This window comes from Lytechinus pictus, chromosome 14 (assembly GCF_037042905.1).
Source record: "Lytechinus pictus isolate F3 Inbred chromosome 14, Lp3.0, whole genome shotgun sequence".
In the NCBI taxonomy this organism is placed as follows: domain Eukaryota; kingdom Metazoa; phylum Echinodermata; class Echinoidea; order Temnopleuroida; family Toxopneustidae; genus Lytechinus; species Lytechinus pictus.
This window is the reverse complement of record NC_087258.1, coordinates 17228988-17289935: the sequence shown is the minus strand read 5'-3', so window position 1 is coordinate 17289935 and position 60948 is coordinate 17228988. Positions and strand designations below refer to the sequence as shown.

Here is a 60948-nt window from a genome sequence, read left to right as displayed (position 1 = left end):
TATGGTTAAAGTGACAAATATGAGTCGGTGCATGCAGACTACCCCCCCCCCCTCTCTCTCTCTCTCACACACACCAAGAATCGCTTTACTTTTCTTCTTCTTTCCTTTCAACATCTTCATTTGATTCACAAGACGGACCAAGAATAGAATTCACAGACAGTGGTTACATGGGCACAATCTCCATTTTTTATTTCCCCTCAATATCAAAAAAAGAAGGAAAAGAAAATTAAATTTACATCACGTTTCTGAGGGTCTCTCTCTCTCATCAATGCATGGAAAATAGAAAGTTGCGTAGAGAGAGCTAAGAGAAAAAAAGGTAAAAGACTAGACAGAGTTATGAGAGAGACGGGAAAGTCATGATATATACACACCATCTTACTATACATAAAATTTTTGTACACGTATATTACAAGATAATTACAAGAAATCAATAAATCAAACTATGTTCTCTTTTTTACAAGATGTGCGGTCCCCTACCCGCCGGCTCCCCGAATAAGCCTTTGGATCAAGAACCAACACTGATATCTAAATCTACCTCTCTCTCTCTCTCTCTCCCTCTCTTTAAAAACTATATGTCCCTTTATGTTTTTTGTCTATTTTCTTTTAAGTTCTGCAACTATTTCTTGGACAATGAGTCACTGGTAAACTCTATAATGATAGGCCTACACTGTAGGATTCTTTTACAACTGGTTGAATATATATATATATTTATATATATATTTATATTTTATGTTTACATATATACATGTAACAACAGCAATCATGTATGAAATATATTGGTCGTCATGGTTACCATACACTTCCATCGAAAAATGCAATACCAAGTTCAAAGGTGAAAGTCTTTGTTTTCTTTTATGTACATACAACAGCAAAACAGAAACATGGTATCCTCAACAACAACAAATTTGAAATAATCTGCTTTTTTTTGTCCTTGTGGAATTGTTTTTTGTATTTTTTCGTTATGCAACAGAGTTGTTTTTGTGTTTTTCTAACAAAAATATGTCATTTAAATCTCTCATTGTTTCAATACAAACACAGACTATTTCTCACATTCAAGACAAATATGGATGCTATAATTTTGTTTAATAAATTAGGCAAAAAAAAACTCTTTAACAAAATTTCAAAAGATGTCAATAATCCAATCTCAGAATGGCTTGCAATATTGTACTGAGGAGAATTATTTGTGCAAATCAACTTCAATAATAGTTACCGGAATCAATTCAGGAATTTAGTCCAAACTGTAACCCTTGTTGATTCACTTCAAACATTAATTTCATTTCGTTCACCATGAATTGCTCAGTTGAAAAAAAAAAAAAAGTACAAAGAGAAAATAAATAAGGGATAAATGGCTCCAAGTTATCCTTGAATCCATTCTTACATTCCATACTGAACAATTTTCTTAAAAATTTTCATTTCGGTTTTTAAAAAAAATTGAGAAATAGGTAGTCTATGATTTCACACACATTTATCAGATCAACATCATCAAGAGAAATATTTCTCTCTTCACTAAAAAATAACCATTAACCCCTGAGAAGAGGCTAATTATTACAAGATTAGACCGTGACTTGATTGCAAAATTCTCCAACATTTTGGTCGTCTAAGAAAAATTAAAAACCTCTACACACTTTCCTACCTACATGAATTCTTCAACAACCAACCTATGAAAAAAAGGAACATAAAATCATTTCCGAGTTTTATCTAACCATTGAACATATATAGCTTTGAAATCATATTTTAAAGGTCTAGATGAAGAATTAATATCACAGGCGTGAGTCATTTTTTTCATGTCTAATAGATGTTTTAATTGCCAAAGTAAAATGGTAACTTGCTGGTTTTAAAAATGATGCAGTGAAATTCGATAACTTTTGTATTTTGGAAATGATAACCACAAAAGCAAGTGAACTGCTAGTGCACAGCAAGGCAGGAACAAGGATGAGCAAAACAAAACAAGAATGGAAAAAACAAATTAAAAGGTCATTTTAAAATATAACAGACAAAACAAATGTGAATTCACCTTGGGTCTACATATCTAAAAAAAAATAAAAATAGAATTTGAACCGAACCACGAATGAATAACTATGACAATAGCCCGTTAATATCTTGTTACCAATAAAAAGCTGTCAAAAACAGGATTACAATGACAGCAAAGAACACTGGACGGATCTTTTTTTCCCCCTCGATATATCAATAAATTATAATCAATCCAGAAAAGACTTGCATTTCTGGAAAAATCTTCAACCAGTTAGAGCTCGGAGCGTGATCTACTCGCGTGATGGCGAACATATCCTCCACTCTGGTTTTTTTAAGTAAATTTCTCTTATCCAACCATTTTAAGCATCCTCCTCCATATATCAAGCAATACAATGAGGTGATCAGTCTTTTGAGGGAAGATTTCAAAAGCGCCCTCTATGGACCAGAATTACTTAGTCAGATCAGGCAATTCTGTGCTGTAATAACTCAGAGCGTTTCACCATCAGAATGGAGAGGAACACAATATCATTTGAGATGGTCAAATCAGGTACTTCTGAAATCAGAGGCAAACAGTCATCGGTATATCATAATCCTCAACTATGTTTTTTTTTTTTTTTTTACATCAATGGCCCAGAGAAATGACTAAAAAGCATGGAAAAAGATTGGTTTTCAAAAAGGGGGAACCATTTTCATGAAGCGTGTCAGCACTACTAGTTACCAATTACTTCCCGGCAATCAAGAATTTTAAATTGTCAGTGCTGACAAGTTTCATGAAATGCACCCCTTCCCCTTCAAGAATTTTTTTTTTTTGGGGGGGGGGAAGGAGATTCAATTTTTATGTACTAATATTTTACTGTCTTGAAAGTTGCTTATATTTCATGAAGGTCATTAACATGATTACTTAAGAACGACCATTCATGGTGGCGTCAATATTAAAATTTACTACTATTAGAAGGTGGTGCGAAAAACTTAGTAGCAATCAATCGTAAATATTGATTCCAAATTTGTGATTGATAGATCACCTTTAACATTAGAGATTTGAATTGATTTCTGTAGCAAGAGGCAAGCCACAAATCAATAAAAAAACTGCCATTAATTTCATTGAGACTGATTTTTGGATCTATACCGGTACTTGACTTAGGTGATCCGGAAGATGACTTTAGGGTTTAGGATCGAGCACATGGTTTGACCTGTCTCATAGGTGTTAACAGAGTCATAGAATATTCATGAGTGTCTGACTGAGTGTACGGTCGCTCCTGAGCATAGGAAGGCGATCGAAGGAGATGAATCAACCTGCTTCACGATGCGGTCACCATGGTAACGACGAGACACGATACTGCGAAAAATATCTGAGGTGACTCGATGATGACAATCGGAAAGGTAGTTTGCGTCTCTGGTCACGATAGCTGGTCTTTCTGGCACGAGACTTCACTGAAAGCATCACCATCACGTTGCTTCATCAACTGAAGGTTGCTCACGATGCGGTTGCTATGACGATCATCAGATGAGCGATCTCCTGCACACTCTCGAGGAGGTCGGGAGAGAGGCGTGACAGATGTGCCTCCGTGAACTCACATGGAGGGAAGATGTGTAAGACGAAAGCCGCCTGGAGATAAAGACATCAAAGCGAACTTGATTATTCAGATTTGTTGCTATTTTGGATGCTTGCACGCAATGAAAATCAGAGCAAACAGAGGTTTCTTTTTCATTGTAAAGGTGAATGGGTGTTTATACTGCACTCAAAAACATTTTACAAAGGATGCATATATTAACAGAAATGGCAAAATCCAACCCTCACATTAAAGATAAACGCCAGATGTGATAACGATTTCAAAATGAGTTCGTAAAGAATCCAATTCAATGACCACCCAAGTGTCTGTTAGTCCCATTGGTCAAATTTTCACTTAGTCCATTCATCATTTCGCACTTCGTCAAAAGGAAATTTGGTTCACAACAGTCCATCTAACCGTATAGATTAAATGGTATCAGAAAAAGTGGATATCTGACGAATAGGGTCACTGGAAATCAGACGTGGTATTTGGCCTAAATGGCAATTAGACAAACCGATTGTAGCAAAACTAGGATTACACCATGTGGAATGAGACCAAAGTGAAATTAGACAAAACTGGTGAAGACCAAGTAGCAATTTAGCCTAAACAGAGTTGCCATAGTGATGACATCAGTTTTGCAAATTTGCATTTCAGCATTTTAGATACCTTATTTTGATAGGGCATGATGAAATACCTCCACAAGCAAAATTTGGTGGGAATGGGTCCATGGGGGTCCAAGATATGACCTCATGAATACACAATTAGCTCCATTGAATTTAATGTATTATTGACCTGGTTCTCAATGTTATTAACCCGGCAAATAATACATTGGCTTCAATTGGGCTTAAGTATGTATTCATGAGGTCATAGACCATTTTCACCAGATTTGGATTGGGGCGGTGTTTCTTCATGCTCTACCGAAATATGGTAGAAAAAGTTGGGAAAAAGTGTTTTTTTTTGTGAGGTCATCACTTTGGTACTTCAATACATCATCTCAAGTCTTTTTGGCCTACCTTTTGCGATCCATGAGGTGCGACATTGATGATCCCAGCAGCTTGCTTGCTAAGTAGGTACTCAATGAAGGAGACACGTAGCGTGTTGGTCTGAGCTATGACGTCGGTTTGGTCATGACCGCAAGGCAGTGCCAATAGAACCACAGACTCCTCTTCAACCTACATTTAAAGAAATAATCAATATCAATTAATACAGAATATAGGTTGAGATTACTCTGAAAGGAATTAAAAGACAGTGGTAGAAAATAAGTCACAGAGTTTCTAAGAAGTAAACTGCAGTATTTTGGAATGACATATTAAAAAAACTGTCCAATGGTCAAAGTCAAAGAGGGAAAACATTTGGTTTCAATTCATGTTTTTCCTCCTCCCAGTTCAAAACTTTGTGTGATCCAACCAATTTTCAATCTAATATTTCAATTTCAAATTGCATTTTAACAAATTATTTCAGGCCAATTACACAGAAACATTTCTGCCCAAGACAGATTACAGATATTGTTAGGGCCAGATGTCTAAGATTGCATGGTAAGTTGCATTTGACCTGAAATTTTAGGTCCAAAGATCAGAGAGCTCAATCATCTTGTTCTGAATGCAAGAATTGAGGTGAGGAGTTGAGGAGCAACATACCTGCATCCTGCTGCCAACCCCGTCAAGCTGCGATGGTTCCAGCCTCATACGCTGGGCGACACGCAGAGGTGGTGTGGCCATGATGAGAGAATCTTGGGCAACCGATTGACTACCGGAGACATAGTGCATCTGGATGGCTGCAGCCTCGTTCTTCAAGGCAAGGACACCCTGCCACATCACAGGATAACGCTGCGGGAGAAAAGAAGTTTGAAATGATAGGGTTACTTTAAAGTAGCAAGAATTGGTGGGTGAATCGAAACAAAGAGATATGTCAATTTTGGTTCTTACAGAGAAGGAAAAGGCAAATATACCAAGATTTGAAAAAAATATACAGCTTTATCTAGAATATATGGCTTTATCTGTAAATATATAATTGACACATTTATACCAATATATTAGAATTTAAAAGCTGATTCAGTCTTCCTGTCATTTTTGCAATAAACTTAAAGTATTTTCAGCTACTAGCTACTTTTCACAGTAGTCAAGTTTCTAATTTGGAATAAAGTGAGAATGAGGAATTAGACTTTTCTTTAAATTAAAGTTTATCTTATTGGAAAACAAATTTTATTAAGGGCAATTTTTGCTGGACCATATGGAGTTGAAATATCAACATATCAAATTTGATAGACTTACCATGAGTAGTCCCATGAGCGAGTCTGTACCCTTGATCGGCATGTGAGCTGATAGCTGCATAGGCTGCATAGTACCAGGGTGCATCGGCATACCAGGGGGACCTTGACCCGGCCAGGCCATGTGAGGCATCGCTTCTCTCATCATCACATTAGGTCGGAACTCCTGACCCGCTGGTCTCATTAGCAACTCTTCCTTGCGCCCGGCTCCAGGATGGGTTTGACGGTAGTGTTCCAGCCCAGGAGTTGACGTCTTCTCTGGACCACCAATGGGACGAGGAGAGGCCAGGTGTGGATCTTGAAGGTGTAGAGGATCCGCAGGGATTCCAAGGATCATGGATTGCTGATCCATCTTCTGGCCATCTTCTGGCTTCCCACCCTGAGAGCGGGGTTCAACACCGTAGCCAGGTGGCCTTACGACCATCTGAGGCATGCCACGGTGGGTCATGGTTCGCATTGCAATGTCCATCCTTCCAGGAGGAATACCCGAAGAGATTCCAGGAGCTCTTGGTGGAACACCTGATGTGATGCCTGGCATTATCTGGACATGGTCTGGTGTGAGTTGGTCCCGACGTTCTGGAGTTGGTATGGGCTGTGGACGATCAGCATGAGCCATCGCCGGTGATTTGACTCTGGGCGATACCCCAGGGGACGAGGCACTTGGTGTTGGTAGACGTGGTGATCCTCCAGATGATGCTTCAGTCATGCCTTGCTGGTAGATCATCCTGGGAAAACCAGGCTGAGGTACTCGGAACGTTCCAGGTGGAAACATGGTCCCAGGAATTCCAGATTTGCTCATATCCATTCCAGGTACAGGGACGATACCAGGCATAGGTTGACTGAGATTACGGGTTTCCGACATGGGATCGACCACCGCCGCGTGCATCCCTGGAAACATGTCTTTGTTGTATGTCATTCCAGGCACAGGATGTCTCATCTGCTGCTGCCTCATGACTGCTGCTCCTTGTTGAAGATGAGCACCGGATGAGAGATATGTCATTGGTCCAGACTCTGTCCCCCTAATCATTGGTGGCAAACGTTGTTCAAGGGGTAGATTTTTCTGTCCTCTCTGTTCACTAGCTGCCATCTTCTCTGCATCTTCAGCTTTCTTGTGCATCTGAGTTCTTGTGCACCGCAGTTCAATGTGCGGATGCTGACTTGGGTCAATGCCTCCTGGCTGCTGGGGAAGGTTGGGATGCATTCCTTTACTCTCAGACGGTGGCCGTCCTTGTCCACCAGCTTTCACAGCACCATCATTTTCCTTCTTCGCATTGGGCTTGTGATCAGTCAAGGCAGCTCTTAGGACACTGGCATTTGGAAGGGTTGGGGCTGCCACTGACACTGGCACCCGGAGGTTCCCAGCTTGACCTCCACGTACCTGTTGAATATTACTACCCTGCGATGATGCAATACTGGCAGTGAGCCCTGCTGATGTGGCACTTGGTGGACGTGAGTACTGTAGAGTTGGTGAAAGAGTTGAAGGTTGACTGACTGGTGATTGTGTAAGCAACCCACTTGGGAATCCTGGATGGCCAGCATGCATGATTCCAGCAGAAGATGCCTGAGGCAAGTTTGCCATGGTTGTTGTATGAAGTACTGATGAAGATGTGGTGGTGTTTGCTCCAGTTACGGGGCCATTAGAAACAAGGTGCTTGACTATTGTTGGTGCCTCCATAGCTGCAGATTGTCCCATTTGACCTGGTTTCAACTGAGTCACTGCATGCTGGTTTGCATTTGCCAAGGCTTCTGCAGTGCTGTTAGGAGGATGGATGTGGTGGGGTAACTGGATCTGTTCATGAGATTGTTGATGTCCTGGCAGCCTATTCTGCTGACTGCCATTTGGTGGCAGTCTGGCCAGTGCCGCATTGAAGTGTTGTTCTACAGCTGCCGCAGCTTGACTCTTTTGAGGCCCGTGGAGTTGTGCGACTTGTTGCATGTTGAAATGCTGACCTGCAACCAGTTGCTGCTGCATGTGACCTCCTGGCATCCAGTTTCCTTGCTCCGAACCAGAATCCCTACGGGACTTTCTTGAACGCGATGGTCTCTGCTTCTTCTGGGCACCATTAAGATCTTGGATAGCCATATGAGATGTAGGTGGTGTTGTCAGTGCAGCAACAACTGTCGGCATGCTAACAGAAGGATTCTGCACCATACAACTCGAAACTGAAGAAGGCAAGCTTTGAGGTGGTAACTGTCCAGTAGGCATCTTTCCTGGAATATTATGAGCCTGTGATACTGCCATCTGGGTGGATGAAGTCATACTGTTCGAAGCAGTTGGAAGTTGGACATGAGAAATGGGTGTATAGTTAATATTTGCTGAAGGAGCAGTACTCAATTGTGGAGGCCTATCTGGTGCACCTACTATACTACTACTTGAAGGAGCAGTACTAGTCTGAGGTCCTTGAGTTGAAATAGATCCTGGGGCTGCATTCGACTGTTGTAAATTCATCTGCTGTGTTAGCCAAGGATCAGGTTGTGGCACTTTCTGACCATCAGGAGACTGCAGCATGGCAACGGGGCTAATCTGCGGAACAGCTGGAGCCGATGTCATCACTGGCTTTCCAAGTTCCAGAAGGGCAGACACCGTTTCGTTCTGAGATACGTCTGTATGAACACCTTGGCCCTGTTGAGCTTGCATGGCCTGAGCTGCAGCTTGAGCATGTAGAACCTGGGCTTCAGCATGTGCTTGTGCCATTCTTTGTTGCTGCTGGAGTTCTAGAGCTGCAAGTTCATCCCTGATTTTCATTGTTCCTCCCCTTGAGTTAGTTCTACTTCTTCCTCTTCCACCACCTCTGGTACCCCTACTTCTCCCACGTGCTCGTGTCACTGGCGGTTTGTTGATTGGTTGTTTCAAATCATTTGACCCTGGGCTAAGTGGGAATTCATACACATCAGAATTTGCCTTGTGATCATGCAGGTTGGCGGGATACATGGAGCTTGGATCTATGTGATCCAGGACTTGATGAGGTCTTGCTGGCATCATACAGGTCTGCTCAGGGGCCGTCGGTGCTGCAGGGGCTGTCTGTTGAGGAGGCTTTACAGGGTCTTGACTCACTCCTACCTCAGGCTGTGCTTCCATCTCACCGCTCATCTTCATTTTCTCTCTTCCTGCCTCATCATGCTTTTCATCATCTTGGAAATCAAACACGCTTAGATCTGCCGGGCCAGATTTTGACAATGATCCTGATCTCGTCCTTGGTGGGACAGTGGTCTCCTTGGCACGTGGGGAGAAGAAACGAGATTCTTTGTTGGGATCCTTTGCTCCAGTTTCATTCTTTTTGTCTGGAGAAGCGATCTTTGCCATGATAGCACCTTCATGGGCATGTTGTTCCCTGTATGCCTCACCAGCATCTGGAGCTAGTGGTTGAGAAGGAATCGTAGGTTGACCTGACTCCATGGGAGCAGATGGCTGCACAGGAATTTGGACTGGTATTTCCAAGGATGATGTTTCTGTTTCGTCTTCATTAAAGATAAGGTTAGCCACTGCCTCTTCCGTTTCTGTCTTTTCTTGCAAACTTGGTTCCTCTGCAGGGCGATTCACACCAAGGGCAGGATTAGTATGCACATCACGACTTGTCTGTTTATCAGCATCGAATGCACTTTCAGCGGTGATGAGGGCTTCAACAGACTGCTCTACCTCTGACTTGATAGGTAATTGCTCTTCAGCAGAACCCTCCACTCTGCCAGTAGCTTGTGAAGCTGCCACCTCCACCTTACCTTGGTTGATTGCCTCATTCTGACCTGCTGCAGGCAAAGATTTAGATTCTCTATTTCTGTGGGTTCTTCGACTTCGTTCCTTCTTTTCCTTCCTGAAAAGAGGACTGCTAGCAAGGTCAGCAATAGAGTAAGGCTTATGGGCACCTGGAAAATCTGGAGGATATCTGCTCCCGATATTTTCTGAATTCTGTGATGTGTCATTGTCTGCTTTCTCAAGAGCAGTCAAGGCTTGTGCAACGATTGGATTCTCATCTTCAAAGGAATCTCCAAACATAGATGACTCCTTGGTCAGAGCCGCACTGACTGGCTTGGACTGCTGGACGGACGTTAGGCTGATCTCTCTGTTTGAGTTAGCAACAGCTGCTTCTGCTATTTGAAGAGGCTCAGGAGATTTTGCAATCAAGGTGGTAGTAGCTTGGAGATTCCTTTGTAGGTCACCATCATGCAACTGACCATCTCTGTGAATAAGACCACCACCAGGAAGTTGACCAGGAGCATCATTGGTAATATCTTCAAGCATGACTGGATTAACAGGATATGGTCCATCATTAACTTTCTGAACCTCACCATAATCAATAACAAATTCTGTTTCAATTTCAAGAGTGCATTCTCTTTTGAATGGCGGCCTCTCCTGATCTTTATGCTTTTTCTTTTTCTCTTTCTTATCTCTGTCTTTCTCCTTCTTTTCCTTTTTCTTTTGTTTCTTTGCTTTCTTTTCAGCTTTTCTCAATGCTCTTTCCCTCTGCTTTTCTGGATCCATGTCTTTGTTCTTGTTCTTATGCTTCTTCTCTTTATGTTTTTTCTTATGGTGATGTTCACTTTTCTTGCCAGATTGGATTCCATCCTTCTTTTCTTCTTCTATGATGAGTTTGCCTTCCCCATCATCCTCGTCATCAGGAACTGATGTTGCTACATTTTCAGCAGGCTGAAATAGTACTGCATTTTCACCACAGGAGTTCAACATATCAAGTTTGCTATTTTCAGGGTACTGAAGGCCATTTCCTGGAGCAGAAGTACATGCTGAGACCTCTGTAGCAAAACCTATAGGAACCTCATCGTCTGAAATGGGCACAAGAGGGCCTTCGGTCTGTGGCATCACAGTATCAAGAACAACAGTTTCCTCTTTCTTGGTTTCTTGTCCAGGTACTACACTTTCAACAATAACATCAGAATGATGTTCTTTGTTTTTCCGCTTTTCCTTCTTTGATTTATGCTTGTCTTTTTTATTCTTTTTAGGTTTGTCTTTCTTCCTGGGTTCTTCAACAGATTTCTGGAGTTCTTCCTGAGCTTTGACGGCTGCTGCAGCTGCTTCTTCTTCCTTGCGCTGTTTTTCAGCTTCTTCCTTTTCAACTCTCTCCCGTTCCTCTTGTTCTTTCCTGGCTTTTTCTTCTGCTAGTCTCTGTCTTTCTTCCTCCTCTTCCTTAAGTATCCTCAACCTTTCCTCCTCTTCTGCTCTCCGCTGTTCCTCTTCTCTTTGTTTCCTTTCTTCCTCCTCTCGTCTCTTTTCCTCCTCCCGTTGTCTCCTCTCTTCCTCCTTTTGCTTCCTCTCCTCTTCCTTTCTCCTTCTTTCTTCTTCCTTCCTCCTCTTCTCTTCCTCCTTTCGTTGGCGTTCTTCTTCTTTCCGCTGTCTTTCCTCCTCTTTCCGTCTCCTTTCTTTTTCCTCCTCTTTTCTCTTGCGTTCCTCCTCTTTGCGTTGCCTTTCTTCCTCTTTGCGCTGCCTTTCCTCCTCTTTCCGAAGTTTTTCTTCTTCCTTTCGCCGTTTTTCTTCCTCTTCTCTCTTCTTTTCCTCTGCCTCCAGCCGCAGTCTCTCTTCCTCCTCTGCCTGCCGCCTTTCCTCTTCCTCTTTTTCAGCTCTCAATCTTTCCTCCTCTTCCCTCTTTGCACGTTGCCTCTCCTTCTCCTCTTCTCTCCTCTGCTTCTTTGTCTTGCCAGCATCTTTCTTTTTGGGTGTTACTTCAGCTTCTGTTTCACTCTTTGGCTCTTGTTTGATTTCTATTTCAGGTTCAACTCTATCCTGCCTCTTCAAGTCTTTATTCTTCCTGGGCCCACCTTTACCAACATCTTTCACATCCTCTTTCTCCTTTTTGATGTAGACTTCCTTGTGCTTTGATTTGTCATCCCTCTTCTTAAGAGTTGGTTTAGAAAGGAGCTTTGGTTCTTCATACCTCTCTTCCACATCGGAGGAACTCATTTTGGAATCACCTTCAGAGTCGGTAAACTCTTCTTTCACTTTGATCTTTCCCTTTTTCCCTAATTTCTCCTTCATTTTCTTTGATTTCTGCAGAGCCTTCTGTTTACCCTTACTGGAAAGTTCTTCCCGAGAAGATTTCTTTGGGCTTTCCTCCGCATCAAACCCTGACGATTCCTCATCAGAATCGGATGAATCATATATCCATTTCCTTTTCTCTACCTCCTGAGTTTTCTTTGTCTTAGATTTGACAGAATCCTTCCTCTTTGTCTGGCGATTGATAAATTGTTCAAACTCTAGTTCATCATCGGACTCAGAACTGTTGTCTGTATCCGAGAAGGCATCCATTAGAGCCGCTACCCCACCTCTGGACGGGGTCGGTTGAGGCTTTGCCTTCTTTCCACCACTTGGTTTTTCACTTTTGACTGGCACAGGAGCTTTAGTTTTCTTCTCTTCTTTGGGCTTCTCTCTATCCTCTTTCATTTTCTCCTTGTCTCTCCTCTCCTTTTCTTCTTTCTCTTCCATTTCCTGGTCCTTCGTTCTGTCTATCTTCTCCAAGTCGTAATCCCTTTCCTTCTTCTCAAGCTTGATCTTATCCTTTGATTTCGGTTTAGATTTAACTTCCTTGCCTTTTACATCTTTCTTTTTAGGAGTACCCTTCTCAGTCGGTTCTTCTTTTTCACTGAGTTTCTCTTCATCAGCATTTTTTTCAATTTTGACGGCTTTGTCCCTGAATTCACTTTTCTCAGACTTGATGACTTTTTCCTTATCTTTCCTCTCCTTCTCTTGGTCTTTTACTTTAGTCTTATCATTCACCATCTCCTTTCCTTTTCTCTTCATGGCTACATCCTCTTTCTTGCTGTCGTCTTTGTTCTTCTCCTTTGTTTTATCAATGGCCGAGGCATCCTTGCTCTTAGTTACTTTGGAAACTTTTTCTTCCTCTTTATTTACATCAGTTTTGAGATCAGTGGACTGGGTTTTCTCAGTGGAGTTGCCATCCTTCTTTAATACTTTCTTTGAATCATGTTTCTTCACATCATTGTTTGATTTGACGATTCCTTTCTCCACTGATGTCTTTGATGTCAAGGCACCATCACTTGATTTTCTGGCAATTTCCTTGCCCTCAATCTTGACCATATCCTTCTGGTCCTTCTCTTTATTTTTCACTTCTATGATCTTATCTTTGCTGGGTGCTTTCTGGAGTGATTTCTTATCCTCTTCCAACATCTTGTCCTTGCTACCTACTTTGGAAAGAGGCCTCTTTTCCTCCCGACTAACTTTATCCTTCACAGCTTTAACCTTTGGCCCAACTTTAGGATCCTTCTTCCCATACCTTGGTGTCATTAAGAGCATATTTGTTGGGTACTCTTTCTGTGGAGGTGGTGGCGGAGTCTCTGGAACTGGTTTCTTTGGACCTGATGTGCCAGCTGATATCTTTGACTCTGATTTCCCATCTGAATCCACTTTTGCTTCTTGAGCCTTCTCTAGGATAGGAGGGCTGGGAGATCTTTTCCGTTTCAGAGCTGCAGCCTTTGGAGGAGAGGCCTTCATACTTGCATCAGACTCTGGCTTTAGGTCTTTAGTTGGACTGTTATCTTCTGCACCCACATGGACAGATGATGGCTCAGGCAGGAGATTGGATTCCTTCTTTAATATAGATTTCAGAGGTGAAGGTTCCTTCAGTTTCTGCTCAGGACTTAATTTCTGTTCTCCAGTTAAGGCATTTGTCTTTGATGAATCATCTCTGATTGGCGAGGTGAGCATTTCAGCTTTTGAATCCTTGAGTTCTCTAGGATCTCTAGGATCTCTTGGATCTCTTGCGGCCGATGTCCCCCTACATGGACCTAATTTATAGCTGGAACCAGATTGGCATCCTGCATTTGGTCTGTTGCTGTTCTGATGAAGAAGTGAAAGGCGATTGTGATCTTTGCCCGGTCGAATAAGTGGTACACCCTGCTTCTTCTCTTGCTCCGGATGGGAGCTATTCTCAAGCCGAGCTAAGTCCTGATCAAAGATACTGCTTCGCCTAACACGGGAACGTAAAACATCCAGAGGATCCTCAAACTCTTCCTTCTTCTGACCATCTTGAAGGAAGGTCACAGGAACGCTATCTGATTCTGAACTTCGGGGCTTTTTCTTTAACCTATACAGAGATCCCAACCTTGCTTTATTACCAAATATTTCTGCCTTTGGATCAGCAGGTGCTCCAGGTGTTCCAGGTGTTGTAGGTGTAGCAGGAGGAGTACAGGTGATACTTGTTAAATTGTTCAACTTGTCTTTCAATAAGAGGTCAGTTTTTACTCCATCTTTGGCTATTTCGCCAACTTCTTCATCTTTCTTTAACCTCTCTAATGTAGCCAGTGACTTGGCTTTTTGAGTCCTCTGCCTCTCCTCCTCTTGTTTCATCATGGCATCTACCGTCCGGAGACGTTCCTCCAGAGCCCGCTCTGGAGAGGAGAAATGATCTTTCAATTCAGGAGGCAGTTTAGTTCTCATTTCAGTACTCTCTGGTATCCTGGGTGTGACCGCGCTTATGCTCAGCTTTGCTGATGCACTAAGTGCAGATTCAATGATTCCATCTTTCCCGAAAATGGGGTCTCTCGAGAAGTCTTTGGCATAGGGGGATTCTTTATGAAGTGGCAAGTCTTTGCTTGTAAAGGTTATTTCTCGGCTTAATGGCACCACCTCTTTTCCAAAAGCAAGATCCTTGATGATTGCTGAATCCTTTCTTGGCAAAGAAAATGGGAAACCATCTGATGGAAACAAGAGTGGTTTATCTGCTTTAACCGGTGTCACAGCTGGACTTAGTAATGGTGCAGAAGCAGTAGGGGATAGGTTCTCACTGACAGTCACAGATATATTTTGATGAGGCGGTCTTGGTGAAAGCATTGGAAGTGATTCCACATCGTTTTGATTTTGGACCGGATTTGATGTGGTCACATCCAACTGAGCGAATGCTCCTAGTGATAACCGCTTGTCAAGTTCAGTCATCTCCTCACCACCTGAAATATCTTTCTCTTTCTCCTTTTCCTCTGTCTGGTCTTGGGTTGATACTTCTGGAATTTTGTCAACAGAATCAATCCTCACATCAGGCTTTTCTTTGACAGTTCCTACAGTAATCGTCTTCAAGTCATCTTCACTACTTCTATGTCTAGATCTGTACATCCGCTTTTCAAGGTTATCCATGCCTAACGAAGGGAACATGGCATCAAGCTGTTTCCTGCGAATACTTGGAAACTCAACAGGTGTTAGCCGTATCAGCTTCCACTCAATTTCCACATTTTCAGAGGACTGTTCAAGTTTAGGTTTTGGTTTGGCTGTCTCTGAATCATGCAGTGCCATCTTTGCCTCACCTATCTTTTCATTCTCCTCAACCTGTTCAATAATAGATGAACTGAAAGAGTCTCTGCTGGTGTTTGCACTAGTTGCTGTATGCAACAAGGTAGGTAACGTTGACATGGTAGGAGTTGGAGGAGTATGAGATGATGTTGAAGGTAATGAATCCTGAGTACTTGGATGCTCCTGCTGTTGTTTTTGCTGCTCGAAGGACTTTCTAGCAGCCTCCATTTGCTTCCGATAACTTAAACTGGCATCTATCTGCGGTTTTTCAAAAGTATCAACAGGCGGTGTTGATAAAGAAGTGCCAGTCAAGGGTGGAGTCTCTGATTCACTGGTTGCCACTGGGGGCGCTTGAGAGTTCCTTGCAAGGGCAAGTGCTAGTTCCTCATCTGATGGGACTGTTTCTTGATCACTTGAACTAGCAATGCCTTCGTCGGCATCTGTCAAGTGCGGAATGCGAACCTCCTGCGATCGATTTCGGGGTGTGGAATGTGAAGGGTGGCGATTCGCAATCAGTTTCTCAGTTCTATCTCGATGAGATTTCTTTGGTTTTTCAGAGAGTGTTTTCTTTCCGGTTTCATCAGAGCCCTCTAATTTCACTCTGGGCACATCATCTGTTTTGACTATTCGAGTATTCAAGAGTTCATCATCTGACTCACTTTCTTTCTCCTTGTCATCCCAAAAGCTATTGCTGTCGGTACTACCAGCTTCAAGGTTAAACGTTCTTTCACTTTGTGGCATATCATATTTCAAGCCCAGTCGGTCTTTGACTGGTCTACTTGTATCAATCACTGTCCTAATGTCCGAACCAATGGACATCGCAGCATCAACCTTTGGAATGTTTTCTTTATGGCTCGAGGTGTTCTCGTCCGGGCTAAGCTTCATTCTCGGAACTTTGGAAACAATAGATGGCAATTTTTCAGAAAATGCTTTGTCCTTCCGTAGCTTTGTCATGTCAATGATAGGACTGTTATCACTAAATCTCTGTTTCCGTGCCTCAAGTTTCCGTTGCATTTCCACCTCATCATTTGAAATAACAACAGATTGCAACTGTTCCGTGTCAAGCTTTCTGCGTTTCCTTGCCTGCTCACTAGGCTCATTGTTAACAGTCTTGTTGCTCAAAGTTCTGTTGATTTCTCCTGATGGCTCTTTGGATTTCACATCAACTTTGACATCTCCTCCTGTCCTATCTTTCACTTCCTTGCACTTTTTCTTCTCCTTCAAATCACAATCCTCTGCCGTGTTCCTTTTCTCCACCTTTTCTTTCGCCTTCTCCGACCTGCGTAACTTTTCAGTAGTCCTTTCTACCTTCCTATCAGAGTCTAATTTCTCACGTTTCACCACCAAGTCATCGGAATCTCTCACAATGTCAGCTTTCCTTGATTTTAATTTGGATTTCCGGTGCGATTCTGTCCTTTCAGAGGAGGAACTCCTCTCTTCACTGTCAACAAATTTTGTTTTCCAAGGTTTTTCATCCCTGTAGCCATCTTCTGAGTTTGGGCTTCGCATGACCGGTGTGAAAGATCCTTCCTTGTTTTGGACGTTGATGGTACTGCGTGGTGTTCTTTTCCTGCTGACTGGAGGGCTTACACTTCTGGCGCTGTAAGGACTGTCCTCGTCTTGAGAATCGAGACTTGCACTCCGTCTCCTTCGATCGTATCTGTATTGAAACAAACGAGAAAGAGAATAAATCATCAACAATTGTTGTTCTGAGACCGGGACCCTAATCTTCCTACAAGTTTTGATTGACCAAATCAAACTCAACTAAGGAAAGCCATCCACACCATTTCAATGTATCCTGTAGATATGACAACCACTTGTATATGCGCCATTGCATATCATTTTGACAATGATTTATAATACGATCTGTTCTTGTTCACAAATGGACACTGCATACCATTGCTAAAAGATTAAAGAATTGTGACATCACTGGCTTTCCATGCTTTAATTTGATTGGATCAATCACATCTCTTTGTGAGATAGTGCCTATGTGGTAATTCTGGCTGAGCTAAAGGGAAAATGGACACTTATTATTTGGACAAATCTCTGAAAGATTGATTAAATATATAAAGGTAGTTGAATGTACAGAATAGTTAAAACCTACACTGAATTATACCTTTTAATGTAACCACTTAACCAGTATTAACCACTTATTGACTAACAGGGTCATCAGCATTTCATCTCTTCTTTTACTGGCTGGCAGACTGACATTAATATAATTAACGTAAATTTTCTAAATTTTATCAATGTTGAATTACTGATTTCTAGGACATCAGGGAAAAAGTTGCGTTTTAATGCAAAATCAAACACAAATTCTCAATAAGTGCATCGAGTTGGTTAAAAATAATTGTAATTCTTTCTACAACAGATCCCAAAAACTGGAAGCAATCATCAACAGAAGGAAACGCACCTATCCCGGGGACTGAGACTTCTACTCCTGTCTTTGTACTGCTGTTCTCTCCTCTCTCGCTGGTGGAAACCATACTCCCTCAACTCTTTGGCATACGAATCTTCCATCTCAAAGCTCCCGCCGCTGCTCCGCGAGCCGACAAAATCGTCCTCCAGGTGCCGTGAGCTGGACTCGCCTCCGCTACCTGAGCGGAAGAACTCCAGGGACCCTGTCTGGCCTGGCGGGAAGGCATCATCCCCACTACCTGAGAAGTTGAAGTTGTTGCCGTTGCCGTTGCCACCGGTCCTTGAGGCCGAGCTGAATGCACTCTGGCTGCGTCGTTCCCGTCGGCTCTCAAAGGGGCTAAAGTTGCGGAACTCCCTGCTGCAAAATACAAATATGTAAGATAAGTATAAATTTCTCCTGAAGACAGTAAACAAAAACATCAGTCTTTTTTTTTGGAGGGGGGGTGGGGGGACCTCCTTGAAGTATTAAGTGATGCAACAGATTTGATTGTCAAACGCTTTGTAAATTTGATGAAACAGACCCCTTAATTAAGAGTGATTAAATAACAAACTTATTGTTTAACAACTATTTCAAATCAATTTCATTTCCATTCAAACACAATCAAACTAATATCAGATACAAATTAATGGACTGACCTTTCAAAGAAAAGCATTATAAAATATGGAAATGAAATATACAGAACACAACATTTCAAAAACTAACCTAGGAGTGGTGGCCCCAGTGCCGGAACCGGTACCAGACGCTGGCCCGGACACTTGGCCATCGCGGAAGGCAGTCGGGGTCCTGTCTGCTCCACCTGACGGTGAGGGAGACCTGCTCCTCTGGTAGTAGACGGCTTGGCCCGTACGCTCCATCCGGTCATAGAAGTGGTTCTGACATTCCCTACTCGCAAAGTCCACCTGAGGGTGTGGATGGGAACAGAGATATAACAATGAGGTGGAAACTTCAATTGATATTCCAAGTGTGGGGAAAAAGGTGAAGGGGGAATGAAAATGCAGTTTCGAATTCTTTAATATATATTACATATATCATAGAAAAAAAAGTCTGCTGCTAATGATTGCTCTTGAAATACCCTGGCCTCATATTAATGTTACAATTTTTATTTTCTTAAATAGGAGCAACCTTTACTAATCCAATACATTCATTTCTGTGTGGAGTGCTACTATCTCTGAGAATTTGCATGAAATTCAAAATCATTTTGGTGATTTCAATAACTTATAACATTAAAAAAAAAAAAAAATGCGTGCTGTTGATTTTTAGAGTTGCAATTGATTGCAACTCTTAGAGTTGCAATCAATCGCAACTTGATTTTTAACCAATCAACAGCACACATTTGGGACTTGCGATTGATTTTTTTGACTTACATTTAAACACAACTATTTCGGCAACGGACCCCTTATCCAATCGCATTCAGACAGTTTCTTTTACATTTCAAAGTCACAACCAGGGGCCCGTTTCATAAACATAAAGACATAAATTTACATGTTTTATAACAAGTTACAACCAATCAAATGAAATGATTTCAGAAGCTTTAAGCTGTGATTGCAATTGTGTCATTTTAACAAGTTCTATGAAACAGGGGCCCCCTGTAACACAAAAATTTGTGATTCATATCAAAAGCAATTCTGATTGGTTCATGGTCAGAGCTTTGAACAAAATGTGCATGTAACACCAATCCTGATTGGCCCTTCTGTCTTAGCTTGCTCAAGGATTCACTGACCTTTGGCCTCCGATTTGAAATCTTCCCATTCTTCATCTCCTGGACAGCCTTCTGAGCATGCTCAATGTTGTAGAAGAAAACCAGCGCCATCCCGGCCCGCTTGTCCACGACCACCCGCGAGACCTGGCCGTAGCGGAGGTTGAAGAAGCGTCCTAGCGTGGTCTCGTTGGTAGAGGGCGCTAGACTGTCTAGCCACACGCAGTTGGTCGCCATGCTCTTACCGAAGCCAAGCTGAAAAGGATGAAAACAAGGCTTGATTAGAACCATATATGCCCATTTTAAAACTGATTCTATAATGATGTCTCGGGACATTGAGTTGGGGTCTTGTTATAAACAATAACAATTTAAATTCAAAAGGTCAACACTTGTAAATTGATTTTTTCAAAAAGGTGGAGATGGATATCAGAAAATAGATTGAATTCATCTTAAATATTACGTTTAAATAAACTTTTCTTTTCTTCCATTTGAAATTAAATAGTTGAATAGTAGGTCTAAAATTTAGTGAAAACAGAAGAAAAAAAATTTACCAAACTATATTGAAGAAAAAAAAAGGGTTTAAAGAAAAAGTCCTAGTAGTGAACATGGCTAAATACAATATGAATAAATGAGAGGACAAGTAAGATATAATAATCTGACACTTGTTTGTGTATGCATCAGCTTACAAATACAGAAGCCAAATCTCAATGGATAATTATTCATTCTTTGTGATTGTTATCATAGGGGCATTTACACTTTTTACTTCAATAAAAATAACAATAATGTGCAACTTTTTTAAAGCGCTTAATACAATGTCTCCAACTATTACTCCGCTTAGCCCTGCTACCCTCATCTGTTGCTCAGTCCATCAAGGAAATTCTTCCTGGGAACCCATTAACTACACCTGGGTAGAGAGTGGCAAATGCAGATAAACGGCTTGCCAGAGAATGCAAATGCTGTGATTGGATGAACCACAGACATTGTGGTTCAAAGTCAAGAGACTTATCCACACGGCCATAGCACCTCATCTACGCAACAATTTCAATTCTGTAATATTTACCTTGACTTTGTTCTTTCCAACATATTCGCCGTCCAGCTTCTTCCTAGCTTTGACAACGCTGTCAATGTTTGAAAACTGGAGAAACGCAAAGGGCTGAGCGCTCTGTGGTTTCTTGATTTCTATATGCTGTTTGGATGGAAAAAAAATTACATACACCAGGATAAAGCACTTGCAAGATCCATTCAAGACATGGGTAGAGAGCGGTAAAAAAACATAAAATGCTTTTCTTGATCTATAGTCTACAGGTAAAGGGGTGCTCGTCTATTTCTTGATCCATATTCTACACATGTATCCATAATATTTCACCATCTATATAATCAATAATAATCAAATCTTCTCTCTCCTTAAAAAAATTCATGATACTTCAACAATATATGGTACCATTTTCAATAATTTTCCTTTTTTTCAGAGGAAAGGGATTGTAAAATAAAATATATGAAAATTGCTAAATAAAAATACTTGTTTAACTTATGCTTCTACTACTGCCACTACTACTAAGTACTACTGCTACTACTACTACTACTCCTACATACTGCTTCTACTTCTGCTACTACTATTACTAATTAAAATTGCAATCTTAAAAAAGACATACCACAATGTCCCCAAATTTGCAAAAAGCATCATGAAGCTCGTCCTTGTCTATGGTACGATCCAGATTCCCGACGAACAACGTCCTCGTGGCCCGGGGATGAAATTCGTCGAGTTCCTTCTCAAAGTACTTGACTTCGCTGTCATCCACACTTATGTCCGCTGTGTAAAAGTGAGAGAGAAACACACTGATCAATTCTTGTACTTCTTCCAACATATATGTAGTATGAGTCCTATATCATAATAAAAATTATCTGAAAACATTGTTGCCCTCAACTAGATTCAGGATGAATTGTAGTTTTACATGACACAGGAAACAATTAAATTTACAAAAAAAAACAAAATTGAGTTTTAATTTGGAAGGGGGGGGGGACCCTCTAATGAATTGATTAAATCTTCGATCTCAAAACAGAAAGAACATAGTGACATTAATGAAAGTGGGAAAAAAATGTAGTGCGTCCAATCAACCTTTAATGAAAAATGGTAATACTTGTACGGACAAACAGAACTTAATTTTCTATAATAGTAAGGAATGAGTATAGTAATATTCTTTCAAATAAGATATTCTGCTACAACACTTATATCATCTAATACATATGCCATTGTTGTTGCAGTTGCACATATCTTTTTTTTTTTGGGGGGGGGATTTATATTGCACTGGATAAAGCACGATAAAATACCAATTGATCCATATGCTCTAATCCATACATAAATTTATTGACGCAAGTGACTACTGTTATGGTTTCGTATGAACCTGATATCTAAAGTAGTGCGGTGGCTGTCATGACGCTGCAAAATATCTAGCAGGCCTAGAGATGGGTTGTCTATAACAAATCTAACATCGTATTGTGCTTATCACATAATACGGGATGTAGTCTGGATGTCGCCTTACAGTTTACAAATTGGTAACAGGGCCCGTTGCACAAAGTATAAACAAGGCACGATAGCTCAGTCGATAGAGCGGGGGTTTCGGATTCCGGTGACCCGGGTTCGATTCCCAAGTGGTGCGCTAGTGCCCTTTGGTAAGGCATTTATCCTCATTTCCAGGTCCCTCGGATAGGACCTTAAGCCGTTGGTCCCCTGGTTGCTTGCTCACAGGCATTCGTGCTTTCTTAGCAGTCAGGTAAAAAAAAAACGGTATAACAATAACAATAAACAATAGGAATATTAAACAAACAATTCTGATATGTATGAAAATAATTTGTATTATTGTGTTCTGTTGGAAATAAATCTGTATCTGAATGCATGTGCAACTACTTCGTGGCTATGATGATGTTGGAGGTGTTAGTGTTTGTGGGAGTGGTTGTGGATGGACAGACGAACAGGGGCCAATGCATTTGCTAATTATATCAAAATAAATTCTAATAGGATGCAGGCCTCTGTTACATGTACATGTTTTCCATGTTCATAATCCACTACTGAGATAAAACAGTGAATTACTAGTCAGTGTGCGCGTATGAATCCACATTCATGATATCATTTTTAGCTCGATGCACAAATTTGATTTACATGTTGGCCTACGCCCTACCCTTCAAGTCCTGTTTTGAAAATTGAAACAATGATACATAAACAAATACCCAAGCTGAAACCTTCAGGGAAGTAGGCAAACAAACCACAAATAAATGTCCTTGGAAGTTTTCTCCTGATGCATGAATAATAAAAATATATAGATCAGAACCAGGAAAGCAGTGCGCTTGGTTGAGTGACTACCGCTGCAATGGACAGGGGATACAAAATGTGGAAAAGAAAAATGCATCACGCTGGCAGCGCAGTGGGAGATTGGAGCCCCTTGCTCAAAATAAAATTTGAATGAATGAAGGCAGTAGTAATCCTTGAATTGAGAAATCAAAGAGCAAGAAATGGAATGATGATTCATAAAAGAGGTCAGCTATGCAAAAGAGGAGAGAGGGAGAGACTGAATGAATGGATGGATGATCGTTGGATGGATGGAAGGATGCACGGAACGAACGGACGAACAAATGAATAAATGAATGCAAGAATAAATGAAAGATGGAGGGATTGAATGAATGAATGAAAGATGGAAAGATATAATAAATGAGTGAATGGATGGATGGATGAATAAATAAAATGAGCAGATGAATGAAATGAAAGAATAAAAGATGGAAAGAGAAAATGATTGAAATGAATGGATGGATGAATAAAAGAAGGAAATGAAGGAAAAACGGAGAAAAAAGAGAAGAAAAAAAGAAAGAAAGAATTGCAAAATGACAAGTTGGTCATACAAAAGTACAAAGTACATTGCAAAAAACGAATATGACAAATTCTAAGGTACCATAGAACATTCTCAAATCTCACCCATGACCAACCGGCCCAGGCAGCCAGCCTGCCAGGTTTTTTCAATCACCTGAATTCAATTCATCATCACGCAGAGAAAAAAAGAAAGGGAACATTATAAAACTAAAAACATGGATATATGCGAGGTGAAATTGGCCAGCAGGTAATGCCAATATCTAGCTCATTGTATATGCTCGCGTCATTGAGAGATTGAAAACTAATGAAAGAGAGGAGATGGCATGACAGCAGGAGATAGAAGAGAGAGAGAGAAGAGGAGAGGTGAGGAGAAAGATTCCCAGAGTGTTTCCATAGCAACAGCACGATGGCCTTGCTGCATGGTTGCCTACGATTTATCACCAGCGAGGGACTCTTGGCGACAGCAGCCAATGATTTACCGTACATAATTAGCATAAAACGCATGCCCGATTCCCCAGCGTGTCCCCGCTATTCGTGCAATGCCTCCTACGCTCCCATGCAAGATGCAAAGACCCCCTGTCGGTTGGCAACAAACTTCTGCAGGGCGAAAGCGATGACGACGACGATGCTTCTGGCATCTGCGTGCTGCCCCAAATGGTGAATTGATTAATTTTTTGTGTGTGGGTGGGGGTGCTAGGCTGGCGTTCTGCATGGTTAACGGTGAAGCATATGGAATAGGAGTTGGGCTTTGGGAGGATGAGGAATGTGAAGGTTGGTATGGAGCCGAGAGATGAGCGAAGAACCCAACATGAGAGACAGTAGTACCCTGTTCTTTGTTAGAATGAGAGTTCCAGGTTCACATAGAGTGCATATATGTGCTAATGTCATTACAGAAAGCCTCCCTTTTAATCAATCTCTTATGTACCCCCATACGCTTCAATACATCAAAGATGTCATTTTTGTCTCTGCAACTGTGCAAGTCCATATTGCATTCACTGCTTTGCCACTGTAGTCTTTGTAATAAACAGGATAAATTATTTCTCCTCACACAAATGGGGGAGGGGGAGTCCATTATGAATACTACGAGTAAAAAGAATTAAAAGGAATACTACGAGTAAAAAGTATCAAAAGGAAAAAAAAAAAATATATATTTATCTGTAGGCCCTATAATGAAGGCCTATATTTTCATATACCAACATGTATGGTTCAAGGAGAAAACATGATTTATCAATGCAAACTAGTAGGTCTACATGTAGTACTAGGATAGGAAGTAGGCCTACTATACTATAGGGGGTCGATACACCAATATTATTTTCAAGAAAAACTTGAAAAAAGCTTGGAAGAAATCAAAGTCTGGTATTATTTCTTTTCTTTCCTTTCGTCTTTGCTTTTGTTTCTTATTTCTTCCTCAAGAAAACACTTTATGTGCTGTCTGCCAGGCCAACCCTATTCCAGTGCGTGTGCATGCATATAACATACATCACAAGTGTGTTGTGTGTATCAGATAGGCACATTACTCAGTTCTGAGCAATAGAGAGTGTAGTGTACACATCATACACACACACACACTCTACACATAGCGGTATGGCACGTACATTATATGGAATACATGTACATGTATGCATACTGCCGAAGTACAGTATCATTACAGTGCATATTCCATACATTTTTCATTATGCATTATAAATTCAGTCTCATAAATCAAGTTCTTATCTGTCCCTTTGAAACTCTTTGTCTGATAATGAATGTGAGAGCAAAAAGAGAAGAGTGCAACCATGACAACAACTTTTAACAGTATCATATTGGCATTTATAGATTAATAATGCAATCGGCCTACATATTTTTTTTTTGAACAAGTTGCAACTGTAACATGCACTCCGACCTACAAAAATATAGGCCTATTCCTTGTTAAAGTATATTGAGTAACTTATAAGCTCAGAAGTCAGAAGTAATGTATAGGCCTATATACATATACTAGTATTACAAAGACTGATATTGGATTGATTTTAATTGAAGCTGAAATCATAGTATTAAATCACACCCTTTCCTAAGATTAAGATTTCTAGAAATTATAACAATATGCAATGTACAATGTATGAGGGAAAGAAGAGCCAGCAAAAATATGACCCTTAAGGACGTTCCACAGTTATGTTTGTGCGCATTATGATCTGCGCATAGTTTACACTCTGCGCGCTGACGTCACAATGGATGAACAGGTGATTGATTAGAGCTGATTTTTCTCATCTTCTGCACTTTAACTGCAGATCCGATGCGTTATTTCATGAAGCTAAAAAATGGAATTATTCCATGGACCATTCAAAAAAATAATTCTACAATTTCAAAATACTTTACTCTGCACTGCTGCCAAGAATCACGAATATTACCCCGATTTTGAATAAATGGTCGAGTGGTTTTGATTTTTTCTTCACATAGATACAAAGCATTCGGCGCATTTTTGGTGTTTTAAAAAGCACATTTGCTCTAATAAAAATGCAGATAGTTTAAAAACAAGCACATGAACCCCTATTTTTTAATGTTTGTACCTCTTAGGTATACTTTCCTCTACAACTCTGCAAATTTTGGTGAAAATGACATGGATTTTGAATAAAGTGCAGCATCTATTGTACGTTTGTAGTTTGTTACTGAAATTTTACATTTTTTAGATTGGGGTTTTGTTATTGTTTACGCCTTTTTAAAGAACTGATAGTGCTGTTAAACTTAAAATTGCAAACAAATAGCACTATAAATAGATTCTCCATTCTAACGATACAATTATTAACTCTCTTGCGAAATTTGATGACTTTTTCATGTATTTTGACTGAGTAATAGAGGTTTAAACTCATTGTAGTAATCTTGGGCGGTCTAAAAATGCCAAATTCTTTTGAATGCGCAATTCTTAAGAACATCAATTTGGGTGAACTTTGAAGCTGTATAGCAAAAAATCAAGCACATGGACCTATGTTAATTTTTGCATATTTCGAATATTAAGGTTCTAAAGTATCTATGTGCAAAGTTTGGTGAAAATGACATGGATTTCACTTTAACTGTGGAACGTCCTTAATCATTATAAAGGCAGTGTATATCTAAATATTTTCTCTTTTTCGCATGGATTTTCCAGCGGTAGGTCAATGAAAATCTGTAATATAGGCCTACAAAGATACTTTTGAATAGATACTCAAGCAGTATAAATGATGTACCTATTCAATACACATAGTACTGTATTCTGCTTTGGAGTGCAGATTACGACAACAAAAACACTGTATTGTAGGCCAATAGGCACTAAATGTATAGTTTACTACAGAGTCTAGTCATAGGTAAAAAATATATTTTTATCTACATCTAGAATACAGATTTGAGTCACCCCAATTGTATTAGCCATTCCAATGGAAGAGTTTTGAGTCAACTTACAGTATAGTTTGACTTTGACTTCATATACTGAGGGAAAATTCAACACAATGTTTTGAAACATGTTTATGTAAAATAAAGCTTGCCATAACTTGGGCAGTGAAACATTTCTTAATGAAAATGGTTGATTTTATTGCATGCATGTAGTTGACATATTTGTGATTCGGGAGAATCATGTTTCAAAATTCACAAATAACTTGTTTTTGTTGTTCTCTTCAAGTCCTAAATGTAATTAAAATGTTTTCAAAAACATGGTCTTTTTTTCAATAGTTCATCGCAATGCACTGGACATGTACTTCATCATGAAGTCAGATTACGTCAGTAAGGGATGTGACACGCTTCTATCAGATTGATAACAAGTTTGTTTTGTTTTGTGTAGTTTTGGGGGAGTTTCTCAAGTAATTCACAAACACAGTCACATCATATGAAGAAATGTGCGTGGAAGACATGGCAACCAAGCATTCACCCTGGCAATTTATGCATTAAAAAGGACTTTTTCAGTAATGATCTATTGCTGTTGTTATTGTTGTTTAACACACATTGATACCATGCAATGGCTATATTGGACTTTGCGACAACAAAATGGCTTGCAACACATCACTGTTCGGCAAGTGAAAGGGCAATATGAAACAAACGATTGCAAAAACGATACCAATTTTATTTCAAAATACTCTTCAGAAAATGTAAAGGAAATAATTGTATATATTTTTGAAGACATCTGCCATATTGCACTTTTACTTGCCGACCGATGACATATTCACGTTGATTCTTTTTTATTTGCATTGTTAATACTTGATATTACCATAGATTTTATACAACATAGCAACAAAACATTGCCAATTTAGCACAATGAGTGTGATAGTGATTTTTTACCTGCTCCTTCCCACGGCGACAGTTTCATTTCACAGCCAAAGAAGAGCTTCCCTTTCGACGCCGACATCGCCTTCTCCATATCCTCCGTCCTAAATAAAACAAAGATTAAAAGAAATTAAAAGAAATGAGAGAAATTAAGAGATATTAAGGAAATATTATGAAATTTTAAAAGATTAAGTCGGAGCAGAAATAGAAGCATCTCGCCATGCCCATCGCCAAATTCGCAACATTCCGATGGCAAATAAAAATTTTCAGAGGTACTTGTACGATTTACTGCTTTCAGCCAATGAGATCCTCTTTCTACACCTGCAATTGTTATTTCTTGTGATAAAGGGACCTACATTGTAACTGTAGCATATCTGAGGCTTGATTGCACACCATGTATCTTTTCTTACCACGGACGATACAAAATCTCTCTTTCCGTAATTTGCCTTTCTGTTTCCAAGGGGAAAAACGTACTTCTGTCGACAGTCACAATATACACTGTACATTTAATACCGAAACATTGATATCTAGTAGAACCACGCGTTTTTTCAAGATAAAGAAAGAAGAAATGTCATATATCTATGAGTTCCAAAACAAAATTCATGCCTTATAACACAGCATACTGTTACGCATTTTGTCTTAATAGTTCTGTCAACATTAGGGACTATGCAACCTTGCTGTTCACTAAAGAGAAATGTAGTGAAAATGATCACCATTCAAAGCGCTTGAACCCCCACAATATATGCTTTCCGAGTATATCAAAGACACCTTACCAAATTAAAATCATACAGGGCAGATCAATACCAACACCAATGGACGTAAAATAATAAAGAGTTTTATCGTTGCTGTGTACTATATAGTATCCAAAATGGTAGTGGTCTACTATCTGCATGCATATTGAAACCAAGTATGATGTACGGCTTCGTGGAGAAAGAAACGGGACTCGTAAAAACCATCTAGTTATTCAAAGGAAGAACTCCTCCAAGATATTGTAAAGCACAAGATAAGGGGAAAAGGCAACCTACACCGTTCATTAGTTCAAAATATGAAAACCTACAAAAAATTAATATTTGTTTGTTCATTATCACCAGCATGATGACTTACAAGCAGTAAGCATACAAGAAATATACACTGGATTAATTCCCTACTACCCACATGTAAACTCTTAACCAGTAGGAGCTCCATGTCTAAATGTTGCTCTTGTTGTATCAGATCTTTAATCAGCCTCTAAGGTTGGAAGTTACATCAATTAAAATGACCTTTTAAGAACTATGTTCAAATGGAACCATAAATTTACCTTATAACCACCCACCCCCCCCCCCCCCCCCCATCAGCCTCTAACAGAAAGGCAACATGATTTTGAAATAATCAGGTGTGGTATATTTGGAAGCTACATCAATTAAAATGCCCTTTTAAGAACTATGTTCAAATGACACCATAAATTTACCTTATAACCACCCACCCCCCCCCCACCTTCCTGTTCGTGCTTCAATTTTGCTGTTTAAATTTCTGCTTGCTCATAGGAATTAGGTCTGTTTCTTAACATGTTCTGTATCTGTATTTTGAAGGCATTGTAAAGTGGTGTTAGAAGTTAAAAAAAGGTTTACCTCTTGAAGAAGACGATGCCGACTCTATCGTCCCCCGCCCCCTGGACGGTGACTGCTGTCACCTGGCCGTACTTCTTGAACTCGTGAAACAAACCATCCTTGATGCTTGAATCTATACAGAGATAAAATCAAACCTGGTCAGTCTCAAGAAATAATAAAAAAGAGATTTTCAGATATGTGAAAAATAAAACTATGCTTCAAACAATATTTGATGATTTTCTATTACCAGTCATGTCAATCATGTACAAAATATGTTTTTACAAAATTTTGTGTATTAAAGTGAACTTCACTACTGCAGCTTTGAATAAAAAATCAAACATGAAAATTTCAAATGTAATCCATTTGAAGCTACTTCAATATCCGTCATCCACCAACATGCTAGATATTCGTGTCTGAAAGAGCTTTCAAAGATAAAAGCACATTGTGTAGTGCCTTCAAAGCAAACTACAATCACATTTTCAAACCTTCCAATGTTCCATCGCCTGATAGTTCGTCACAATATAATTAAAACACAAAATGTCATGGCACATACTACCACATAGTGCTGTATACCACACATAACTTTCAAATTAATTCATCCTTGACGCCCTTTCAATCAGGATCCTCTCTCATGTTGAATGAATATCACGATGAACGGGAAAATAATTCCATTAAAATCCAGATAGTAATTCCAATGGTTCGGCAAACGGGAGCTAGAAAATATTCCTTGATGAAACAGATGAAGCCGAGTAACATGGTTTTCATCCAAATTCCTGACGAGACGAGTTGGTCCAAGCAAGAATAAGGTCTGTTGCTGAGAAGTGATCTATAAATATTTTTCACAAAGCAGGTCAATGGCTCATTCGCAGAGCAACAAGTAATCATTTACAATTTTTTTACTATAAATTCCAGTCTGGTATGATCATACAGGAACAGATAAGAGTATTACTCCAGTAGGCCTATAGGCCTATCCATCCTTTTTTTTTAGTTTTTCAAATTAGAATAAATGTTCCATTGGCTTGATGAAACAGAATCTGGCAATAACACACATACAGTTATGTAAGCTCACCCGACCGCAGGCTAGCAGGACTGCCACATACATGTTATAACAACAAAATACATGTACAATATAACATTGCGCAATACTGTATCAAATTAATGTTAATATGGTTAAAACATGTGAGTAGGATAATTGTTGATTAAGTACACACTTTTCATATCAATTTTAGAGCTCGATATTCAAAAACAAATTCCATGTACAGTACATACAGTAGAAGGCCTCCACTAATACTTTCATACATATTCAGTGCTACTCTACTGGACTTAATGGTGACGAAAAACACAAATATATATATATTTTTTTTCTATTCTAAATACATGTAGGACCTTGAAATGAATATAAAAAAATCAATAGATTTAAACAAAATGAAAGAAAGAAAGAAAGAAGAAAGAAAGAAATGAATGTAGGACCTTGAAATGAATTTTAAAAAACTTAATAGATTTAAACAAAATGAATAAATGAATAAATGAATGAATGAATGAATGAATGAACGAACGAACGAACGAATCAATCAATCAATCAAAATAGACCTGAAAAAATAATAAAAAATAAAAGTAAAGAAAATTTTGAAAAGAAAATATATACCAGTACCAGTGTTGACCACCAAACACAATTATAACTGATCTGCACACATCAATGAGTGAAATTATACATTGTAATACATGTATCTAAGTACAATACATGTACACGTAGTACAAAAATGTAGGCTTACATGTAACAATAGGCCTACATATAAAGTTGATAATTAATTCAGAACATTACCTATACATGTTGAAGAAGTCAGGAAAATGCAAATGATATTCAATGCCACCCAATCATATTGTACAGTATCATATACGTACTCCACTCCTACACACACTGTGCTTGTTCAAACGTCCAAAGTTCCAATCACTCCAAATGCAGACAGACAACATCGGCCTATGTATTGTATACATGTACAAATACATACCCATTATACTACATGTAGTAGTCATATGAAAGACCACGTAACTATTCCCCTTTTGAATGTCATTTGTGGAGTGCACAATACCGCACTCACATATCATTTCCTGATTTCACATGCAAACGACTCCATAACAACGTGATGATATACACCACAGAGAAAGAGAAGTCGTGTATAAACATGAAAAAGGAGAATATATCCATGCACTCTGAAGCATTCGTAAGTGGCATCTATTGATAATTCATAATATTACTATAAACAGTAGATGGGCATAGCAGTCTGGCACAGATGGAGAGAGAGAAAGAGAGTCTTTTAAAAAGAAAGAAAACAAACTTGACAGAGAATGAAAGACAGAGAGCGCAATCCCAGAAGAGAGCCTAATGTACTGTAGCAAAAGTAATAAACTGTATGACACATAACTGTATAGGATATGGTTTTATACAATGTGTGTCTGATAGGTTTTGAAAGGATATATAGGCTTACCAATTTTGGTAGGAGAAAGAATTTCCCTTCAAGATAAAGTGTATGATTCATACTCAGATACTGGAGTTTTATTTTAATTCAAGTAACAACATTTCTGGTGTCACAGGGAAACACTTTTGCTTTTACAAATTTGATTTTCATTCAAAAGAAGAGCCAAATGTATGTTCTGACAGTCCTAGTTAAAAATCTGCTACAAAAAAAAAAAAAATTTGTAGCAGTCTTTAAAGAATGTTGGGCGAATTGAGATGTGATACCGGGAAAGTTATTGCTTGTGTCTGTGAATCAATTATTGTATACCACCTCTGTAACCCTCCGTATTATATTTCTAAGTTCATTCAAATTTCATTTACTTTCTATTTGTATGAATTATACGACTACACGACAAATATTTCCCCTTCCTTTATACATACTGCACAAAGTGAACAAAAATGCAAAATGAAAATTTGTGAAAATGTACTTATCCTGAAAACAAAATCAAGAAATTGCATTATATCCATATTTGATACCAAATACATGGTACACATAACATTGCATGAAGGTCAGTCCAACTACTAGACAATTTTTCCCCTTTGAAATGCTATTTATTTAATGCAAATGCCAGATATGCATATTAGCTGTTGAAATCATTGCACTTGCAGTGCATGAAGAATCACAGTGAATCTGTGAGGCATGAATACTGAACATTTACAACTTTTTCTCTACATCACATTGTGTTTCAAACTGAAACTCGATATTTTTCCTTTAAAAAGCGATGAATTTCCCCCGCTGATATCAAGGCCAGATGTTTCGTTCTTAATCACCCCAACATGCGCCCTACTCAAATAACAAGCAAAGCAAGCAGGATTTAGACCGAAAGCGGACGGACGGACGGATAGCGGAAGGAAGCGCTGGGACAGCCACTCTTTCCTCTCCAACAAACACTCGAGGTCCCCCGATAACATATTACAAGAACACATATGTCTACTGCAAATTTGGTATATTGCCATATCAACTTCTACACTACATGTACATGTATTTGTACAGCGTACACATTTTTCGTGCAGTGTGCAGTGCTGGTGTAGGCCCTACATGTATGTCCATAGAAAATTCTGTAGGTTTATTGATTACACATACATGTACATTGTAATGAAAATGCTGAAAAAATGACAAAATATCAATATTGGCTTCTTGCCAGAAATGTGCTTTTCTTGGCTACATGTAATTTACAGCATTTGATGGCCAAAGAAAAGACCCTTTTTTGTGTCAAGGTTTTAAAAGAGAGTAGGAGTAATATTTGATTTCTACCTGGAATGGTTAGAGATTTACCAGTTTACTATTAATGTGAGGACATATTCGTAGGCCTACCTAATGTTGACTATCCAACCACACCCTAAAAAGGGTAAATTTGCATTTCGACCTTCATGTACTTTTGATTAAATGTTAAATACTGGAGTGGTTTATACATACATGTAGGCATTATGCAGCAAGTCATAATTACCCTTATTTATAATATGAGCCTTCTTTCAGTTTTGATGAATTAACTTTAATATAGGCCTACCAGGTCTCATCGGCAGTTGTTTTTATTTGAATATATTTGGGTATGACTGAAAACAAAGATCTGTGTATATAAAATCAGACTTGATCATTATTACTCGGTTAAAATCTTTTATCCATAAGCTGTCTGACCAAATACCATGTAAAGTACATAAGTTCCACTTACATGTACTATTCGCGAATTTCATTATCTAGGCCTACATGTATAATTTCAATATTTTCCCCATATTTCTATTTCAACATGACAAACATATAATGCTGCACTTTTTATCATTAATGTTAAAGGCTGAGCTGACAAAAACACATGAAGAGGCGATGCAATAACTCAGATTGATTCAACAGAACTCTTTTACATTATGGTATCGCAGTAATTGAACAAGGGTGCATGCGCATACTGGTCGGTGTCTTTTGGACAGCACTTTAATATTGGCACTCACCACTTTGGTGGTTGAAAGATTAAGGTTTTATGCTTTTTACTCCCCAATCCATTAGAATCAACCTTCACCCTATCTCATGTCAGATAGCCAATTCAATTATCGCCTTCTTTCACGAAAAATGAGAGAGTGTGAAAAATGAGGGAGTGTGAAGAATGAAAGATAGAAAGAAAGGAATAGAGAGGGGTTGGGATTGGGGAATAGATGGATGGATGGATGGAAGGAAGGGTGGATAGAGGTACAAGGAAGAAAAAAAGGAAAGACGAAAGGAGGGAATGAAAAAAAGGAACGAAAGTCAGATACATGTAGAATAAAGTATAGAACGTCAGATGAAAATTAAAAAAGAAACTAGGAAAGAGTCTTAATAAAAATAAGAAAGAATAAAGAAAAGACAAAAAAAGAAAGAAAGAAAGATTGAAGCAATACAGGCTAAAATGGGAGGGTAGAAATAGATGTGAAAAAAGTAGGCTTGTAGAAAATGGACAAGGTAGCGTAAGGGGAGTTTTAGTCGATCGGGAGGTGTCATCTCTCTTTTTAAAAAGATCACACATTTTTCACTTCCCTCGTTCTTTCCTGAAGTACGTGTAGGAAGCATTCTAATGCATCCCTGCCATTAAACCCATTATGTGAAAGAGGTACAAGGGAGGGAGGTTCTCAACAAAATGTATGTCAGGCATTCTTCTCTCCTTATCCACGGTCTCAATTCTCTTGCACCAATTCCCAAATCCATTTAATACCATTGCGGTCTTGATGGGGAGATGTGCAAAGAGCTTTTTAAGACTTGCTTCAAACCCAAACATACCAAGACCCAACACACTACAAAGTGAATTTTGAATCTTATTGTTCATCTACTCTAACATGTCCATCCTGACTATGCAAAATCGCAAAATCATAAGCCTTCTTGATAGAACAATTTAGAAAATCCCCTTTCTTAGCCAAAACAATGCTAGTACATTAAATAAAAAAATGTAATTAGATAATTGATCCACTAATAAATTTGATGCGAAACCACCATCAATTTCTTTGATTCATTTAAAGCTGTGTTTAATAGTACATGAATTGCACTCATTATTTAAACTTGGGAGTTCATCCTGTTATATTGATTTGTGAATTGGGACTGAATATCAACAGAAATGACTGGAAAAGTTCAACTTGGAAAACTGGAGAGTGTTTCATCAACATTTTTATCCGACAAGTTGTCAGATCTGACATCTTTCTCTGATGTTGATTGGCTGAGAGGTACTGTTACTATGGTAACTGTCAGATAAAATGGGACTTGTCGGATAAAACGTCCGACAAGTCCTTTCATGAAGCGCTCCCCAGATACATCAAACATTAATTTACAGTATTAACCACCACTTCAACACTTCAATCTATACGCAGTTCTTTTAAAACAAGTTCATATCATTGCCATTTTTTAAGCTGAACACTTTAATGTAATCAATGGATGTTCATCATTTGATAACTTCATCTTGAAACTGAAGATTACTCAACCAATATCATTTTTTCAAGTAAAATCTTCTTTGCAAATTGCAAACAAAGTAAAATGTAAAAAGAGGCTGTATATATTACTACTCAAAAACACAGTGTAGCTTTACACAACATTGATCAATAAAGCTCCACCTATAAAGTTTCATTTTCATAAAACCAAGTCATCCATTTCATAAACAAATAAACCACATATTTGAAATCGACGACTACAACATTGTGCAATTTAGGGACTGTCCCTTTTTTCTCCCTCACACATTATCTTCTCTTTTTTTCTTTCTCTTTAACATTGTTCAAGTCTGAAATAAAAGCTTTAGATTGTGGTGAGAAAAATACAGAGGAATATCAGGCTATGGTATTTCGTAATGAAATATACGGCACATGACAATACATGTTCTTAATATAAGTACAAGTATGAGAAAGAGTAAATATATATACTGTACTTCCTCTTTCCAACAAACACTGCAATAATATTAACAAATTTAAGAAAGGCAAAGAGAATTTCAAACAAGGGAATTTCAATTAAATTTTACAGTGAATTCTACAATAAAGAAAGAATTTACAAACAAATATCAATAAAGAGCATTTAACCGTATATAAAGGGTACATATAGGGCCTGTTGCATAAAACTTTTTACCTGAGAAAACTCAGGTATTTTTAACCTCAGTTTTTGCCCTGTGTTAAAGTCAATGGCAGAAATCAGACTAACCTTAGTTTTCAGTTTTTACCGGAGTTTTCTCAAGTAAAAAGTTGTATGCAACAGGCTGCAGGAAATGTACATGTATAGAAGTACACTTCACCTGAGATTTAATAGAAATATACAAGACTATACAATGTGAAATATACATGGATATTGTGAAGTATACAAAGCGAAATGTACATTCTACACTGTTTGTGAATGATTAGGATACATACCGCTCGACCTTGAAGGTAAGTTTCTGACACACAATCCTGAGTACTTGAGTGAGCTACCTGAGCTTTGAGTGTTTTCTGTGTTTCGACTTTCCCGATCACTCTCTGGGTCCTTACTACACTGAGACCTCCGCGACCAATTGTCGCTCCCCGACACACTACTCCGCGAGTCCGTGCTCCGGCTCCGGCTGCGTGAGCGGCTGCGCGATCGACTGAAACTCCGCGACCGCACAGACCGCGGCGAGTGGCTACGGTTCGTGCCAGAGCCTGTCCTCTGGGGCGCTTTTGGGCGCGACTTCCGCGAGCCGGAGTCCGAGTAACCATCACCGTCGCTCCGAGAACTTGTGAAATTATCCTTGAAATATGATTCCGGTTGGTCCTGTGTGTACGGTGTGTCACCACTATTTCCACGGGAATGTTGTGAGTAGTAATTGCGATTGTAAGACGTCCTTTCGCGTGACCTACCCTCACGGTAGGCCGATGGCGACATGCTATTTTCGTCCCTGTAACCATCACGTGAGTCCCGACTGTAATGTCTGTCGTATGATCTCCCATAGTCATAATTTGATCCCAATTCATAACGTTCATCTGCTGACCTGCAAAATATAAAAAAGAAATGTATGAAAATATAATCCATAAATGTAAGACAATACTGCTGTTTTTTACCACAAAATTTCAAAGAATACTGCTGAATAAACACACATACATGTACAACAAAAAATATCTTTACGGCAACATACATATGATTAAAATAAAACCGTACAACATTATATCAACACACACATTCACACCATACTACATAAGCCTGCATTATCATAACGTAATATACTAGGGAGGTTATTATTGTCAATACCATTTTAGGCTTTCTAGCTGTACATGTACATGTACACCAATATTTTAAATCACTTAGTAAGATTATGGGTGTACCAAAGAAACTTAAAAAAAATATATACTGTATACGAAAATTAAAGCTTTACTATTAAATCATTGATTTGAAATCAAGAGTTATGAAGGCATAATCTTGTTGCTCAGGGGTTATTAACTATTTCAGTCAAACAGTCAAAATACAGGGTAGCCGAGGCAATTATTCATGACCTTGTGAGTTGTGATAAAATGCATTGATTGTGATATGAATGCATAACAGAATACATAACAATCCTAAATGTTTACTTAATATGTATTAAACTTCAAATATAGTTGGTTTTAATTCATTGATTTTCAGGGACAGAGATTTCTCATGGTTTCCAGAGCAAAGCTTTCAGATCTCAGAGCGCAAGGCATAAACCTGTGAAACGACCAACAAGCGAGGGCCCTGAAACAAGACAAACAAGTGACTATTTTGGGACAGGCCTTTGCCACCATAATCGACCAGGATATTTGATTTAGGCGACGCTGGCGCTTGGTTGCTCAGCGAGAAGTTCCATTGGCCCGTGCAAGGCGAGCCCCATTACGCCTGGTTAGGAGAGATTTGTGGCATGGTTTACATAGGTTTACCGAAGACTAGAAGCAGGCCAGCAAGAAGTGTAAATTAAATCATGTGGGTAGGAAATTCAGAGCTAGTTTTCTCGTTAACACAAGGCCAATAGCAAGGGGCAGGCAAGATTCCCCAATAACAACAAACACTACCAAGCGAAGAAGGGCCCTGTTGAGTCATATTCTAGTTTATTCACTTCTACAAAAAAATACATTAAAGACCATTTACAAGAACGAGGTGTGTCGGAATTAGGCTAAATCATTGTAAAAAAAAAAACGAATGGTGAATGTAAAACAGTTTTTACAATAATCTGTACAACAAAATATAGAGCATAATCATTTCAACCAAAATTGGTTAATTCAATCAATCAACAAATATGCTAAAAATGAGCTTTACCAAATCATCTTTCATATCTATACTGAAGAAATGTTTATGAAATGCAGAACTCAAAGAGAACAGTCGCCACAATTTGCCAAAGCCATTTGGCTTTTGGGTGTACATTTGAATTGAAAAAATTTTGTGTGTGGCTAATTGCAAATGAGGAAACTCAGCGGGGTAGTAAATGTGATGTACTGTATTACAGCACACTGCAAACTTGTTCAGCTGGGTGTACTGAATTTGTACTACTCATTTCTGAATTCATTTCCTGGTTTGCTATTTAGCTGGCAATTGGTAATCCAAAACCAAAACCAAGAGATTTGTTTTCATTTATAATTGTGACGAGTCTAAAACAAATATCAATTCATGATGACAGAGCAGGACTCCTCTCTAAACAATACTTGATGGATGCTAGAGGAACATAAACAATGTGTAACCATGGAAACCGCAATCATATCTCCCACAGAAGAATAACTAAGTGGGCAAAATAATTGGCAATGACTGAATAAACCAATATAAAGCATGAAACATTATACAGAAATGAAATGTACACTGTGCCCATGTGGTTCTATGCCATACGGCATGTGCAACTGAATTTTAAACAAAAATAACAGTCCCCCACCCCAATTTTGTTTTTTACCCCTGAATACATGTAGTTAAAGTTACTTAAATATTCTGTGAGAAACAAGGCCTTAGCAAAGTCAATCCCACGCCCATTGAACTATGACAAAGAAGAATATATAATGAGGCAAGAGCTATTTGAGGGAGGTAGACCATTATTCAAGTAATTTCCGGACAGAGAATAAATTGTTTGATTTCAAACTTCTCTCAGACAGTGCCCAAACCACATAAACCACTAAAATGAAGGGAAATCACACAATACAAAGACTGCTGTTTATCTTTGGAACACACAAGTCTTCAAAATAAGATACAACCAATAAAAGATTGTAATGCAAGGGGGGTAAATAGCTTGGTGGAAATTAATCAAACGCTGTATTTTAAAACAATTTTTTTTCTTCAATTTTGGGGTTTCTATCGCAATCAATCTAACTGTGAAAGACACATGTGAAGATGAATACAATGAATGAATGAAATATGTTTTGAGATTATTTTTTAACAGGGAGGGGCCAAGGCTAAAGAAATCAAGCAGAATAGATTGAGATGGTTTATTAATAATGGAATTTAGATGATAATAACCAGATCCTGCCTCCATAAATGTACATGTACAATTGTATACTGCCTTCTAACCATACATGTATGGTCATTTACTGTATAGTCTAGAGGGAAAAATTGATGTAGGAAAATTTTATTCACATCAAGGATCTTTCAATAGAAGGGCAGCACTGTACTTTTTGCTTTGGAACAAGCCTTATATTATGTCCAACAGCTGTGACCACCAAATGACTTTCAAAGTATGCTAGATATGTTGCACATAGAGGCATACACTTTTTAAAATCTGAAATCATATCAAAGGTTACATGTATTTTGAAAATACTTTTCTAGTCATATAAATATATGCATTTTTTTTTCATTCTTTGAAATTCATAACTATAATTACTACTTCTATATATGAGGAGGACTTATCACGTCCACATTGTATAATATCAGTATTAATTGCTTCATAATTCTTTTTTAACGATTTTTGTTTTTATTGTGCCCATTTAATTTTATCGCTGAGTGTGTATTACAAACAGAAAACAAGCTTAGAGACACCCAAATTAATATCACTATAAATGTTTTACATTCAATTATCATCTTCTGTATCTTTATACCTCCATATCTGTACAAGATTTATACATGCGATTTTTTTTTTAGCGAAGTTGAATAAACTCAATTGCATCATATATAACGCTGGACCAGCAAAAACAAACTGTTTGATAGCATGCTGGCAATGGGAGATGTACATGTAACTGATGTAAGTCCCTATTAAAATACATGGTACTTCTTATAAATTAATTTTTATTGATAATGATCTAGTCTGACTTGTATACCAGCTAAACTTTCACCTATTTCATATGATAATACATCAAAGGGTTGTTAATGGGTTTCAGGCTATTTCTGTGAACTGGAACTCACAAATAATTTCATCATTAATTCAACTAGATCAAACTTTTTCAGAACAAATGACAAGAAGGGTTCACTATATACACATTATACAGACAATATTGACACATAGGCCTGTATGCAGGGCTCCACACTAACCTTTTTTTCCTACTGGTCCAGCCTGATTATGTCTGACCAGTAGATACCCAGGTTTTCAATTTTTTACTGGTCCGAACCTAAAATGTACTGGTCCCAACAAATAAAAAACCAAAAAGTTCTTCCCCCCCAAAAAAAAAAAAAAAGTACACACACAAACATAATTCACGAGAGCAATTTCTCAATTTTATAGAGCCATTTTTGTGAGACGCCAGAACCATACTTACAATTTACAAAAGAGAAGAAAATATCATTTGTATCAGATATTTTTACTGGTCATATCTGACTAGTAAATCTGGCTATTTCTGAAAAGTTACTGGCCCGAAAGCAATTTTTACTGGTCTGGGACCGTCGGACCAGTGCCAGTGTCACGCGCTGCTGTATGTATAAAGGCCTACATGTACATGCGCTAGAGGCCTACACGTACTGTACATATCTTTTTTACTATTGAGTAGATTTTTTTTCTTTAATTAATTATATATTTTGCAGTTTGCAATATACAAGCAATTTTATGAAACTAGCCATTAGTAATTGACCATAGTGAGCATTTTAGCACTCTACTTTATGGCCTGCTACAGTATGTCTGTTCTTTCTAAATTGTCATTTTTATATAATTTCCATCCAAACGATGGCTACAAAAGGAAGTTCATGCCCCCTAACTTGTCAGATTTAATAGGAAACTCTCGACTTTGATAGCTCAGACAAATGCACTTAAAAAGAGCGTGTTTATTTAAAGGTATTCCGGGCTTTGCCAAGGAAAGCGTTTCTCAAGAGATAACACTTCACAATATGAAGAAAGTAAATTGGCTGTGTACATAGGTGACTGATAAATTTTGTTTGTTGTATTTGAATTATCTCCTGGACAGTCCGATTGATAATAAACATTGACGGACCACCATCCCAACTCGGCCAGTCACTAACATAAATAGGCTCATATGGGACCATACATATTTTCAGTAGTGATAGCAGGTTTCATTCAACATTGGCTTTTGCAGTCACTTACTCATTGTAAATCGGCACATTTCTTTTGCTGAACACATTACCATCTATCCATTCTAATCGCAAATTCTGGTGAATAGATTATATAAATTAGCAATTGTCTCTATAAATTAAGGGGAAAACCTTTAAAATTAAGGTATTTGTTTTAAAGAGGTCAACATGTGGCTCCTTATAGCATATGGATGGTGAGTCATACTGTCATGAGCTTGCTGGTTTGCAATCATTCTCTCTTGTCTACGTGCTAATGGAAAGAGGATGTAGAAAAGGGGGAAGGAATAATCATATTCTTATTGGAAATGGACCCCCAGTGGACTGTGAAACTGTCAAGGACTGTCGATGGGGGGAGAGAACAGGTATTTAAAGTAACACTGCAATGTTGAACTTCACAGGCAAGTTCACATCAAACTACGTTGCAATTTATTCCAACGAGGTGACTGCTACACTGCGAAAATGTTGGTGTTAATTTAACACCAGCTCGGTGCCTATGTAGGAAAACACCAGGTGTTGAATCAGCACCACTTTGGCTTCAGGCTAACACCAGATAGGCATTTAAACAACAACAATCAGTGTTAAACCAATATCGGTTTGACTTGTGTTGTTCTCAACACTTCCCTGGTGTTTTGTAATATAGATACAAGTGTGGTGTTTTTGCAGTACATACTACTCCTGAATCTGTTTCAGTTTTCAACAGATTCCTTCATTCAGTTTATTAATACAATGTCTACTATTAAAGGCCAAGTGGCTTCAAAATTGAAGGATAAATCACTTGGCTGTTTAATTAAACTAATACCCTCTTCACACTGGCCACAAACACCGCTATTGTGCTGGGATAACTTTTCTACTGCGAATGTCATTTGAATTTTATAGCGGTGTCACCGTCCTGTGGCAGCACCGGCATAAATTTGAAAACCAGTGTGAGAGGGGCATAATTGTGTTTTCAAGAAGAGGAAAAACATTCAAAATATCAACTATTGGAGGCCATACATGTACTTCAATTAGCCACAGTTGAGGTCGAAACAACCATCATCATGAGAGCTTTTGAACGGAAGAGGTCTACAACCGTCATTCATTGATATATTGATATACCTGTATATCTAATTCAAATACCATACAAAATCGTCGCAATATACAGTACAGAGAATGAAAGAACAACGAGTGGGCTAATAATTGGTTGAAGTTATGCAAAATGCAATTTCACAAAACAATGCTAAACACGCAAAGTTTCAAAGGGGAATAATCAGGGTGAAAATATGATGAGTTCCAATTCGCAATAGAACAGTGAAAATCGATGAAGATCAATACAATCATTCTTTAAGAGAAAAGTATAGATTCCCAGGGAATGAAGATGAGACTATTGGGCCAGACAAGGTCCCTTTCCATATATGGGCATGTTTATTCCGAGACAGGAGGAGATAAAGGAACTCTGACCTTTGCCTGACCTGGGAGCGATAAAACCAAACAAAAAAAAAACTTTCGCACCCCCAGTAATTGTACTTTTATCTCCCACTCATTTTTTTTATCCCACACTTCCCTTACGAAATCACTGTGATAACCATGACAATATTTTTTTATTGCACCGTGATTCATATTACAAAGAATAAAATTATTACCTACTAGTAACTTGTTTTATCGCACTGCTGTAATCTCTACTCATTCATTGTATTCATATTTTGGGGTTCTAAAATAACAAAAGTTCTATTGCTTTACATCACAGCAAGGTACAGTATTGGGGCTATAATTTTCTTTTCCATCATCTTTTTATCTTATTTTATTTACTTTGCTCATTGACGACATTGAAAACAAAACCCCTAATGTACATGTAGCAATATGTCAATATGCCAAATTGTTATGTTTTTATTTTTTCTCTCTCTCTCACCAATATTGCCCTAAATGTAAATACAAAGAAATAGCTAATCTAATGGAATAAAGAGTTGTGGCTAAATAGATGCTATAATTCTATTATTCTATATGTATATTTATTTGCCTACGATGCAGTCTAACATTTCTTTCTTTATTTTTTTTTTTTTTTTGGGGGGGCCAAAAACAATGCCTAAATTTCCCAAACTCTAGCTAGCTAAAAATAAAATATTAAACGCAGGTATTACACAGGCCTATATCAATTACTATCCAGATTTGTAAAAAATGTCATCTAAATCCTGTGCATTATCATTTCACAATGCATACATACATTCACATGTAGACCTACATGTACACTGATTTATATGTACAGTCATTCACAAGGTAAAGGTAGCATAATGCCCCTCTTATCATTATTCAACTGTCAAAAATATTTTTGTCAAAAAGGAAGTTTTAATCAGAATCCCAGTAGATTAGATTTATAAGGAACCAGAGGACTGTATTTTTTTTCTTCCATTTATCATGACCTTCGATCTTGATGCTTTTTTTTTTTCTTATCAATTCTTTTGTTCCTTTTGTCAAACGAGTATTGTTGAAGGAGACATGAGGCTTGTGTACAACCATGAAAGGCTATGTTTAACTAGAGCAAGAATAAGAGGCTGTTCTCACTACGTTCCTAAAACTAGTTTACTGGAAACTAGTTTAGTGGAAACTAGTTTAACGCGTAGTGAGAACGGTCAAAGCGGTCTTGGAAGCGATCTTCCAAACCAGTTTGGAAAACCACCTTGCGATGTAGTTTTCAAGATCGCTTTGCCTCGTTCAACTGGTTTTAGCGTAAGTGAGGACACAACCGTTCTTCTGGAAGCGATCTTCGCACATTTTGAGCGCGCTACTCCACACGACAGGTGTAGAACGCCTATGCTGCGGTTTCGAATTTCGCGCGAAACGTGTCACCCCACTGAGAGCGTTTCCATAGCAACAAGAGCGCTTTACGTGAAGTGATTTTGAAAACCACTTTCGTGTGATCAAGTGAGAACGCTAGCAAAGCGATCTTCCAAACTGGCTTTCTGAACCGGTTCCCAGTAAACTAGTTTTAGGAACGTAGTGAGAACAGCCTCTAATACTAACTGCAATAACATAGCTTCTTGTGACAAAAATATGAGGTCACTCATGCTGGTAAAACCAGCCATGGTACATTTCACACATGAACTGTGGACTGGGATATATTCACTATGAAAAATTTCATGCATGTATGTATATGGAGTGATTCAAATATAGTATAGAAAGATTATTAAATAACCACACAGTATTTGTATCTTAATCACATTCTCATGATATCACATCTATTTTCCTGTTTTAAATCCATTGTAAGCAAACAATCTTGATTGCTGATTAAAAACCTGAATTCAGACTCTATACTGAAATATCTATATGCTATATGCAGGCATATATGACCAGAATATTGTTCAAACATTATGCTGTGTACAGATGTAATGTAAACAGAATGCTTCATTGTGCCTACATCCTGCTCGGAATGAAGGAGTTGGATCATTTCATTGCACCCATAAATGATAAATTCCAGTTTAAGATGAAATAAATCATGCTGATGGACTCGAAAGTACCATTAAAAACTAATGACAACTCGTACCATTAGGGAATGCATTGTGGAAATGAAGTAATGTGATTCAGTCAGTGACTGAATAATAATAATAATAATATTCTGCTCACAGAAATCACAGCACATCAATTGAGGCATCAACCACACAGGAAATAATACATCAAAATCTTTAATCATGATTTTTTTTTTTAATCAATCAACATTCATAACTTAACATCTTTAAAAAAATCTTAAAAGGAAAATATGAAGTGTTAAAAATAGCAGATTGACAGGTTACATACATTATATTTTGCAAAAGCATACCTGTATGTCTTCATAGTAATAACAGAATGTCATCAAAAATATGTTTGTTTTATCTTATAAAGCTTAAGACCCACTTTCAATGTTAGTCATGTGACTTACTTGAAACCTAATGAAATCTTTAAAACAGATTGCTCAGAGTACATCATTAACTTGAATCCTAACAAAATGTGTATAAACCGGTAGGCTCATAACCCTAAGATCCTGAAATGCCTGTCTACAAACATGTTGCGCCCTATCGTGTGGTACTAGTGCCGAGAAGCTCCAAGCCATTATAGTGAAACCGAAGCCGCAATTCATGCAAATGAACTCTGTTTGGACACTTCAGCAGTCCCTGCGACGCCATGTGACGAGAGCGTTGTATCACAAATCAAGACAAAAAAGGGGGAAGATAAACTCCTAGAATATGGAGACATCCAGATAGAAGCTTCAAGTGTAAAAAACAAGAAAGCATGATCCACATTCTGATGTGCATGTGCATATATTGCCTTGGTACAGAAGTGGAATCAGAAAATGATTTAATTTCACAGGCCACATTTGCAGTAGGAATTTGCAGGATCATGTAGCTTGAATCAAGAACTATATTTTTGGCCAAATATTGAATCGGAGAGAACATCTCTGATTGTTTTTTTATATATATATATAACCAAATATGACATTACCTTAAATTAGAGTGGTCCAATGCCTCCATGTACATGTTCATGGATAAAAGATCAATTAAATGATCGATGTTTCTCTTTTATTTTTAATTTAACTATTCATTCATAATTTAACTTTTAATGTATGTTCAGTGATCAATGGTGTGAATTTTGTATTGACCTAAAAGAGAGTCTTTGGTAAACCTCCTCTCATTTAGATATTCTCACAAAACAGACCTACCAGTATAATTTCAAGACCATTCTATACTTGCTTGTATTTACAATCTATAACCCTATTTATATTTTCGCTATCATACTGCCAGATAATGGTCTGTAAACAAAGCAAATCCTTGTTTAAACTTTTGCGCTAATATGAATTCTACTGCACAATGTGTGCAATAAAGCGCAAAGAGCCAACAACCTCTCACGAACTACCCACAACCTATTCCAGAATCTCCCCACCCCTAGCCGTTCGCGGAGAGAAAGCAAAACAACAACAACACCACCGAACTGACATGACATTGTTATATGACAGCCCCTTCCCCTCACACTATAGGCAATTCAACCCTGAGGAGTTCAATTTCAATTTACACCACATATGGTTTTATTGGGAAACCCTGGCTTAGGCATGCCTGGGATCATTCTAGGAAGAGGGGAACCAGATGACAGATCTGAAGGGATGGGGGAAGGGTGCGAAGAGGGGGATGGTCGAGGATAGAAAAAAAACAGGAAAAAAGACAGAGTAGAAAGCTGTTTGAATATAAATGAAGGTGCAAGTACTAGTAGGAATATGAGATGCATAAAAATAACACTGGGCAAAATGGTGAAGGATAATAGGACCCCCCTGGGTGAAAAAGAAAGAAATAAAATAAAAACCGAATATGCAGGCAACCTTACATTGCATTCATCAAGAGAAAAGGAACAAGAAAGTAAAATATAACCCCACCAAAAAAGTAAACAATATGGTAAAACTACAAAAAAAAGAATAAATGGCATTTTTCCCATCTTACTTAAAGGAGAATGAAACTCTTGGAGCAAGTTAGCTTTTGTGAAAGCAGAAAAATCAAAGAATAAGATCAACAAAAGTTTGAGTAAAATAGGACTAGCAATAGAAGAGTTATGAGCATTTGAATGTCTAGATCACTAATGCTATGGAGATCCTCCCATTGGCAATGCGACCAAGATCTATGATGTCACAGATGAACAACTCTCCCCTTTTGGACGCTGAAAATATACCCCAAAACATCTCTTTTTGCTCATTCTAAAGTATACATCTCTATGTTCTAATCATATGACAAACGATTCATCAATGATATAATGTTGTGAAACCTCTGTACTTGTCCTCTCATAAAGAGAACACATCACCTTGTGATAGACTCTATAAAAGTGAGAATATAAGTGAAATAAGTACTAAAGTAATGAGGGAGTTGTACGTGTGTGACATCACAGATCTTGGTCGCATTGCCAATGGGAGGATCTACATGGCATTAGTGATCTCAATATTCAAATGCTCATAACTTTCTTATAATTCATTCAATCTTCCTCAAACTTTCAACAATATGTTTCTTTGATTTTTCTCTTTGATATGGATTCAGCTAGTTTCAAGGGTTTCATTCTCCTTTAATAAAGAGTAAATAGCAAAGGAATCACAAGGGGTAAGTGGGAAGAGAAGAAAGGAGTCTGGAGAAGGAAAAATGGTACATTTGTTGGATGTTAAAGAAGAAAGTGAAATAAATGGAAGCATACGATAAGAGAAACCTGGAAGGTGGGGGGGGGACGGAATGCTCAAAGCCATATGGCGAGCAACAAGCAGTGGGATACATTATTGAATTTTTGTAATTATCCCCGTTATTGGTCGGTGGAGAGCGGAATGTGAGTGAGCTATGACAGAAGCGCCCTTTCCAGAGGTAAAAGGGAGGGCAACATTGACAAAACTCATTTTCTATGATGGATAAGGTTGAGGAATCAACATAGATCCCCCCCCCCCCCATATCAGTCGTCAGGTCATATACTATTTCAATGCTTTATGTCCCTGTATGTTGACAATATGCTGGTCATGTGCATGCACAACTCGAATACGTTTTCAACGCATGTTTTTAGTTTAGTACCCTTACACATAATGTACCTTCATACATAATGTCACAGGTAGGCACGTACATGTACCGGTACTGTACACGGACGGCATAATCCCCGAGATATAATCCTATCACGATACCAGTACAATATATGTAGGCATGCATCAACATCATTCTCTACATCCGCATTATTGGGTCGACGGCTCATACATCACAGCCTTGTGTAATTAATATTCTGTCACAATTTAGAGGTCCATCTATATATTTTACTCAAGGCAGTACACTTTCCGATGCGGAATATTGTGTAATGTACTTTTACAGATGAGATAGACCTACAATTTCAAGTAAGCCTATACATAGGAGCTACATCTACAAGAGAAAAATTAATTGTATATACTGCACTACTACTATTTTAATAGTACAGCCATGCAAAAAGTGGCTTAATAAGAATTTTGATAAAAATCATACAACCCATAGCATTGACTACTAAGAACAAAGCACAATGTAAATTTAGGGCCAAATGATATCCTTATTTTTCAGCCATTCATCTTGTACATATGTATAAAAATCCCAAGTGCTTCTCATCACCATCTATAGGCCTATTCATGAATTGCAAATGACTGCGCTTCAATTTGTACTATGACCTACATCAACATGTAAATCTTGTACATTTCGGACTAATCTTGCGCAATCCCTCTTTATCAACACGTAACCTACATTTCCAAAGTTCTCGTGCCAGTTTCAAGACAGCACTGCGGAACCAAGAATGCAGTACAGTTCAAGTACCCCCTTGCTTGCACGTAACGCTACCCCTTCTCACAAACGCGGCCGCCGGGGGAACGGAGAAACTGGTATTGACGTCAGTGACAAAATATTGGGGGATGTTTCTTGGCACACACCTGAACAAAGCAGATGGCGGAGAGGGGAGACAAAAGAGGCTTTTTTTAATAATGGATGATGGTAGTGGTGAAGTGAAAAAAGGATGCTGAGTCCTATAGGGTTTGCACGCTTCCGTGGTTGCTAAGAATACACCTTGAGGATACCACAGACTGGGTGATGATATCATTTCCAATTCAAAGCTTCCGAATTTGATAAATATAGACTTATTTGACATGAAATTAGGCATGGCATCTACAATCATATCCCCATTCGTATGTAGTATTTTTATAGGCCTCATTACAAACATTAAAATCATGTTTGACCAATACATATGTACGTGGCTTCATATGAATTCCCAGAAGGCACTTGCCCCTGATAAAATAGAACTACACTGCACTATGTGCAAGAAATCCATGATTATTATTTTAGAAATACATGTAAATTGTTCAATTGTCCCATGTCCGTGACAGAACTAAGAAACTAGGCCTACACATAAAAATCACATGAATAAACTGTCTGTGGATTCCAGACTCAACCATTAAAATGCTTTTGAAATAATTCTAGAAATTCAACAGCACATATGTCACAGATATATTCAAACAGTAGAGCAGGCAATTTTGAGAAACAGCTTCGTAAGAAATAAATAAATCTGATTGGCTGGTAGTCAACTAAAAACCAATAAGCCTACATGTAGATCAATGCATGCTTTCCTCATTAGCATGGATCATATACACATCACATGAGTCATCCAGGTCAACATTTCTTGGAATTTCAGGCAATGTAATTTTCAAATATATGGCATGCACACCACCCCCCCCCTACAAACAATGCAATATCCAGAAATTTATTCTGTAATGTACCAATATATTGGATGCATTCCTTTCAGAAACACGCCACATTCCTAGCATACCCTGGTAACTTTTCCTCCACATGCCCTGACCATATGTTACTGTTCCCTTCACTCCCCGAGGCCATCCTAATTGACCAGGTCATCTGAACCTGACCTTAACCAACCATCCATACCCCACCCCCAACAACTGGTTAGTCTAAAGGCAAGACTTTGTGATTTTTGACAATCTGCAAACAACAACACAAAAATATGTAAGATTTTGAATGGGAGAACATTTCTTAATATTCTGATAGAATAAAGCAGATGGAGGGGTGTATTTCTGTGAGTGCAAGATGAATCCAGCCACCCCGGTAGTCTAGTCTGCTGTGCAAAACCCTTCACTCGAGTTAAGGGTCTGAATGTGCAGCCTACTCATGCCTTGTGTACTGAAGGCCCTCTCAGTTTTATATGTGCTAGTCTATGTGTGGAGACACACTTGCTGATCAAAGTTTCAATCAGGGTCTGTGCCTGCAGACTACCAGTAGTCAGGGACCAATCAAGATTTAAAACCTGGATTACTACTACCAAAACTACTATTTTTAATTAACAATCACAGCAACAATAATAAATAAAGCTTCTTGTGAACAAAGAAACTTTAAAGATGGGTATTATTTGTTGTTACACAATTGTAAGCAGGGTCATGGAACCATTTAAAATTTCAGATAGTTTGAAATTTTTCGTAAAATGCATTTGAATTTTTGAAAGTCAATAAATTGAATTCTTTTTATGTCCCTTTATTCAGTTCTGTTTATTTCATACTGCAAGGTTAGCCTATTAATCTTAGTTTTTATACCTGAACATCAAATCGTTGTATTTCTTTATACTGAACGTATTCTCATTTCTACACGTTTTGTTCACGAGCCAGCCAAATTAAATGCAACAGAGCATAAATCAAGGGCTTTTATCCTACATGTTTTATGAAAATCCACCAGTAGCAAAGTACTTTACAGGGCTTTTGATACAAGCTTCTCGTTACATCAGGTTATATCTGGTTTAATTTGCAGTCCTGAAAATACAGCCAAGAAATTACTTCTTTTTATGCCACTATAGATCGATGCAAGGGCTTTGCATATCCTAAGGTTGCAAAAAAATTAAAAGCAATGAAACAAGAGCAAAAAATATGGAGAGAGAATATTATCCAGACCATATAAAATAGAGCTCAAGCCGGCAACCGTACAATGAATACCAATATCTCATTGAAAAAAATCTTGGCCAATATCTAACCATTTTCCATTCTAAGTTAATGGCAAAGGCACCATATCAATGAAATAAATGCTAGTTTATAGGTATCGAATACGACCCTCAACTGCCAAGCGCATTCAGCTTGTCTTTTACTTTTCTTCTCAGGGTTTGAGATAAGAGAAAAGGGCCTCTTCGTCTTTTTCTTCCTCCACTGACGTAATTGTGTTTTGAATCGGTAGCAAATGGACGAGCACCTCTGACATTTTCAGGCATTGGACGGTTGAGAACGAGGAGGGAAAACGAAGTAACGAAGAAGATAGGGGAAATGGATTGAGGGCATTGGAAATATAGTCAGGTGACTCGATGAGAGAGAGAGAGAGAGGAAAGGAGAGAGGGGGTAATGCGGGGGTCACAAGAAAGCGTGCCATGATGGGACGAACTCTATGAAGATATATAGAGACTGAATAATGGTTGAAATTTATAGGTATGGCAGTCAGCCAGAGAAATGTAAAACCATGCAAAAAGCAAGGTTTGATACAAAAAACAGGAGAAAACCCAAAAATTTGGAAAGAGAACAAAACAGAATGGAATAACAAATATTAGTTTGATATACATGTAGTATATGGGAATGACGAAAACATGCACCGGTAATCTTGCAAGGATGTAATATGCTACTGAAGAATTTTTATAAGTAATGCCTTATATTCATGTTATTAAACTTAGGCCTATATGTAGCCTACAATGTACATTGTAGGTCTGCATGTAGTTTATAACATTACTATCACAAATAATCATAAGTCAAAATACATGATAGATATTCGTAAAATTATATTATCATTTTTCACAAATCTGTGAATATGATCTACATTCTATTGCAGAAAATTAGTAGGCCTACAGTACTGCTCAATGTCCTACATACAGTGAATATAGTGAAATGGCACTCTGGTTTGGGCCCATGTTGATCATTACAATCGCTATCATCATCATCATCAATCAAATAGGTATAACTGCTATATTTAATAAGCAAGCCTGAAATAAGAAATTAGGAGAAATTCCCAGCTCATTATCATTATAATGGTCCACGTAAGATCAGACTGTGTGTTACTGAATCTGTACTACTACGTGTAGGCATGCTGTAAAGAAATCCTCCCTGCCAAGTAATCGTAGACAGCGGCATACTTGGCACAGGCTTTTATGCATTGTATGAACGACTGTCTGGCTTTGCCCCTTGGTCAGAGCCGGAACAAAGCTATGGGAATTTGCAGTTCTCTCCCCAAATCCCTTTCTCTCTGTCTCAGCCAAGACATTTTGAGGGCATGTCAATATTCCCCTGCTCCCCTGGGGGACCTAATTTCTCAAATTCATGGTTGCCAGAGGTCAGAGGTCATTGGGCCAACAGAGGTCAGTTTCTGAGAAAGGGAATTTGGCTGAAGACAAGCCACAAAGAGAGACGGAGGGCGCTGGCTTGAGAATGAATAGGGACTGCACTGCGTATAAAAACATACCAATGAGAAAAACAGGAGTTACATCGGTGAACAAGAAAAAACAAGTTAATAACGGTAAAGTCTCTCAGAAAAGGCAGAGAGTATTTTTTAGAACTTGGAGGAAAATTTTGTTCACTTTTCCTACTCTATGAATATATAATACTAGTAGGCTTACATGTAGGCATAGTGCAGCAAGAGGAAATTCTTTTCAGAGAGCCAACTGCCTACACATACATGTATTACTCCGTCATCATTTTGGTCATTTTCCTATTTTCCCTGTCTGTTTTCTTTTTTATAATCATGAATATGAAATTATTAGAGCATGCATCCAACTTTGACTAGATATCTGTAAATAAAAGATTAATCTTTTAAAGAAAAGTGTGTATAAAAACATATCCTGAAATTTAAAAGGTCAAGCTAAAAGTGATTTTTTAATTAGGCATAGGCCTAATTCCTTTTCATTCTGAACAATCATTAAATCCATCATCATATCAACAACTCATGATGACACAATATGAATTGAATTTCAATTTCCTAAAATCAGGGACAGGGTCACACTAGACAATTAAAACAATAAGACTTGTTGCCATAATTTATCAAAATAACAGCTATTATGTTCATTAGCTGTAAATACAGGAAAGGGTGGGGCAATATCAAATACATGACACAAGCAAAATATTCATTAGATCTGATGATATCTTTAATGAAATATATCACATTGTTTTGGTTTTTTTTTAATTCCTTATCTTCAATAAAATTGCAAATAATCCAGATATTGAAGAATTAGGCCTATTCGCTCGGTGCAATGTCAAATGCAGCAGGGAAGATTGTACCATACTACTTCCTATGTACACAGTATTAACACTTAATTATTCTCAGATGCATGTACATGTATGCAAGCTTTATTCAGTCAAAATATTTTCATCAACTGAAAACCCTAATCCCTTGACCCTTTTAAGATTAATTCAACTGGTAAATCTAATTTAAATATCAAGCCAGAACAAATTGTCTCCTTAATTAAGTATTCCTCTAGCTTGCTACTGGCCGGGTGGATATATACAGGTATATGTTTATCAATTTACCAGGGTAGAATATATTTCTAACCTTGACCTCAACTACACTGGAGAGTCTCTCTCATTATTCCTCCTCCATTTCTTTTCTAAAAATATAGGTACATTCACACTTGCCTTCACAAGACATATAATTCCACATTCCTATAGCAGAAGATACATGTTCTTGCCTCGTACATAAAGTTCTGTATATCGCCTTTACACCACTTGCGAAAAATCCTTGCAACCTTCAAGAAATGGCTGCAGAGAAAATCATGTCATTCCTACATGTAGGTACAAAATAACTTACGATAACCATCTTTCGGAAATATTGTTCGAACTTTGCTATAAAGCTGGCAAAATGCTGGGCATGCACAAACCACCATGTATCTACTTTGGATCAGAGTAGAAATCCTGATCAGAAAAAAACGAGAGTTTTTTCTTGGCAAAGCAGGTGTGAACACACTACTTTATTTCACTACAATGTCATATTTCTTTCTTTCTCTCTCAATCACATTTCCTTTTTTCACTTTTCATTTTTTTTCTCTTCCTAATTACAGCCAAACAAACAGAGAGTCACATGGTAAACATCAATTAGGTGTACATTCAAGGGCATATTGCCTGTTAAAATTTTGCCGGAAAAAACCTCCAATAACACAATTCTGAAATTCATAATTACATGCACATGTACACGCACGTAATATCACAAAAAATAAATAAAATAAAACACAAACATAAACATAAAAACATATCCACGATAATGCAAGGGGGGCTGAAATTACCTTTTAAAACTACTACAAATAAAACATTTCTTTTGATGCCTGAAAAGAAATTGGTAGACCTATGTTTTAAATCAAATTTGCAAGCAATATCAGGATTTTGTGGGCCATTTTTTCTACTTTTCTCTTCTTTTGAGGAATAGAATAGGATTACATACAATTTCAGTATATATAGAACATTTGTATTAATTCTCATGGCATTTGATTGGATTACATTAGATTGATAAAATATTTCAATTGTTAGAAAGATATATTAAAAGGAAAAATAAAAAGCAGCAAAAACAGAGCACAAAAAATTATCAAAGACAGGTATTGCATATATACATGGAAAATCTATAGGCCTATATACTTCATGTTAAAACCAGTCAAGACTCTTCATTGAACATTGACCAATATCTGCTAAAATTTTGATAAACCATTTGTGACTATAATATATAATCGAACGTAAAGAAAAAAATCAACAGCTTTAAACATGTGTACAGATCTGCATAATTACTAGATAATGCTAACAAAAACACATAATGTTGGCTAATAATGAAATTTTATTCTATTTTTATCATCTGATTAAAATAAATTATTTAATAAAATGCCTTCAAACAAAAATTAAAGATTTTTTTAGATAAATATATGAAACATATTTCAACTACAGATAAGGAAAAAAGATTCAACAGAATAGTGCATGACCCCTACCTGTCCTCTTCCGTACAGGGTGCGCAAAAATTAACTTCTCGATCAGAAACAAGAACCTCCATTATATCCACATGATAGTCCCCGACAATTCCTCATTGCGAGATCCCGCATCCTCAATCCGTCAGGATCCGAAAACAAGTCTACTTTCACAATGCTCACATTCTAACGCAGTGGAATCATATTCAATAGAAGCCCAATCGGCAGTAAGATTAGAGTGGGTGAAATCTCTACAGGACTGTGAGCACCGAAGCCCCCTGAGCGGCTGGCTGCCTAAACCTCTATCTCCCTGTGCACTGTCACAGCTGCCAGCGGCTCCCTGGTAATCATGCCGGCAAGCCTTGGATGCGTCATTGCCACAATGCCGGTATTAATGATCCATGTGCGGAGTTCGGCAGCACAGGTACTTACGTCACTGCCACCAGCTCCAGCCGTAGACAAGGAAATCACATGAAAAAAAAAGACATGCTCCACCACAAACACAATACACAAGCAGCAGCCACGGCATCAACCAGTCGGAGAAACCACAGGTAGATCTGACAGAGAAATCCAGAGAGAATTTCTTTCTATATTAATCCTTTTACATCCATGCTAGAGCGACTATTGTAAACACTCCACATGTTCCCTGCAAATCTTCAATTGAAATTGACTCAGAGTGTATGCAAATAATGTCCAATATGCAGCTCTGCGATGGCTGTCCACCCCACAGCACGGGCCTCTATCGCTAATAACTGATTTCACCAAACCATCAAACAGGCAGTCTGGAATCTCGACATTAAAAAATTGTCACATGAAGAGAAGGAAAAAAATGTTGAAAGTGAACCAAGATGAATCAGGCGGCACGAGCATTATAAATGTGCACTTTTGTACACGTCTGGTCACTTAAAATTCTTTCGCCAAACCGTGTACATATATTCTCACAAAAAACGGTATGCAGGAGGAGGGACGGTAAATATTTTCTGGACTAAATAAAATCCCCCATACAAAGAAATACCACAGAATGGGCAAGATTGTAGCAGTGTTTTCTTCAAGGCTAGTTCCTTGGATGGATTTTATTTTCTTTCTCTCACTGTCTCGAACAATGCATTATGTGTTCTCCCCTGTATACAGCTCAACAGTGAGGAAGAAAAGCAGAGCTTTCACCAGAAAGTTTTTCCCACTCAGGGAATGGTTGGCTCTCACGCCCTTCGCTGCTGTAATGGGAACATAACCCTGTGAAGGAAAGGAGTATTTACATAATAATTCCTGTTTCTAGCAGTAAGCAGCATCCAGTTGCATGTCATTATATTCTGAGTCCCGAGGACTACTCCAATAGATCTTTGTGACATTAACCATCAGTCACCTTCCTTACCGAACAAGCACATATCCCATTAATAACATTATCACTCCTTCAAATAAAGTTAACAATCTTTAAGTGTCTCACAATTTTCTGCAATGATCAGACTCTCCTGTCTGGCACTGTATTGAATGAAATTGATAAATTTTCAAACACAAACCCATTTCAGACTTCATGCTTGTACAACAAGTTCAAATAGTCTACGCTTTTTAGTCCTTGCCGATGATGTGGCAAAAAAAAAAGAAAATAAAGACAAAGGCAGCATTGCCTATCTGATTGTGTAAATAGCCTCATACTGGAAATAGCCATGAACTACAATTGCTTCAATGTAGGCCTATAGCAATCTACACAAACCACTACATGAATAGGCCCCTACTGCGAATTAAAATAATGTTGGTGTAGGCCTATAGATAACAGGGTGCTGAAGTTCAAATATGTCCCAGCACTAAATCCATTTATTATCATAATGCTATGTTTTTCTGATGTTGTTGCTGCTGTTGTTAATGGAGCTCTAACAATTGACAGCTTGAATCCTATGCACCAATTGGTGCGGATATCCTATACCTGCCTTTGGGGCTTTCACAATCGCTCTTGCAATCATTTGGTCACAAATATATGTTGCACACAATCGCAACGGTTTTAAGCAGTCGCACCACCAATTGTGAAAGGGGCTTAACAAAGCTAATGTAGGTGGGCCTGATGTACATCTAAAGGAATAAATGACAAAAATCCTTCATACTTTGGGTATGATCCTCATCACAATGAAAAATCATTAAAGATCTTTTTTTTTCTAAAGGTCACCACAATCCATATCATTACATTCATGAAGTTCCTGGTACATGTATTAGGCTATAGGATTCAAATTGGGCAACTACATGTATTCACTATTTTCAACAACTTGGGATTCAAGATAACACACTCCACAATGATTTATACATATATACAAGTATTCAAGCTTCTACCAAGTGGGATTTCATTATCCCATTTATTTATCCCTGCATTTAAGGTATATAGGCCTACTCTGTAAAAGAAAAAAAAAACATGTAGGCCTGCATTATATACATGTAGGTAGGCCCTAGCCGCCCCCACAGAGCTATAAAGATGTATGCAATTGGAAATGTTGGTCTTTTGAAAGTCTCATTATGTCTAATTTATGCCATATAGCATGAATTGAAAGGCCTAATATATGGCATATTTCTATTTTTTAAAAAATGAGTGATTATTGAAATAAATCAAGTTGTCATACAATATGACATGGGATGACATAAATCACCAAACAATTCATGTAGTAGAAATATTTGAGCTACATTTTTTCAATAATAATCTTTTTGAAAGGTCACAGTACATGTAAGATTTGGCCTTAATATTGATTTGTGCTTGTTTTCTTTTTCAATCACGATGTAGTTTCACAACCTGATAATAAAAGCAGTGTAGATCCTCGCCTTTTTCAATTGAAATGCTTGTCATTATACTGTAGGCCAACTGCCATATATAACACATGCTATCCACATCCCGGCTACGGCAATTCATTCTACCTGCTATACCCAGTTCCATCAATAGTCGATACTTTCGATATTGTCGCCTGATTATCAACACGTCAAACAGGTCAAATGTCACAACTAAACTGAAATTATATTCATTTGTTGCACGTAAAAAGCATATCATTTGATTCTGGTTACAGAAGGGTTTAGTCAAATTAATAGGCGTGAATAGGCCTACCTAAAAAATGAGGCTACAGGCTCACCTTCATGTATACGTGTAGCTGTACAAGTATATCATATTGCAGGAATTATGCTTTTATTTTACAGCTAGGTCCAGCTGAGTTGAAAAATCTAGATTTAACTATAAATTTTTTTGTCTTAACCCACACTTCATTCAATAAGGTCGCTAGATTCACCCCCCCCCCCCCCCCCCCCCCGCTCTACAACGTTTCTCCCTCCATATCTCTCCTTTTCTCATTTCATCCTTCTTCATTCCCTTCAAATCTCTCTCTCTTCCCCTTCCATTCTGTTCTTTAATTCTCTCTCTCTCGTTATTCTTTCTATTCTTCACCTCCAAACGCTTCGGAAATTTAGTGCACAAATCAATAATGGAAAGGTACCCGGAGCCATTTAGGTGCCAGACAATTGATCAGGCCATCTTTAGCTATATCGCATGCAAATATTTCACACTACGTCCATGCAACGTGGCGGACTGCTGAATATCAATATAGAAAAAAATCTTAGCTGGTAAAAAGGGGGTTTGGCTTTATTCCTCGCTGCAAGTAAACATAAGCTAGGTCAATAATATCAATAGACTTCGGGGTTGGGTTGTAGAGAATTAAAGGGAAACTTCATTGCTTTCATTGTATTAATTTTTTTTAAAGTAAATAGGCCTGTATATCTGTGAACCCTGATATGTTTGCTTTATTTTTTTGTTCCTATAAAAAAGGATGTTATATTATAACAATTAGGCCTCATCATACATATATGTGCATGTAGGAGAAATCCTGCAAATGATAAACTGGCCAGTCATGAACAGGCCTGCTTGATATGGTCATGGAGCTACATGGTCTAGCCTAGGTATTCACATGTAGGCTTATGCAATAGTGGTAAAAGTTCGAACTCCCATGCCCCGTGAGAGACAGTGCACAAACAGGTACAGATCTACGAAAATGGGGAAATCCTCATTATTTTTTTCCATTGGTCACCCAAGCCTCCCTGGTAAGGAGTTAAAGCGATTTCTCAGCACCGGGACAGATTTCCCCAGAAGGTGAGAAGGCACGGAAGGGAAGCAGCTGACTAGTGTGTAACAAACAGATGACAGGAGGGGTCCTACAACAATGAACAGCAAAAACAGCTAGCTTATGTGGCTGGCCACTAAGAATGACTCAGCGACATGATGGAACAACCAAGGACATAAAGACACAGGAAAAAAATTACGGTATGAGGGGGCTCCGAGCGGTTTCACCCCCGAAAGAGCCCTGGAAATTAAAAAAGAGCCCTCGGTTCACCGAAGCAACAAGAAAGATTTCACGATGAAACTATGGATAGTAACGGTAAATAAAGTACAAAGCAAAAGGGGTACCTCAATACAACCTCCTGGGTCCTACATTTTTCCTGTTCCTACAATGAACATCTGACCTAACCTGCACAAACAACAAAGTATGTATATAGGCCTACAGGGTTTAACCTCAAGTCATTGCAAATAAGGTCTACCTGTATGTGAATGATACAAGGTAATGCATGACACTGTACAACCAGGGCCCCGTCTTACAAAGAGTTAAGATCGATCCAATAAATCGTAACTCTATGGAAATCTATCAGTGTCATAATTTCTTCTATAGGAAATTTGTAAAATGTCCTTTGTAAACAAGGGAGAACACACCAAATTGTCAAGAAATCAATGAATTTATGGATATATATACATTCATATCTAGAAATTCTTTTGAACAAACATGCATTTGATATGTTGACGTTGCTGGCCGACCATAGTTGCGATTGATCGGATCTATCTCAACTCTTTGTAAGACGGGGCCCTGGTTGCCCTTTAGTTTAATGGAAGTTCAATGCAATGTATTTTTTTTCATAATTTCACTTTCTTTACTTTTTCATTCACCATTATCAAGTACGTTTTAAAAAGGATGGGGTATCGAAGATAATGAAATGCTGAATGTATGCAATTCAAACAGTAGACATGTAGCGTATGCATCAGAGAGTCTGCAAATTCCCATGAAAACAATTTTGGAAAGCTTCAAATATCATATGCGAGCATTAAATTTAATTGCAATTACATTGAATTGGTTGACATAACAGTCATATAGGCCTAATGCTTGCTATTGACTATTAAACAGGTTCCAGATGCTTGATGAAAGCTTATGAAAACATAGATCGTGACATACATGACTTATACAGTGTCAGGAAATGAAGGTCTTATAATAGTTAACAGTATACATGTAAAGCTTAGACCTTTAATACATGTAAAGCCCATATAAAACAAAAAAGAACATCGTGACATAAAAGTACTGTAATGCAGCCTATAAACTGTATGTGAATACAGTAAGGATGTGTACAGAGCAAAGGGATCCCTCGCCTATTCAAACTACGGTACATGTACACTTCCCAATGGCGAACAACACTGACTAGCCGCACCAGAATTAGCAGCAATTTTTAGAAGATCCCCAACACTGCACAAACACCTACTTCTTTTCATAAAGAAGGAAAAGGAAGACAGCGATAGGGTAAAGTTGAGACCGTCCCTGAATTTTATGAGGCTGTAAAAGAAAACCCCCTTGAGATACGATGTGGAGGGCAGGGTTGATGCGTTTCAGTGCAGCTGCCTTCGTAATGCAGTATGCAGTATACAGCCCACGACCATTATAATCTATCCCTCTCAGACACCCCCCCCCTTTCACATTTCTCACTCTCTGAATTTCGTCTCTGGTTGGCCTCGACATGACATGCTACGGCAAGGCGTTCTACCACTGAGTCAATTGCAGAACAGGATGCCCGTGATTGGTTTTAGAGATGACCCCGCGTCCTACTCACTCGCAGGCACCTCTCGTGAGGCCCTTATTCTATCCACTGCCTGCACAGTTTCTGGCCTGCTAACGGTAAACAACCCCAGCGCGAGATTAGATTACACCACATAGAGTTTCGAGGGGTTCGCTTCTCACTCTCAGTCTCTCTCTCTCTTTCTATTTCAACTGATAGACCTTTCCTGTTTTCTTCGGCTTGCTCTTCCCTCTACAATTCAATTAGGTCTACAAATGCATCTTTCACTTTCATACTGAGTACTGGATTGTTATTACGCTTTTCTCTTCCTTCCATCGGTTAGAGGAGCACATTTCTTCCACAAAGAGCTGCATGTATTCCTTTTACAGTTTTTAGCCTGTAATATATTCAGTGTACCTCCATTTTAACGAGCCTTGATTATAATGCTAAATTACTATTGTTATATTATTAAAATCAATGCAATCTTTGAACAGATTTTTTTCAATAATAATAATAAAAATATCTACCTATGGAGCTTTGTTTTTAGGTAAATTTATTGGGGGTGAGGGGTCAATACAAAGTTTAACCAGTCAATAAAACTTAAGATATACAGATAACTAGAACAAAATGTAAAATCCAATGGCCTGGTGTCTGGTGTCATTGGATGCAAATGGTGTTATTAATTTAACATGTTAAGCTACACACTATAATCACACACAAAGTGAAATCACAGATACAGTACTGCACTGTATCCACACATTAGGCCTATCCCATTTGGGGGTTTGTTTTCGAAAAGAAATTCCCAAAAATATAGGCCTATCACCCTAAAAGGAAAATTGAAAATTAAGTAAAAATGAGTTCATAAACTACTATGATAACAAATGGAGCTAATAAGTCTGTTTGAAACATGATATAAGCTCCTAATAACTAAATACTACTTTCTATACTT

The 60948-nt window shown here is 38.2% G+C and overlaps 1 protein-coding gene across 2 annotated transcripts; it reads right to left on the bottom strand.

Annotated features, from left to right (window-relative positions):
• Positions 1-1064: 1064 nt before the first annotated feature.
• On the bottom strand, positions 1065-36350 carry LOC129276546 (msx2-interacting protein-like). Of its 2 annotated transcripts, none has more exons than XM_064109271.1 (12): positions 35708-36350; positions 28873-28984; positions 27281-27369; positions 20796-20953; positions 20204-20329; positions 19168-19398; positions 18150-18346; positions 17442-17804; positions 5792-16691; positions 5159-5347; positions 4535-4693; positions 1065-3577 (listed from the first exon to the last, which is right to left on the bottom strand). In XM_064109271.1, the coding sequence occupies exons 1-12, from the start codon at positions 36339-36341 to the stop codon at positions 3446-3448; spliced, it is 13290 nt and encodes a 4429-aa protein (XP_063965341.1). In that variant the 5' UTR covers positions 36342-36350; the 3' UTR covers positions 1065-3445. The 2 variants fall into 2 exon arrangements, with proteins under 2 accessions (XP_063965341.1, XP_054768898.2); XM_054912923.2 differs by having other exon boundaries at positions 17442-17801.
• Positions 36351-60948: the final 24598 nt, after the last annotated feature.

What these genes read in the sequence shown, in the direction of transcription:
- LOC129276546 (XM_064109271.1), bottom strand. Translation starts at nt 36,341, where the DNA reads ATGGATTATATTTTCATACATTTCTTTTTTATATTTTGCAGGTCAGCA. An exon ending in TTGGAAAGAACAAAGTCAAG is followed by an intron (nt 19,399 to 20,203) that starts GTAAATATTACA and finishes CATCCTTTTCAG; the next exon opens with CTTGGCTTCGGTAAGAGCAT. An exon ending in GGGTTGGCAGCAGGATGCAG is followed by an intron (nt 4,694 to 5,158) that starts GTATGTTGCTCC and finishes CTTTAAATGTAG; the next exon opens with GTTGAAGAGGAGTCTGTGGT.